Here is a 72,089-nt window from a genome sequence, read left to right as displayed (position 1 = left end):
CGCATTATTATTTTTAGCCGCATTACTATTAGTTGCAAAATCTGAAAATAATTCATTATTGTGCAAATTACTACTGAACCAGCAAGAATAATTTGTTCTGCAAAATTTTAAAATCCCTTTTTTTAGTATTTTTAGTTTTCAACAACTATAGAAAGCCTTGGCAACTATTAGAATTCATCTAAATTGACCTCAGACGACCCCAAAATGACCTCCCAAAATTTGGCTCTAAATGGTGACCTCAGATGACCCCAAAATGACCTTCCAAAATTTGACTTCAAATGTTGACTGTACCCACCAAGTTTCATGCCCATCGACAGTTTTTAGTAATTTGACCTCAGGTGACCCCTGGATGACCCCAAAATGACCTTCCAAAAATTTGACTCTAAATGTTGGCGGTACTCACCAAGTTCCATGCACAAACAACAGTTAATTAGTAATTTGACCTCAGATGACCCCTGGATGACCCCAAAATACCCTTCCAAAATTCGGTTCTAAATGTTGACTGTACCCACCAAGTTTCATGCCCATACGACAGTTTTGCTAATTTGACTTCAGATGACCCCTGGATGACCTCTGGTGACCGTGACCCACTAACCAATACAAACTTGTTCTATGCGACCCCACAAAATTAGGCTCCAAATGTTGGCCGTACCCACCAATGCCCATCGACATTTTTAGCAATTTTACCTCAGATGACCCCTGGGTGACACCGGTTGATCCTGAAATGACCTTCCAAAATTTGACTCCAAATGTTGACTGTACCCACCAAGTTTCATGCCCATATGGCAGTTTTTGCTAATTTTACCTCAGATGACCCTGGATGACCTCAGGTGTCCTTGACCCACTAACCAATACAAACTTGTTCTGCCTGGGGTCAAGATGCACCCACCAAGTTCGAGGAACATGCGACCCCACAAAATTTGGCTCCAAATGTTGACTGTATCCAGTTTCATGTTCATACAACAGTTTTTTAGTAATATGACCTCAGATGACCCCTGGGTGACCCCAAAATGACCTTCCCAAAATTTTGATTCCAAATGTTGACTGTACCCACCAAGTTTCATGACCATACGACAGTTTTACTAATTTGACCTCAGATGACCCCTGATGACCCCAAAATGACCTTCCCAAAATTTGACTCCAAATGTTGACAGTACCAACCAAGTTTCATGCCCATGCGACAGTTTTTAGTAATTTGACCTCAGATGACCCCTAGGTGACCCGGATGACCTTCCCAAAATTTGACTCAAAGGTTGACTGTACCCACCTAGTTTCATGCCCATCGACAATTTTTAGTATCTTCCCAAAATTTGACTTTAAATGTTGACTGTACCCACCAAGTTTCATGCCCATCGAGTTTTTAGTAATTTGACCTCAGATGGCCCCTGGGTGACCCCGGATGACCTTCCCAAAATTTGACTCCAAATGTTGACTGTAACCAGTTTCATGACCCTACAACAGTTTTTGCAAATTTGACCTCAGATGACCCCTGGATGACCTCAGGTGACCTTGACCCGCTAACCAATACAAACTTATGCTGGGGTCAAGATGCACCTAGTACCAGGGATCTATACGATGATTTAGTTTTTTGGGTGGATCACCGCATTTTACACATAAAATACACGTAACCCACACACAGCGCAATTGAATAACAGACCGGTACTGCACAGTGCATGCCGCTGGTTACCAGCTGTTCTCATTTATGTAATCAGCAATTGGAGCCTACAAAATCTGGTGCATTTATAGTGTCCGGTAGTACTAACATGTGATATCGGGAATTGACACAAATTTTACGGTAACAAAATCAGTCATACCCAGAAAGGATAAAATTGAATTGAGAAAATATTGTATGTGACATGGTGTACTAAAGATGCATCCACCCACCAAGTTTGAGGAACATGCTTCCCCTACTATGCTAGTCTGAGGTGCTCTGGCGATAACACTCCGATCGCCATGCAATCTAAGTTTTGTAGGCCAGTGGGACAGCGGAATCACTACGTGAACGAGCTACTACTACAATAGTCTCTGAGTAAAGAGGCAGACACAGACAAAGAAACAGATAGTGAATTAAATAGTGATGATCAGTTGAGTTGTAGCAACTACAAATTTCGAGCGTTTGTCAGGGGTCAAATCCCCACCATTTATATTTCCCCACACTTTTTAGACAGACACCTTTTTTATCAAAAATTGAACCCACACCCTTATGCAGTGTTTGTGACCAAAGCTTACAGCATTACTTATCAAATTCGGAAGACTGAACATCGGCGCTATCGCTGTTTCATACAGTCACTTCGGGTCCATTTAGCACTATCTGCGCCATCAATCCATTTCAGAATCCGAATTGATGCAGAATTTACCTCATCTATTATATCAAACACTCATGATTTTCTTATTCATCTGAAACATCTTTCGAAAAGATACGACTTTAGATTGTTTACAGCATTACTTTATCAAATTCGGAAGACTGAACATCGGCGGCGCGCCGTTTCATACAGTCACTTCCGGGTCCATTATTTGCATTTTTGCCATTTTGGAAAGCATTATTGTGTTTCAATTTATTTGCTTATTTATTGTTTTCTAACTTCTTAATTATCAAATTATTAAAATTTAATTATTTGCTTCCAAGACTTGAAAATATTTTTTGTTATCCATAAATAACAAAATTTAGCCAAAAATGTCACAAACGATGTTCTTACACTGACCAAACGAAATAAAAATAGAGGAATAATCAAACACCTAAAAACAACATTACTGATTTTGCTTGGTAATGTCATCTACATAGATCTATTTCATACATAATAAACATCTCAAAAAAAGTAACTAACCCCCCTTAAATAATGGCCACTATTCAAAAACGGGCTATTGTATAAAAAATCTGCAAAGTGCGTTGGAAGCAGAATTTATTTCTGCGCAATTTGACACCTCATTTGATACGATAGCCCAGAAAACAGTAAAACACCGGTCAATTTAATGTAGTGAGGTCCAGATTTGAAAGTTGCACTTACAACAATACAAAAACACTCAGATATCATTACACTAGATTTCCTTCCATATATATACTGAATACAAATCAATAGAATTTACTGCAACTTTCAAATCTTGGGTTACATTGATTTAAATGTACGCTGTGACGTCAATATTTAGTCAATTGCTACAAATGAGGTGCCAAAATGTGCAGAAATAAATTCTGCTTCCAACGCATTTTACAGATTTTTAATACAATCGCCCGTTTTTGAATAATGGTCATTATTTAAGGGGGGTTAGTTACTTTTTTTGAAATGTTTATATCGTATTGAAATAACTTACACTAATTTGGTCTAAGCTCTAATGGCTATTGCATGTACATGTAAGTACAGGAATGAGAACGTTATCATGAACAGACTCAGGATCACAAATACCATACACTTACAGTAACATTTATACCAATATGTCATAACAAGTAAGGCTCACAGTGGGCTATTATGTATAAAATTAATCCACACTCCCCATGTGGAAGAATACTTCCACAGGGCAAGTATGAATTTCAAATGGAATTGGCACAAATCTATTTCATACATAATATATCTTATTGAAATAACTTACACTAATTTGGTCTAAGCTCTAATGGCTATTGCATGTACATGTAAGTACAGGAATGAGAACGTTATCATGAACAGACTCAGGATCACAAATACCATACATTTACAGTAACATTTATACCAATATGTCATAACAAGTAAGGCCCCAGCATACTTTCCTGCCGCTTGCCGCTCGCTGCAAGCGGCAGAGCATTCAACCAATGACAAGCCTTGATTGTGTCCGTTTGTCTGCAATGCGCGTGCGCCACGCCGCTCAGCGGCAAGCGGTAGGGTAGTATGAAACCAGCTTGAGGCTCACAGTGGGCTATTATGTATAAAATTAATCCACACTCCCCATGTGGAAGATTACTTCCACAAGGCGAGTATGAATTTCAAATGGAATTGGCACAACTCTATTTGACACATTCTCTTGGTCGGGCTGACGTCACAAAGGGGAAATAGCCTTGTAAAACCAGTGTGCACATGTGCAGTTCCCCTTTCTCGAGCTGGTTGCTATGCGCGCGCTTGTGCAAAGGGGACGAAGGGGACAATTTTCCCGGATGTCCAACCGAGTGAATACTCACCCTCCCTCTCACAAAGATTCAGGTTGAATCTTTCTCAATGGGTGTATAAAATTCAAATGGAGCTGCCTAATTTGTTCATTCTATTTGAAATTCATACTCCCCCTGTAAAAATCATCCACAGGGGGCAAGTGGATTTTTAATGGAATAGCCCAAGTAACATTTATCAACTTGCCTGTGGGTCAAGAGTATAGTACCAACAGTAACACATGACCTTTTGGTTTATTATTCAATTAATAATTAATAGTAATATGGTGTCAGAGTGTCATGCTCCTGCCAATACAATTGATTTACCAACCAGGGAGGGCACTTTTCGTTTCATTGGCAAGTTGTAGCCATAAATTAATGGGCGGTGGTAGATGGTAGAGCGTACCAATTAGTTTGGGAGCCCACTAATCTGAGGTCCAAATTGCACAATTTTATTGAATTTGTCACAAATTTTGTAAACTTTGGCAGCAAACTGACAAATACGCAAGATGGTCATCAAATGCTACCCAGCAATAAAAATATCCTAGCAATACCATTTTCCACCCTGATGTGGCAGTGATGTCAATGCGCAGAGGCACCCCCTCTTGTAAATGCCGCCAAGTGTGGAGGTGTGTGTATATTCCAACTGGGGAGATTCACACACCCACATTCAAACTGGGGAAATTTGTTTACACAAATCTCACAGCAACCGCCATACTGTGGAGGTTGCTCTAATCAGAAAATGACAGGTGGTATACCCCCCCCTCTATGGCCCAAAAACCCCATTTTTGAGCTTATCTTCAACTGTGGAGCTCCACGGTTGTTAGCAGACTCCACAGTGTGAATGTGACAAGACACACACACCTCCACAGTTGGAGGCATTTACAAACGCAGCTACTTTGCGCGCACATCTTTAAGTGTGTGAGTGTGTACGCCAGCGCTTCGAGTGAACATAGCGGTTTGAGCTGCGCTCAATGAAATGCGCACTGACGTCACTGCCACATCATGGTGACATATGGTATACAACCCTGTTCACTGCATGATCCAAACATCATCAAAATGGCAAGACACTCTGAAAATAGCATTAGTGGGAGATAGGGCACATATATCACAATGTACTTTACACACAAAAGTTTTACTTTATTACAAATTACAATTATACCATCACACCATGGAGTATAAAGTCAAACTTCAGTAAAATATTGGCAAGATTTGGCTACTATGATAATAATTGTGTACTGATGTCTAGTTAGTGTATCATTATAAACATACACCGTAAGGGCTGATGTGTATTCGACATCGAATACTGCAGGAAAAAGTACTCGGTCTTCAACTCGTTTTTAATTAATTTTAGATTTTATATAACGAATGTTTATTGACAAAAAATCATTCATATTTGATGTCAAATATCAGTTGGAGAAGTTAAAACATGGCTGGGTTGGGCTGGAAGTATATTGGGAATAGATTGACTAACAAATAGTTGTTGCATCAAATATTCAAGTTCATATGAACCGGGCTTAAGACCATATTGGTTGTCTAGCTGGTCATGCAACAAAATAATTGTGTACAATGATGGGCATGTCTCAATATTTTAGTTCAGTGGTCCTTATAAAGGTTTGTGCAATTTTGGCGACATCTACACTAGGTAATTTATTGACTCATTCTGGGAGGATATATTTTCCTTTTATTCTTGAAAGGTTTTACATCAATCTGTGACTTTTACATTTTCATTCATATATGACAATGTTCCCTAAATTTTATGCATTGTCATTTCTGTATCTCCAATCAAAAGAATGTATGGATCTTCCTTATAGAAAACATAACTGTGATCTTCCAAACAGGGAATGTGAGTTTCAATTGGGATTACCTGAATGGGTGATTCCATTCAAAATCTACACTCCTTGTGTGAACAATTAAGATTACGTCTTCCATAGGGGTGTACAGATTTCAACTAGAATAGCCCAATTTGTCAGTGTTGGAGCCTGTAAAGTGTGCTGAGGCTTGTGGATCAATGTCTAGGCGTTGTGCCTGTGCTTTTTTAAATCAGTACGCTTTTATTTTTCATGCACATTTTTCTTTCAATTACCACAACAACACCCGATAAAGTGTAAACCTACAACTTTGCTCACTTAGAGAAATAAAACGATAGGAATTTTTGTTTATACTATCCTCTACCGTGTGATAGACGACAGGCAGGTCCAATATTTTGAGTAGTGGATGCTAGCGCAATTATACATACTTTTTACTTCCCCCAGAACTAACTAGTATTGCACCTTTTTCCATAACACCTCTAATGGTGTCAATTGGAAGCAAATTTTGCAGCCCAAATTGCAGGTCAAGCAGTGAAATCACCTGAAAGTCACCCAATTTTTTTCCTATCCATAGTTTCTATGTGACAGGAAACAACTAACAATTATGATGGCCAATGTCAAAAGTCACCCATATTGTCTTCTTAACTATTGAATTTTGGGACAGGAAATGGCCAAAAGTGGAGCTTAATATCATCAAAAGCCACCCAATTGGGCTCCAAATTACCTTTTCATGAGAGCATAGACAGCACCAGCAGCTGCACCAGCTGCAGTGGCTAATAGATACTGAGCTATGGTATTATTTTCACCTTCAGGTTGAATGGAATCAACCTGTGTATGATCCCCAGTGGCTAAGTCACCCCCTGATTGGTCAGTTTGGTCTATTCCACTTATAGTAGGTATTGGGTTTGTTACTACCTTACCATCAGCTTGAAGGATATGTTTATTATCTACAGAAGCAGGCACTGAGTTATTTGAGTCTTTTGGGTTCATATTAGACATTGCATTTGATTGGTTGACAAGATTTCCTTTTTCAGTCGCCACATCTGATTCGCTGATTGTGGTCACATGCAAATGTGTAGTAGTTCTGTGTTGCCAAATGGGCGGATCTACGGGTGATTCCAATATGATAGGAGGGGAGGTTGGCATTGGTGATGAGGTGTGCGAGAGGGAATCGGGAGGCATTGGGGATACACTTCTTGAGGAGAATTCTTCGATGTCTTCTGGGTTGATGTTGATCATTGCATCCTACAAAATACAAAGAACCAGAAACAAAGTTCATGAAAATATGTTTATTCAGTCTAATGAAAAATATCTAAGGTCTAAATCTAAGTCCGTAATTTTAGCAAACTAGGCACATTTTGTATTATATTCTTGGTAGAGATCTAATTTGATCAAGATGTCTACAATTTTATGATTTCCCTTGACTACATTAACGTGGATGGAAGTTTTCAAATGCATATAAGTTCAGCTTATTACCTTTATTGTACTAACACATGCATAAGTGAAACCCAGAACAGGTGCTAGAACCACAGACAGGTACCCCTTACCCACAATCAACTTAAAAAAAACATTAACCCCATGAGAACTACCTGCCGATTGGGCAAAAAGAAGTTTGCATTATCAATTGAACCAATCAGCAATATTGTTAAAATAATTTCACTATGCAAAAAAAATGGGATGAATTATTTGCAACTTAGCTCCATTCTGATTGGTGATTAAAGTGAAGATATGTAATTGACCAATCAGAGGCAATTTTAGATCGGCAGGTAGTGCTCAGGGGGTTAACAAGCCATTAACAACACCTGTGACGTCATCAGCGGTATCTCAAATACATCACTAGCAAAACAAATATTCAGGGCAATAACATCCACTGAAGACAAACGCTTCACTTGTGTAACCAATTTTGTAGCGCAGAAGTTTCAAAATAATCTTCTTATTAGTCATTTACCAGTATTAAATACATAAAAAATAAGGACTCTTACCCATCCACCATTTTCGATAATAGTTTGTGCTAAATTCTCCTCGATATATCTAACAGCGTAATCACTCAGGTATCCCATGCTCTGGTTGCCTCGCTTCAAAAACCCAAACGCCATCCGACGGGTGAAATTCAACATCAGTGCTAACTATATATGGATCAAAATGGTGTAATGACAGGAAAAGAGAACATGTTAGCAAGATGTTATTTTGGGGCATTAAATCAATAAATTTAAGAAGTGTATATCTGGTTATTGTTAATGCTCTGCATGCTCTAGCCTTAGGCTTTAATATAAAAATCCAAGTTTAGAGATATTTCCTCAAAATATCATGAGCTAACATAAGAACCACTGAACCAATAACAGGCTTGTTTGTATTCATTTTAATGTATTTTTCACACTGATTCCAAATGGTCGGACAATTAAAAATTTTTCACAAAAATTTGAAACTTGTCATCTGCAATCGAGAGTGTTAACTCTCTTCATGCGGGTGTCGACTGCAGATGACAAGTTTTAAAAATTTCAGAAATGTAAATTTTCATGACCATATTTGGAATCAGTATGAAAAATGCATTAAAATGAGTACAAACAAGTCTAGTATTGATTTAGTAGTTCCTAAGATAGCTCCTGATATTTTGAGAAAATATTTCAAAACTTGAACTTTTTCCATTGAAGCGCATGGCTAGCACACAGAGCATTAAGGTGAGTTGGAGGCTAGGCATACTTACATGATACCACTCTGGGACTGCAGACCTCATCATATGCTTCACCAAAGATTTAAACATGAGATAATTAACAGGTGTCCCCCTAGCCGTCTCCCCAAACACCTGTGCCATCGCTTGCTCCAGCTCCTCTTTATGCTGTGTCATGATCATATCACCAATCTGGGCAATGCGTTCTGCTACTATAGCCTCCCTGGTGAGGGGACATATTGGGGGTATCACTGTGGGGCTGTCGTTGGCTTCATCACTGCAATCAGTATAGATGGCTGCATTAACAAAGAAATGAGAATGAAGTTGCTTTATTAAAAGATTGATTATTATATCAAACTTGCAATTTAATTTGAAGGTGGACATTCATTGATTTTGTATTCACATCAAACCAGTGCCCGAAATAAGGAAACAATCGCGGTTATCCTAAGAATAAGCGTAGACTAGAACCAAAGCATAGATTCTGTTGTCCTCAAAATATTTCAGTTGCCACCAAAAGGGCTATTTTTGGGTGCAAATAACGAATTTGTTTGATGCTTTTGCTCTGGATAAAATGTAGCCACGTGTAAGAATTAGGAAATATTATTTTGATCACTGTCACCATAGGCATAGATGAAGAGAAAAAAAAAAAAAAAAATATTCAGAAATAAACATGCTGATCAAGAAGATATCACAGAATACAGTGTGCTTGTGGTGATGGGTAGATATTTCTTGAATATACAAATGAGGTACATGACAAGTCAAAACTCTACGTCAAGTTTTACTCATTTATTTTAAAATCAAGTAAAATATACATTGTAGAGAATCCAGACAAATCACACCCCTGTATATTAGTTTCATCATTTCAATTTTATTCATAATACACATAAAAACAGATAAATTGAAAAGAAATACATTTAAGGCCAGACAGGAGGGTTGAGACGGTACACAAGGCTCAAACATCCGCAGGCATATTAAACAACAGCACAATACAACATAAAAATGCAGGTTATAAAGGAATACATCAATAATAATATAAATTAGAAATAGTATTGCATAAAAAAGTTGACAGGGACCCTTGAAACAATTGCACTAAAAGCGATAAAATATGGTCTAAAAGGCGGCATTTTGATAATCGACCAGTCATGGTCATATTTTTAGTAAAAAATTGTGTAGGAACATAGAATTGCACGTTGACTGAGGGACTTACCATCAAAGTACTCCTTCTCTAGACCTAATTTATTAAATGCTTCTTGCAGCTCTTCCTTCAACGGTTCTGTTAATTCCTCTATACTCTTTCTTTTCCTTGTACTCCATGAATCATCAACACCAAGTAGACAACTATCAGAATCTGAAGACACTAAAAGGAAGAAAGAATAATGCTAAGTTACTGGTGCCTCAAAATGATGGATCATTTTCATTCAAAACATCCTTAAGTTTGAACCATGCAGTTACTAAACTTACTGGAACCTTTTTCATGCAACTTCATTTAAGTGGGTACTACACCCCTGGCCAATTTTGTGCCTATTTTTGTATTTTTTCAAAAATTATAGTGCATTGGTGACAAGTAAAATATGTATATTATAGGGGCAAGGACTACAACTACTGCACTGACAATTCAGCACCTCAAGGCAAGTAGTTATTGATTTATTGATCAAATATTGGTTTTCCCTCATTTTTGACTGTAACTCCACAACTGTTGTTTGTGCTGAAATAAAATTTCCAGTGCAGTAGATGTAGTCCTTGCCCCTATAATATACATATCTTACTTGTCACCAATGCACTATAATATTTGAGAAAAATGCAAAAATAGGCACAAAATTGGGCAGGCGTGTAGTACCCTCTTAACATAAAGATTTCAAAGTTGGTAATCCAATTTTTTCACATGATGATTTGAACCTTCTATGAAAGCCTATCACCAAAATAAGCTGATTCCATGTTTTGGGTTAACTTAATTGGTCTGAACCCTGGAATTATGGAAACTTTCGGGCATCATAACTGCTAAATTGTTGGTCTAAAGTATATAAAAGTATACATATTTAGAATGACAAAGACTTGATAAGTTCATCTGCGAGGTCAAATTTGGGCCAAAATGCTCATTTTTGGCCCAAAATCTAAAAAATCTGTTTTTTTTTTCAGTACATCCTACCAAAAAAAATTCTTGGGCCAAAAATTTTTTAAATCAATTTTAAAAACTAGATAAAAATATCTAAGAGCCGTTTTTTCATTTTTTTGAATTTCGACCAACTTCACCAGACCAACCTTAATTGCTCCAGTGGTTTGCATATTAGAAGCAAAAACATGAATCACAGTACGATTAGTATACCACCTTGCGGGTGAGGCTATTACAGTACTTGTTTTGTTCATGTCATCTAAAAGAAACAGATCTCATACAACATTTTACTGAGTTATGAGAAAAATATGAGCTTTCTATATGTCCAAATCTCAATGATGATGGGTAAGCCTTAATGGGGTGGGATCAGGCGGTCAGTCAATCAGGACCGCACCCACGTGTAATAAATAACATAATTTTTCACATGACACCAGTCTACTGGTCAGTTTTTAATGCACCTGTACAATAAATTCCATCAAAATGTCGAAATAAAATTACCATCTAGAAACATTCAGCTTATGATTATGATGGTTTTGACTTCAGACATACTGTATTTAAATGATATGTGAGTGAGTTCCCAATTTTAACTTTACTTTTATCATTTTAATATACATACCCCCCAAAAGTGACTGACTTAAGCACCCAGAACGCTAGTTAGCCTGAATCCTTTGTCGTCTACCAACTGTGCATGTTTATTGTGCGATGCTTAGTAGTGACTGAAAACATACGGTACATTGAAAAAAGTGTCTGTCTGGCTAAAAAACATATTCGCGCAAGACATCTGTCGCAAACCATAATGAGACTTCTGATGTAATTGTGTCTTTTGGCACCACAGTGACAGGATAATTGTGATGAATGTTCAAAAATATGCGTCAAATAACAAATGCAGGTCAAAAGGTAAACTTGGCATGACAGCGCAGAATCAAACCGCCAGATTCTGGTGGCAAGTATGACACAAAATTTACCCAGAAATTTTTCAGTCAGTAGTCGCCATCAGTCAGTCTAGGTGCTAATCAGTCTAGGCACTCGTTAGGTTGAATGGGCTATTCCCATTGAAATCCACACTACCCCTGTGGAAGATTTTGGAAATATCTTCCACGGGGGAGTATGTTTTTCAAATGTAATCGGTCAGAGTTCCATACTCCCCCTGTATCAGGGCATTACCTATATCTTCCACAACTGGAGTATTTCAAATGGAAGTTACCCAATTGCTTATTCTATTTGAAAATCATACTCCCACTGCAGAAGACTTTAATAGCTAAAGCTTCCACAGGGGTAGTGTGGATTTTAAATGGAATAGCCCAATACAGTAAGAGATTGTTACCTTTTCCAATGTCTGCAGAACTAGAACCACTACTGCTGCCACTTCTGTTGCCCAGTGAAGGAATGAGTAGCTTGGGTGAGTCCCCAGAGGAGGTTGGTGTTACAAATGCAGAGGTTGGGGTTGTACCAGGACTAACTAGACTCAATTAATTAAATAAAAGAAACACTATGATTAGTCCATATTTAGAGTATAACGAACTTCAAATACACAAGTTTTAAGACCTGTTACACAAACATACCTACTAAATATAATAGAAACATCTGTTATTTTTAGTTGAAAATCTGTAAAATCATATGATTCTATATTAATTGATGATGGACAATGTAGACAATAATGATGATGATATTAATGACAAAAACAATAATGATGATGATGATGTCCAGAAAGAGGAGGGATTATTTCCATATTGGAATGGAGGTGTATGTTGCCCTTTTTCAGCATTGCTGTCACCCTAGCCACAGACTCGATTATTTTAACAGAAATCATGCTCAGTCACCAAAAGTCCCCATATTTTTCACCTTGAATTGCAACTTCCATATTAGGCTTATTTAGCAGTACTTTCACTTCTTGTTTTCAAATAATAAAGTCAAATGAAGCCATTTCAGAACTAGCGATTCAATTTTATGTTTCTGTGGGGTTATTCGTTTCTCACCCAGGCCAGAGACCCTGTCTTGGTAAATATCATACTGTTCACACCTACATTTTATGACCAATGCCCAAAAGTCCATGAAAGGCTTAATTTCTTAAAATTCTTTCTCACAGAAAGCATATTGTTATGAAAATCTTGACCATACACCTGTATTTTATATTGAAGTGCCCCCACAAGTAATGATGATGTAAATGATGATAACTATCACTATGACTGCACTTGTACGTGTATGTATGATGACAAAGATGATGATGATGATGATGATGATGATGATGACTTGGATGAGGACTGATGATGATGATGATGATGATGATGACGAGGATGATGTAATTGATCAGAAGATAGCAAATACAAAATGTGACCTGCTTCCACAAAATGAGCATATAATTGCCAGGACACTATAGAAGATACAGTCCATTCAACATGACAAAATTGAAAAGAAAAGAAATTCTGGTGGAAATATTGATTTTTGAAGACCAAAGCAAAGAGCCATTCTAACATGTTTGGTATAATGTTTGGTATAATTTTAAAGGGTATAAACTTTTTTGTGACAGGAGATCGCAAATGATATTATTTAAACATGAAAAAGATACAAGGCACCAGATGATATGTTTGAAATGCAACCTTTTCTTTCCTACTTACCAACATTGATCTCTGGTGCTGCAGCTGCCATCTCCAAAAATGGTGGCACAGGTGCCACAGATGCTACAGTATCAGTTGTCTCTAGTGTAGTTGTTATTGTGGTACATGCTGCATCATGCATTGCATCCTTCTCCTCACCTTTACCTTTTTCCTCATCGTCAGCTGTCTCGTAGCCAGGTGAATCTACTTCCAAGTCATCTTCCTCCTGGGCAGCTCCATTCCTGGTGATTCTTCAGTGACTTCAATGGATTCCTTCACGTTTAGTACCTCAACATGTTGTGTTTCCCTGAAAGAGTCACCACATCCACAGCAGTACGTACTTCATCGTGTTCCACTTTGACCTTTTCTCTTCTCTTCTGACTTCCTCGTGGACTCAACGCAGGACTTCTCGACTTTCCAGATGATGGACTGAAAGACTGGCTTCTTGTTGTGAGTTGACCGTACTTTGATCTGACTGTCAGGTATCTCGGAGAGGCACAATGGCTATTGTCTTCTGACCCAGGCAGAGAGAATGGAGTGTGTGGGTGTGAGGAATCACTGCTATGAACATCAAATTCTGAAAAGCCTGGATCAAAGTCAGGTGGCACTAGGCCAAGGAAACTAAGTACTACATATTTTGTTTCATAAAGGAAGCCCTCTGGAGTATCGGTACCAGAATCCATGATGTTAATGAGTGCAATGGGTAGTTAGCTGCATGTCATTGAAACATTAAAAATTATCTGAAAGTTAAACAGGAAAGTTGAATAAATTAGTAAACTGTTTATGCCAAGGAGTGAAGCATGAATTGTTGTAAAGATTCATAAAGAAATTTGTGTGAATTAAAGTAGATTTTTATATGTTTGCAAAATCTATATTCTGAGAACCATTGATTTCCACAAAATTCATTTGCATGAATCAAAATGTTTTGGCTGTCAAAGTGTCGTACCGGTACCCTATTACTTTTGCTATATTAATGTCATTCTGATGTACCAGTATATGCACGCCACATTACATCTCTCTTTTCAATCCAATATTTAACTATTGATACACATTGATGCAAAAGTGAGAAATGTTGATTTTTGCAAGAGAAATACATGTACCAGTTTTCAAAAAGTGCAAAAACTACCAGGCAGGTACTGCTTGTTATGCAAAGCAGACAGTAACAATAAGGCCATGTGAAATAAATAACATGTAGGGTCGTGCGCCGTGAATTGGGGGCCAAATGCATTACGGTACTAAAAATTGAACAATTTACATGTGTTTGTACCTAAACTGATCTAATTCATAAACTGTTCATCAAAACCCTATAAAACTATATATCACTGTCAAGCTTAGAGCACCGGGTACCAGGAATACACACAAACAAACAACTGGTCAATATGCAGGGTACCACAAATGTCATATAGGGTGGAAAAGTTAAAATATGGTTCAAAAAGATAAAATTTAGTTCCCCTCTTATTTACTAACGTAAAAGCTTTTTCTGCTAAAACCTTTTCAGATGTGCTAATAACATTGTAGGCTTTCAAAAAAAGCAAACATGTAATGATGAGTTATGTTGCCTTACTGAGATACAGGGTGTTCAAAAGTCTTACATAAATTTTATGATTTTTATAACATTATCAATCAAAACTTTTTCCTCCAGGCCCTACACAAAAACCAGTGGCATATTTGAATTCCGCGTCAAATTTCCATCATGAAAATGCTAACTTTCACAGCAGTAGGGTAACTCCAAGAAATATGATAGTCTGAACATTTTGGAGCATAAATAAATACCTACTCCCTATTCCAGAAAAATACAGCACTAATATTTTGGAATTAAAAAAATATTATCCTGTTTTGCCAAATGAAATATAGCTAAATCCTAATCCTTTAGTTAGTCCTAACTGGCAATAAAAGTCACATTTTAATATTTTTGCAATTTGAAGTAAAATGGTCCAAAAATTGTAGTGACAAAAATCACAAAATTGTAAGACTTGGCACAAGTCTAAGCATTCAAAATCTTGAGTATAGGCTAATGAGTTAGCTCATAATTTTAATATTATGTTATTTTTATTTAAGTTTTACCTTCCACAATTTTAGCCAGATAAATTAGCAAGAAAATAAGACCAAATCCAGTTCAGTACCCCTATCCATTCTTGAGATCTGTGACAAAATGTTTGGGAAAAAATAAAAAAATGTAACACTGCCACCTTTTCCTATACCCGAATTCACAGCGCATGACCGTAGGCCCTATATCGTCCCTTTTTTTCTGCTGTGCATAGTAAGTGAAATGTGCACATGCTCAGGATCATGCTGGCTAAAAATGCAACAGAGACAGAGCAGAGTCACTGCAATTTTGCCCTGATTTAGACAAAGTTTTTGAGCAGAAATGGTAATTTAAAACAGGAATATATATAAATAGAAATACAGCTGGTAAAGATAGGATTCAATGGTAAGTGGAATATGTGATATTTCTGAAGAATAGCTTGCTGTACATTTTCACATGTGAATCTTTGTACTTCACAAGGATATTTCCAATGGGCTTTACTCAGTGTGACTCTCACTCATGAACTGGTTTTTAAGATTTTTCACAACAAAGTCATGAAAGTGATACGCAGTTGTTAAACCTCTAAATATAAGTTATTTACATGACTAAAATTACCAGATACTCATATTATAACAAACGATTATGATTTGCTATGATTCTTACTTTTAAAAGGTTCAAAACAGCACAAAAATCAGTTGTTTTGGTCCATGGATTTCCTCAAAATCACAAACAATTAGCAGACAGAAATGTGACATTCTAGAAACACAGAATATTTCACTAAAGTTATCACAATTATGTATTTTAGGCAATAAATTACAAAATAGTAGCTATTTTTTCTAATTAATAATATCCACAACTAAAATGGTAAGTTTAATTATATATTTTAAAGCCCGTTTATACCGAAAACAGGAAATATCAAGAGGTAATTTGTAATATAGAAACATGTCATACTACGGGCTACAAAATATAAAGAGCTACGAGCTCTTTGTAGGAGGCCAAAAGTTCAGAGTTCAACACAGAATGATGACAAATTTATATTTGTTGACAAATAGTCATATGACCAGCAGTGCGTACTTGACATTATTGTGTTGTTGTAGCAAACGTATCACAAGACCAACTTCATTGCAATAATACACAACCTGGTTGAAATCTTTCGAGCTTTTGTCAGTGAATGTTGGTGTATGATATCACTCAGTGACTTGTGATCATTCAATTTCTATCCCATGCTTGACAAATGACAAGTCATGAAGTTGAAGTGAGTGATCATCTGCATGCATGATGGAGTAATTTTCATGATGATGAAGTACATTGTAAGTAAGCTTACTTACAAGTTACATGTCATGAAGTGCAGTACTTTGTGGAAATTAAAAGGTAGGTATCAACTATCATGTTCATGATGATGATGTATATCAGGGCCGTAGCAAGGTTGAAAAATGTGGGGCGGCCATCACAAATGTGGGGCGGCCAAAATACAAATATACGCCAATATTGAAATAAAGATACAGTACTGGCTGGAATCCACCGGGCAAAAATTGTGTGGGTTTTGCACGGCATTTTGCATGGACCGCTAAATTTCAGATCTTACAGATCATACCAATTTGCGCGGTTTGCACGGTTTTTGCGTGGTACCGTTAAAAGTTGTGCTAACCAGCCAACTGCCGCAGCGGTTTATGAGCGGGTTGTTGCACGGCATAAGCCTATTATAAATCGAATTTGCTCTTCTTTGTCAACCACTTGACAAGTGACACACACATTCGGAAGTGGTACTTCAGTTCGCAATGCAATCAATAGCTGTTCAAAACCTTGATATGATCAGAGAAGATGAGAACTCTCATCTTCTCTGATATGATTCCTTGACCGTGTTCCGAAGTATAAAACAACATGCCGAAGTCCCGGCCAAAGTACTGAAACATGGGTCTAACTCTAACACCACCGGCCGGTCATGCGAAATTTCATAACGTGTTTTGGTTTTACCGGTTTAGGCTAATTGTTATGTTTTGTAAGGCCTACTAGTTACACATTTATTCATTTTGTTTCGAATTTGTCTTTCATAAAGATGTAACTTGTATTAAATTGAGTATAAATTGACTAACAATTTATCATTATTCAATTAATAATAGAGCTAGGGGCCAAAAAAAAAAAAGAAAAATATATGAAGAACGATCGAGATAAAAATAAAATGCGTCGATGGAAGAACATAATGAAAATTTACAGAAGGCTTATCATCCCGGCTTATCATTGGGCTTAATTTTCACGATTATCACTTTGTTTGCGACAAAATATTGTAAAAAGCATAGACCCATATTACATTCTGCCACTACCAGAGTTGGAGAGAAATAAACTTCACCAAGCATGGCACCAAATCATCCCGAGCTCCGCGATCGCCTGAGCTGAGTGCCTTCCAGCGATACGGTATCGGACTATCTTCGCCACAAAATCATCATCATCATAAATTCATGTTTCTCGCCGAGTCAATTTATGCAAGTCCTGAGTGCCGTGTGTGGGTCTGAGGACACGGCATTTATTCGACTTTATCATCTTACCTTTAGTTCTATATTAAATCTATCATCAAAAATATAAAAGCTGCAATTTATTCCAGAAAGTAATGTCGATAGCCGTTTCATTTATAAATGGCCTGCCATCGAAGGCCTTTCCATCTTGTTCTTTGAGGCGCTAAAATCCCGGGATGTAATTCAAACATCATGAACATGCATGATTCACGATTTCATATTTTCCTGAAGAGCTGTCAGCTGTTCATTCCTATTCTGATACTTCATAATTTATTTATTCCAGGTATGTATTTATTCCAGGTATGTGCGTGTGAGAGAGTGATCAAGAAAGACACAAGAAGAGGTGTTGAGAAGATCAAAGTTCCTTCTTTGTTGGAAAATTCCCCATATCAACAAGAATACAAGATCACTCGAAGCATTTCACCAGGTGTCATCATTTTAATTTAAACGCACTTGTTTGTCGCATGCACAAGTCAAACTCTTAGTCAAAACATTCCCACAGAAGTCTCTATCATGCTATGCCGGTGAAATCCCCCGGGGGGGATTCAGGTGCAAAGCAATGGATTTTGTAGAACATCCAGGGTGTATTATAGGCCACCGTCTAGGGCTTGATTTATATGCCATGCGCTGTACCACATTCCATTCATACCATGTCCGTCCACAAAGATGGGATGGTATACCACAACACGTGTGTGCTTGTCATCATAGATCGATCGGAAGACTAGAGATTGCATGATACAATACAACTTACAAGAGAGTTTTGAAGAAAACAATTGATAGTTTGTCCCGGGTAGTTTAGCCTATTTTAAATGTTTTACTATAATTATCATATCCACAAATCTTTCAATAATATAATTAATATTCTTCCCACGAGACCACTAGTTGACATCGAAATCCGAATAATGAACAAGCCGAATGCGTGGATGTCAACATGAAATTTTTTTATGAATGGGGATATTATAAATAAACCTAGGAAACAAGCGAAACAACCCAATACGCGATCTCATTTGATTGCATTTCTCAGGCCCTGGTATTTCCCCGGCACACCGACACCGCCTGGCTAATAATTATTTGGTGCAGAAGGGACACTAAAATGAATACACAGGATCGATACACGTGAATTGCTATGCACGATTTTGATATCAGACGAAAATCTTCTGATACCGGGTTAGAAAATGATGAATATCTCCCGTCATGATTTTTTTCTCAAGAAACCAGATTTGGTCTCATAAACTTGGAAATACGTGTTGAACAGATATGATAGTCGCTAGAATGCGCTTTGAAAATTGGCCGTGCGCTTTGAACTCAAAAATTTGACCATTTTATATTGCGTTGGTCCTGTTATGGACTACAGCGTGCAGCGTGTAGTACAGCTGCACTCACTGTAGGCAGTATAAAAGTCGATGACCATTGACCTCAATGGGGTATACAAGCTTAATCACGCACAACCAAGATCGATTACCCGGCTATTGTGAGTAGCCTTAGTTATGTCCTCGACTAATTATTAGTTTAAAAGAGCTTAAAGGTTTGAACCAAATGGCTAATCGTGGCTGTGGATTTAACCTACCATGGCGATTCCTGCCATGAAGATATAGGGTCGAAGACACTGTGCCCGGGGTATTTCTTTGCGGCCCTGTGGATCACATGATCATTAATTATTCATAATTTTAAGGGGCTGTGCAATAATTATGAGCCCGGGGGGGGCAAAGATTTTTTGGCAAGCGGGGGGTGTCATTCAAGCAATTTTAAGCAGGGGGTGGGACAAGCAATTTTTGGCACGTCATTTGAACGCCCCCCCCCGCTCATAATTAAATAAAAATTAAACAAAATAAAATAAACAAATATTGTCAAAAAAAAGTTGCTTTTCCTCACTTCTCATGAGACATTTCTACCTATTTTTATTTAAGAATTAAGATAATATTCCACCAAAATCGTTGTTATCATCCCAGGAATTTAAATATCTATCGTTGGTATTCTAAATTCATGAAATTATCCTGGCACTAATTATAATATCAAATCAAAACACGTGTATACGGCACTTTCCCCTTTCCCACACATCGCACGCACGGTCTAAATATGGCTTGTTATATTCAGCGAAACTAAGCGAAACTAAAGCGAAACGTAAAGCGAAGCGAAGTTCTCACGGCTATTGGACATTATGCAGATTGTCACAGCTCATCTTGTGATACCAGTTGTTCCTCACGGGTGCGCATTGTTGATTAAGAAACACATTTCTCACAGCTATTTCTGAATGAATTATGAATTGATTTTGATTGCAAATTATGCAGATAGTCACAGCGGATGTTTTGATACTCATTTCAAAGTTGTCATTCATTCCTAGCAGGTGCAGTGAGCCCGTTGTTGATTATCACTTTTTGCCAAAAGTGATAATCAACTAAACGCAAGTTCTCACGGCTACTTCTGAATGAATTATGAATTGATTTTGATTGCAAATTATGCAGATAGTCACAGCGGATGTTTTGATACCCATTTCAAAGTTGTCATTCATTCCTAGCAGGTGCAGTGAGCCCGTTTGTTGATTATCACTTTTTGCCAAAAGTGATAATCAACTAAACGAAGTTCTCACGGCTACTTCTGAATGAATTATGAATTGATTTTGATTGCAAATTATGCAGATAGTCACAGCGGATGTTTTGATACCCATTTCAAAGTTGTCATTCATTCCTAGCAGGTGCAGTGAGCCCGTTTCGTTGATTATAACTCTTTGCCAAAAGTGATAATCAGCGAAACGAAGTTCTCATGGCTTTTTTTAAGCCAATTATGGAATCTATTTAGAGTGGAAATTATGCAGATTGCCACAGCGCATCTTTTGATACCAATTTCAAGGTTGTCACTCACTCCCATCAGGTGCAATGAGCCCGGAATGTTGATTTAGAAACACAGTTCTCACGGCTATTTCTGAATGAATTATGAATTTATTTCGATTGCAAATTATGCAGATAGTCACAGCGGATGTTTTGATACTCATTTCAAAGTTGTCATTCATTCCTAGCAGGTGCAGTGAGCCCGTTTGTTGATTATCACTTTTGCCAAAAGTGATAATCAACTAAACAAGTTCTCACGGCTACTTCTGAATGAATTATGAATTGATTTTGATTGCAAATTATGCAGATAGTCACAGCGGATGTTTTGATACCCATTTCAAAGTTGTCATTCATTCCTAGCAGGTGCAGTGAGCCGTTTTCGTTGATTATCACTTTTTGTCATATGTGATAATAAACGACACGCAGTTCTCTCGGCTACTTCTGCATGAATTATGAATTGATTTTGATTGCAAATTATGCAGATAGTCACAGCGGATGTTTTGATACCCATTTCAAAGTTGTCATTCATTCCTAGCAGGTGCAGTGAGCCCGTTTGTTGATTATCACTTTTTGCCAAAAGTGATAATCAGCGGAACGAAGTTCTCATGGCTTTTTTAAGCCAATTATGGAATCTATTTAGAGTGGAAATTATGCAGATTGCCACAGCGCATCTTTTGATACCAATTTCAAGGTTGTCACTCACTCCCATCAGGTGCAATGAGCCCGGAATGTTGATTTAGAAACACAGTTCTCACGGCTATTTCTGAATGAATTATGAATTTATTTCGATTGCAAATTATGCAGATAGTCACAGCGGATGTTTTGATACTCATTTCAAAGTTGTCATTCATTCCTAGCAGGTGCAGTGAGCCCGTTGTTGATTATCACTTTTGCCAAAAGTGATAATCAGCTAAACAAGTTCTCTGCTACTTCTGAATGAATTATGAATTGATTTTGATTGCAAATTATGCAGATAGTCACAGCGGATGTTTTGATAACTAGTTCACAGTTGCCACTCGATCGTAGCAGGTGCAGTGAGCCCGTTTGTTGATTATCACTTTTTGCCAAAAGTGATAATCAACTAAACGAAGTTCTCACGGCTACTTCTGAATGAATTATGAATTGATTTTGTTTGCAAAGTAGGCAGATAGTCACAGCGGATGTTTTGATACTCATTTCAAAGTTGTCATTCATTCCTAGCAGGTGCAGTGAGCCCGTTTCGTTGATTATCACTTTTTGCCAAAAGTGATAATCAACGAAACGAAGTTCTCACTGCTACTTCTGAATGAATTATGAATTGATTTTGATTGCAAATTATGCAGATAGTCACAGCGGATGTTTTGATACTCATTTCAAAGTTGTCATTCATTCCTAGCAGGTGCAGTGAGCCCGTTTTGTTGATTATCACTTTTTGCCAAAAGTGATAATCAACTAAACAAGTTCTCACGGCTACTTCTGAATGAATTATGAATTGATTTTGATTGCAAATTATGCAGATAGTCACAGCGGATGTTTTGATACTCATTTCAAAGTTGTCATTCATTCCTAGCAGGTGCAGTGAGCCCGTTTCGTTGATTATCACTTTTTGCCAAAAGTGATAATCAACGAAACGAAGTTCTCATGGCTTTTTTAAGCCAATTATGGAATCTATTTAGAGTGGAAATTATGCAGATTGCCACAGCGCATCTTTTGATACCAATTTCAAGGTTGTCACTCACTCCCATCAGGTGCAATGAGCCCGGATTGTTGAGTAAGAAACACAGTTCTCACGGCTATTTCTGAATGAATTATGAATTTATTTCGATTGCAAATTATGCAGATAGTCACAGCGGATGTTTTGATACTCATTTCAAAGTTGTCATTCATTCCTAGCAGGTGCAGTGAGCCCGTTTCGTTGATTATCACTTTTGCCAAAAGTGATAATCAACGAAACGAAGTTCTCACTGGCTACTTCTGAATGAATTATGAATTGATTTTGATTGCAAATTATGCAGATAGTCACAGCGGATGTTTTGATCCTCATTTCAAAGTTGTCATTCATTCCTAGCAGGTGCAGTGAGCCCGTTTCGTTGATTATCACTTTTTGCCAAAAGTGATAATCAACGAAACGAAGTTCTCACGGCTACTTCTGAATGAATTATGAATTGATTTTGATTGCAAATTATGCAGATAGTCACAGCGGATGTTTTGATACCCATTTCAAAGTTGTCATTCATTCCTAGCAGGTGCAGTGAGCCCGTTTCGTTGATTATCACTTTTGACAAAAAGTGCATGATAATCAACGAATATTGACGCGTTTTGATTAATATTTCATTGAATTTATGCGTATTTTTCTTTAAATAATAAATACCACCTTTTTCTTTAGTAAATCAGACGTCACCAAGTTACTTTTCTTCGGAAAGAAATGGGGTTACCATGGTGACCTTGGCTGAAAGCCGACTAGCAACTATTGTTTGAACGCCCCTCCCCCACAATAACTAGATCGAGGGGTCACCCAGCGGTTAGTAGAGGTTGTTTACAACTATTTGCGCACTTTCCCACACTATCTGAGGGTCGTGCCTACGTGCATCAGGGGACCCACATGGCCACGTGCTCACTGTGCGGTAGAGCACGCACGGGCATGTCAAAGCCCAGGTCAAAATAAATATTATTGCGTGATTCAACCGGGGATTCTGCCCGGGGATTCTGTAGGGGAAATATTCTTTCGGAGTTTGTATTTAAGCTTTTAATATCAGCATTTTCATTTGAAATGAAGTTTGGATCATGGATTTTGGAATCTTCTATACTACTAAAATAATAGCCGGTCTCTGTCTATCTGTCTGTCTGTCTGTCTGTCCGGCTATACGTTTCGCCGTGCTTCGACGCATCGAGCCGAAATTTCAGATATGGATAGGTGATGGGAAAAGCATGTTGACCGGATGGTTTTCGAAGGGACCCCTCGAGGTCAAAGGTCATCTAGGGGGAAAATACCCCAACTGGATAGCAAAAACAGCAGCAAGTGGATACAAAGATGTGTAATGGGCAACTCTGGACAAGTTTCATTCAGCTTTTGGCTGTTTGCCCAAATTGAAATGCACTGTAATGTCTACCCAGAATGCATTGCTGCAAAGCTACAGTATTGGGCTTGCAGCAGTATTGGGCTTGCAGTATATAACCAAGTTGCAATGGGCTTGCAGTATATAAATAGCTCTGACTGCAGTATTGGGCTTGCAGTATATTGCACAACCAAGTTGCAACAAGTTTTTAAAGTATGGTTACCGCACCATAGCTGAACCATGGGGCTTTGGCAGTATAGGTACATGAAAGTAAACTAGAGCGGTTACCACACCATAGTATAGCGGTCTCTATCTGTCTATCTGTCTGTCTATCTATCTGTCTGTCCGGCTATAAGCGTTTTGGCGCTTCGTCAGGCTTCGCCGCATCAAGCGCTGAAATTTCGGATATAGATAGGTATTGGGAAAAGCATGTTGGCCATGTGGTTTTGAAGGTCATCGGAGGTCAAGGTCAAAGGTCAAAATATCACACTTTGTCCGATCGGGCTCAAACTTGGTGGGTGGAATCCTTGATACAAGAAGAATATATGACCGAAATAAAATCAAGGTCAACCGAGGTCAAAGGTCATTACGGAGGGGTCAAATTTCAAACTTTGTCCGATCGGGCTCAAACTTGGTGGGTCGCAACCTTCGTATGAGGGGAGCATGAAAAACATTATATGGAGGTCATCCGAGGTCAAAGGTCATGGATTTCAAACTTTGTCCTATTGGGTTCAAACTTGGTGGGTGCAATACTTGATACGAGGGGCATATATGCGCAAAACAAAATTGAGGTCAACCGTGGTCAAAGGTCATGTAGGGGCTACATTTAACTTTGCCCTATTGGGCTTACACTTGATAGGTGGAATCCTTCATTATGACTGAGGGAGCATGAAAAAATTGCACCAAGGTCATCCAAGTTCAAAGGTAATCTGGGGTCAAACAGTATCGCTATCATGCCAGTGCTCGCACAGCATCTGGGCTCTCATAGCCGCAGGTGCACTAGTTACTAATAAAATAATAAGCGGGCTGTATCTGTCTATCTGTCTATCTATCTGTCTGTCCGCTATGCGTTCCGCCGTGCTTCGACGATCGAGCCGAAATTTCGGATATGGGTAGGTGACGGGAAAAGCATGTTGACCAGGTGGTTTTGAAGGGCCCCTTGAGGTCAAAGGTCATCTAGGGGCAAAATACCCCAACTGGATAGCAAAAGCAGCAGCAAGTGGATACAAAGATGTGTAATGGGCAACTCTGGACAAGTTTCATTCAGCTTTTGGCTGTCTGCCCAATTTGAAATGCACTGTAATGTCTACCCAGAATGCATTGCTGCAAAGCTACAGTATTGGGCTTGCAGCAGTATTGGGCTTGCAGTATATAACTTGCAGTATATTGCACAACCAAGTTGCAATGGGCTTGCAGTATATAAATAGCTCTGACTGCAGTATTGGGCTTGCAGTATATTGCACAACCAAGTTGCAACAAGTTTTTAAAGTACGGTTACCGCACCATAGCTGAACCATGGGGCTTTAAAGTATGGTTACCGCACCATAGCTGAACCATGGGGCTTTGGCAGTATAGGTACATGAAAGTAAACTAGAGCGGTTACCACACCATAGTATAGCGGTCTCTATCTGTCTATCTGTCTGTCTATCTATCTGTCTGTCCGGCTATATAGCGTTTCGCGCTTCGAGGCATCGCTGAAATTTCGGATATAGATAGGTATTGGGAAAAGCATGTTGGCCATGTGGTTTTGAAGGTCATCGGAGGTCAAGGTCAAAGGTCAAAATTTCACACTTTGTCCGATCGGGCTCAAACTTGGTGGGTGGAATCCTTGATACAAGAAGAATATATGACCGAAATAAAATCGAGGTCAACCGAGGTCAAAGGTCATTATGGAGGGGTCAAATTTCAAACTTTGTCCGATCGGGCTCAAACTTGGTGGGTCGCAACCTTCGTATGAGGGGAGCATGAAAAAACATTATATGGAGGTCATCCGAGGTCAAAGGTCAAAGGTCATGGATTTCAAACTTTGTCCTATTGGGTTCAAACTTGGTGGGTGCAATCCTTGATACGAGGGAATATATGCATAAAACAAAATTGAGGTCAACCGAGGTCAAAGGTCATGTAGGGGCTACATTTAACTTTGCCCTATTGGGCTTACACTTGATAGGTGGAATCCTTCGTATGACTGAGGGGAGCATGAAAAAAATTGCACCAAGGTCATCCAAGTTCAAAGGTCATCTGGGGTCAAACAGTATCGCTATCATGCCAGTGCTCTCACAGCATCTGGGCTCTCATAGCCGCAGGTGCACTAGTATCATATAAAGCAATTAGCTGGAATAAATTGCATCATCAATCACAGAACTCGCTTTTCACCAATTGCACAGTTGCATTTTTTCTCGAACCTATAAATAGGTGAATGTTATGACATGGTGTGACATCAAAAATGTTGGGAGTGGACTTTCTTATTATTGTTTTTAAAATACATCATTTGATGTTCACACCACATTCCAGAGATAACTCTATACGCGGTACGGCAATTGTTGGCCAATTTGAATAATTCAACTAACGTGAAATTGGTCATAATCGGCTGAGCGGCAAGAAATGGTGCTCGACATTCACGAGTAAAGATGATAAAATGTTGGTCGGAGCAGCAATTTCAAGGATCTCTGGTTCTCTGGTTTGTCAACTCATGATAAAGGATTAACAAGTCGTGCCAGGATCCTGTGCCAGGAATCAGGATGATCTTTTCGGGAAAAGCCTTCCGATTCATCTCTTGCCAAGGCGCATATCGGGGTTGTTCAAAGGCAGCTGCCGCATGCCGGGCTGGGGCATTGAAGACCCAAGGGTGCGTACGGCTTCTCAGTCCTGGGGGCTTCGGCGCACTTGGCTATGGATCATTGGATGTATAATCTACGTGCACTTTTAGTTCTGAAACGAAAAGGAAATACATGTAGAACAAGTATTGTGAGATCGTAAATATGTGTTTGTCTCAAGGTAAGAACAAACCAGAACAGCTTGAAAACCTGGCCCGGGGAAAACTGGGTATCAAACATGTCGGCGAAATAATATTGAAAACATAAAATAATTTTGACTGCAAATGTATGTACGTACACTGATGTAGAATGTAACGAATGTTGAATTATATCGGCCGTCTTCTATGTATCGGTCTGTAAAATTTGTGATGGCAAGACGATTATTTATGTTTTGGGTGAATAATTTGCTATTCATGTGTGGGGAAATTTGATGCACAAACCGATGATTCGGAGACCAGTGTATCACGGGCTGACTTTGCGCTCGAAAGTGCGGGCAAAAATGTCAGGTTCCCGGTTGGGTTCTTGCCAATTTATCGCGGGAGAAGTTTTAAAGTTAATAATAGATAGCGCTCGTACAAACACAGGTTTGAGCATAAAGCGGGGATTTTTCTTAAAAATTTGCTGTTTTTATTTCCATTTTTGTACATGTTTAAAAACAGCCTGGTTGTCTTTTTTTTTTTTTTATTAATTTTGTAAATTAATTGCGCATCGTCGATGTTTTAACTTTTGCCGTTCTTCTAAACATGGAAATAGTATAGCAGGCATATAGATAATTTGTAGATAATGTTCATGTTCCAAGCTAACATCAAGAGCTCTGCTCAGTGCTTCATGTCATGATGTGTCAATCAATAAAGATGAAGGTACATCTTGTTGAACTACTTCAAGTGATGAATGCGAATCATTAGCCTATCGATTGAAGCGAATAGGATTAAGCCGTGCAAAACTCATGCGCGGTTTTGCGCGGTACAGTCAGTAGAGATGCTACATGTAGTCACATGAAGAGGTTCATCAGAGATGACCGTGCAACTACCGCGCAAATTATCAACCCGCGAATACCGCGCGTGGGTTTTGCACGGCCCGTGCCCGGTGGATTCCAGCCAGTACTGTATAAAGAAAAACATAACAAATTTCTCAAAAAGTGGGGCGGCCATGGCATCCCCGGCCGCCCCGCTTGCTACGGCCCGGGCTACGGCCCTGATGTATATTGTTGTATATTTGTTTCCTTTTTACATTTTGCTTGTAGTTACATTACATTAGTAATGTCATGAATGTTGTATAACTATAATATGTTTGTAGTATTAAGTTGTAAAGCACTTTGTGGTTTCTTCTTGAAAAAGTGATGAGCAAAAAAAAAAAAAAAAACAAGAAAAGGAAAAGGATTATAGGCACTAGCGACAAAGGTTTCAAAATTTTGAAACCTTTTTCATAATTCTTCCACCCTTTTTCTTTAATTCTTTTTACTGCCCCTTCTTCTTCTGCCGCCCCTTCTTTTTTGCTTCCCACGGATTTTACTCGGGGGGGGGGGGGGGGCACCCCAAAAATATGTGCATGGATCATGTACAACACCATTTTTGAAATCTATTTTGGGTTATTCCTTCATGTAATTTTACACTAAATTAGGCCTTAGGGTTAGATTTAGTTTAGGGTGATGGTTAGGGTTAGGATATAGCTTGTACACAAAATAATTCCATGAAGGATCTACCTTATTTTGCCACTTGATGTGATGTCACGATGACATGTACCTCTAGCTGTCTATACCACAGAGTGCAATTTAATGACCACTCATGATGTTAAATGACATGGTCAATCAATTGGATGAAATATTGATTTTTGAAGACAAAAGTTTAAACCCAAATTTGATTTGATTTTGAGTTTGACCCTAACATTTTGGGTATGATTTTAAAGCTTATTAAATCAGAAATTCAAATTTGGAATATTTCAGAAAGTTTATGTGTCGGCTTTATACACATTTTGTGAGAGCAGGTCACATATCGAGGGTTGAGAGCCAGAAAGCCTCAACTCACAATCACCTGCTCCCACAAAATGAGCATTAAGTTGCCAGGGCACTATAGAAGATACAGTCCATTAGTCATGACAAAAATAGAAAACAAAAGGCATTGTGGAGGAAATATTGATTTTTAAAGACCAAAGCAAGGAGCCAACTTTATGCTCATTTTGAGAGAGCTGGTCATATAGTTAACGCTTTCTGGTTCTGAACCCTCAAATATCTTGCATCAATGTCATTATGCTTTTGCATTTTAAAATTGACAAGTCTGTCATTTCTATCTTGCAGAGTTGTGAGTCTTCAGTCGGGACTGTTGAAGTGTCCAGTTTCCAAGTAAACAAACTCAAACATTGACCAGAACAATGAATGCTGTAATAGCACTTTGTCATTTCTGTGAGCTTCATGGACCAAGCATCTTATTCTGCACACAAGCCTTTCACTCATCACCTGCTTCAGCTGGCAATTTCTTCCAAGATGGAAAAGGTAGCACCTCAAGTCAAGATTCTACCGGACGACCTTCCAGATCTTCCACCCCTGAGTCCCCATCTGCAACTGGGGAGCACCCTCCACCATCCAAGACCCAGCTGTGTGAAGCATGTCGTTCTTTTCAACCTGGACAGCCTAGTTTCATCAGTCACGATCACGATGCTCAAATATGCTACATCAGCACCCAATACCCCAGACATCCGCAAGTGTTTACAGTGGTCAGACAAGCTTGTATCAGAAGCCTCAGCTGTGAAGTCTGTCCAGGTCGAGAAGGTCCAATCTTCGTTGGAGATGAACACAATGGCTACGTTCTCAGCTATACTTTCTTTGTTAAAGACAGCCAAGCCCGGGGATTTCAAAGGTGGTATAGCATAATTGTGGTAATGATGGATCGCATCTTTTTACTCAATTCATGGCCGTTTCTCATCTCCAATATACGTTCCCTGATTGATGAACTCCAAGCAAAAGCAGTGACCGTGTATGACAAAGAGCAAGCTGTAGCACCCCAGCGAGCTCACAGACTAACTCGTGAGCTTCTCTCACCAGGGGGTGATTTCTACAGGCGTCGTGGGGGCGGTGGAAGCAAAACTTTTAGAGCCTTGGTGGTGCTTACTGGAGATACAAACTTATTTCGCTATTTGCACATGACTTTCTCTTGGACATTGAAAGCTGGCGGAAGCAGAATGACGGAGAAACTACTGGAGGGACCACCAAAAGAAGAAACTTTGATAGATTTAGACAATGAAGAAGAGGAGACAGAAGAGGGGTTCATCAAAGTGAAGACAAAACCAGTAGGGCCATCAGGAGATAACCAGAGTGTGCTTGGTGAGGAAGATCCTGTTGTGGAACCTGTACTGGATCCGGAAGTGTCTTACGATGATGGAGGACCAACGTTTACTGGCCTCCAGCATCTTCGAGTTGTGCTAGGAAGCCTCATCTTCCGAGATATGGCCTTCCACGCTATCACAGGCAACCAGGTCATTGTGAGGTGTAAGTTTAAGAGCACTTTAAAGTCTTTCTTTGAAGTCTTTCAGACCATACTTCCTGCAGGATGCTGTAGAACCATCGTGCACAGTCCAGAATACATTGACTCTTACAAGTGCAATTTTCTTGGACTCTCTCCGGACACAAGCCTACCAGATCACATGAAATCGGCAGAATTCTACATCATGTTGGATTTAATCATACCAGATGATACCACTGAGGGTATGAGTAAAGTGATTGCGAACAGTAACGATGCGTTCTACGGGTATGGTCTTGTAATGAGCAGCAGCGCATCGCTTCCGGACAAAGCGCCGACGATTCTCATCAAGATTGAAAATGTGCTTGACAATGAGAACTTCACCAACGTGATCATAGACACGTTTCTGTTGACATTGAGGGAAGAATGGATGAGCAAAGTGAAACTACTCTTCAAGTTCACCCGATCAGAGCGTTCATGCACGCTGCCGAGGAAGAGACAGATCAGCTTCTGAAGGTCCTGAAAGCAGGGTCTGAAGACAAGGTCATGTTGAAATTCTGGATGAAGGGTCTAAGCTCTAAGTACAAGTCACACCTGCTCACATCCAATTTGGGATCATAAGTGATAGCTGTGTCAGCTATATCTTAGCTAGCTACCCCTCTGCCCATCTAAAGACAGGGAGTTTGCTCTTAGGATGGGCAAAAGTAATGCCTTTGACATACTATAATTGTAGGTGTTGAGAAAGGCTACTGAACTTTTTAGTAGACCAGCTTAGCAAAACAAGGCCATAGCAACACATATTTGAACTCTTTGAACCCCTAAAGGCAATTTTATTCATTATTATGTTTTGATAAATCTAACTCCCAAGTGTGTGAAAATATTGGATCCAAAATATAATAATGATAAAATTGGATGCTTTACGCCCTATATTTATTGGTACAGTTTAAAAAAGTTATAGCTCGACCAATAAATATGGGCTCAACCGCTCAATCATCCAAATTTATCAAATGAGGGGCAAAGACCATGTGTGTCAGTGGCATATATTGCAAGTTTTAAGGGGAGGGCAAAAAGTTGTCCATTTACTCGCTCACAAAATGACATTGAGACAATGCAAAAGGTACAAAAATGTGCAAATATAATTTAATATGTTAGTGTATAGTGTGTGCATGTACCCTTGTTCCCCTTCTAATGTAGAAAGAGTACAAAAAGTAAGGATTCCTTATGGTAAATTTAACAGTGACTTTTTTAAAATGCATGACTTGTATTGCTTACAAAGATATTAGACTCTGGATGGTGGGTACTCGACTTTGGAAGTGACAGGGATGTGCGGACACTAGTTCAAATCTAGGGGTCTGTCAATGAGAGACTTATCACCAGTAAAGGGGTCATTTGGTGAGGAGGCCCAAACAAAGGATCTGTCCATGAGTTGGGGAAACTTACCAAAAAACGGGGTCTGTCTGTGAGGGGGGGGGAATTTTACCAAAAAAAGGGTGTCTTTCTGTGAGGCCTTCCATCTGCAACCTTGGCAATAAGTCTTGGAACGCTTGGATGTAAAAAACGGAAAACTGTCACCCCTCTGCCCCCGTTCAACCGTCTTCAGCGGTTACTTTCCCAATGTGTTCCAACATTGATTGATGGGGAGAGGGGAAGGGGAAATCATTGTGGGTGCAGCCCGTCACTCAGAAGACCTGGTAATTAGAAGACCTGCTATTCAGAATAACGGACTTTTGAACAGTGGGCTTTTTGTTGAATTTTATGTAAAAGTCCCACTACTCACAATTTTTTTCTGACTAGCGGGCTGTATCCAAACCAACCCTAACCTTAACCCCCAACCCTAACACTAACCCATAACCATAACCCTAACCCTAATCCTGCAAAGGGCCCATTAATCAGAAGGCCTGCTACTCAATATTTTTTTTTAGGAGCGCTCAATCTCTCTTCTATGAGATTCACATGGAGCTGTTCATTAAGACATGCAATAGGGAGTGAGAGTGATCACATGCCTTAATTCACATGCTTAATATAAAGGCATGGTTAGTGATATATGCGACGTTCACCCACCTTGGCACAGTATTTTTTGTTTGGCCTGAGAGCACATCAGACACACTAAATTGCATTCTGAATATGATGAATGTCCTTCTGATATCAAATAACTGTTTGAAATTCACGATACAGTGGCAACTCGTTAACACAAACCCTCTTAACATGAAGTTCCTGATAACAAGAAGTATGTTTTACATTCCCAAGCATACATTTCACATGTTATTAGAACTGGATAACATGAACTCCTGATAACAAGAAGTGAAATTTGAATTCTGCACAACTTCGTGTTAATGAGTTTCCACTGTATAATACAAATATTATGGCAAATTATTAAAAAGGCAAATTATTAAAAATTGATTTTTATATTTTTGGCATTTAACAGTCCTAGAAAACTTTATAAATCTAATGATATGTACTTAAAGTGTATGTAGCTGGGATGACAAACCATCCATCATGAACATTTTGACCTTTCGTGTTGAAGATATACAATTTTTTCCCCAAAAGACCTACAAAATTTAGGTGTTTTTTGGGGGAAAATTTATATTTTCAATACAAAAGGTCAAAATTTTCAAATGATGGATGCCTTTTCCTCCCAGCTACATACACTTTAAGTACATATCATCAGATTTATAAAGTTTACTTTGAGGACTGTTGAATATCAAAAATGTATTTGATATCAGAAGGAAATTTGTATTCAGAATGCAATTTGTTGTGTCTAATGTGCTCTCAGGCCCCACAAAAAATATTGTGCAAAGGTGGGTGACCGACCCCTTAAAGGATAATTTTGTGATTCCAGCATCCTCATCAAAATTATGTAAAGTGTCAGTAGATATCCATGAAAAAGTTTGTTCCCAAAATTTCGGTTGATTCCGACTTTGAGTTTGCAAAATTGCATCAACAGGGACTGTCTTTCACTCTTTTGGAATTTGTAGAGGAGCATGCTGTTCAGAGCATTTACAATAGAATGTAAGGAGAGTATGGTCAACTACGGAGAGCTAAAAATCACTCTCCTATATTAGATTTAAGGAGAGCAGTAGAGAGTGATTGCTCTCACTCTCCTCAAAAGGCAGTCCTTGCATCAACCAATCAGATTCCCTGATACCATCTACTCTCACATCCCTACTGGTACACACAATTACGATCTAGGCCCTTGAATGAAACACTCATTTCTGTTCATTTTACCTTATATTTGTTTAAAAGGGATCATATTTGATACAAAAATGTACTAATTTGAATTTATCATTTTGTGAAAATATATCTAAATTTAATTGGACATTCGGAGATTTTAAGTTGACATTTTATGACATTGTTCAATTGGGTTTTATGGATAGTATATACATTGTACATGTACTCATTTTCAGTGTTTAGATTGAGAGCTTAAGGGGGTACTACACCCCTGGCCAAGTTTGTGCCCATTTTTGCATTTTTCTCAAAAATTATAGCACATTGGTAACAAGTAAGATAGGTATGTTATAGGGGCAAGGACTACAACTACTGTACTGAAAATTCAATAACTCAAAGCAAGTAGTTAATTGATTTATTGATCAAATATTGGTTTTCCCTCATTTTGGACTGTAACTCCACAACTGTTGTCTGTGCTGAAATAAAATGTCCATTGCAGTAGTTGTAGTCCTTGCCCCTATAATATACATATGTTACTTGTCCCCAATGCGCTATAATTTTTGAGAAAACTGCAAAAATTGGCACAAAATTGGGCAGGGGTGTAGTACCCCCTTAATGGGAATACAATCATAATTTTTACCACACTCTTAGAAAAAACAGTTCTAAGTAGAACCTAAAATGGTTCTTTAGCTGTCCTGTATGTGGAACCTTAAATGGTTCTTCAAATAACTGAATATGGTTCTGGAAAGGTTCGAAAGAACCATTTTTAGACTTGAAAAGGATTCTGGAAAGGCCAGAAAGAACCATTTTTAGGGTTCTTTCAATTTTCAAGAAGCCTTTTCTCTTGAGAGTTCTACATACAGAATAGCCAAGAACCCTTTTTTCTAAGAGTGCATTTATTATGGTTGTAACCATATAATTATAACATGTTTTTGTGAAAAGTGGGGGATGAAGCTGTGGCTCACGAAATGCAACCTACCTAACTGATCATAATAGTAGAAAAAAATATGTATAAAGATGATATGTTACAAAATGTATGATTCACCTGAATTTAATTTTAGAATTTAATTAACAAAATGCAAAATAATTACATAAAATTTGTATATTTTTGATAAATTGCGAAAGAAAATGTGAGCAAAAGTGATCTTTTACAGTGTCTTCTATATTTCTGCATTTAATAGTCCTAGAAAACTTTATAAATCTAATGATATATACTTAAAGTGTATGTAGCTGGGATGACAAACCATCCATCATGAAAAAATTTTTCCCAAAAGACCTACAAAATTTAGGTGTTTTTCGGGGAAAAATTTATATTTTCAATACAAAAGGTCAAAATTTTCAAATGATGGATGCCTTTTCCTCCCAGCTACACTTGAAGTACATTTGTATATTTTTGATAAATTGTGAAAGAAAATGTGAGCAAAAGTGATCTTTTACAGTGTCTTCTATATTTCTATGTGTGTGTGCAAACAATATGCGTAACTACTGCATTTAACTTAAGTAAAAACAGATGATTTTGCTATCAGCATGAAGCTGAATTTTGACATCAAGATACATGAAATACTAGTAGTTAGGCCTACTCAATTCAATCTTGATGTAAAATGGTGGAAAACTGACCAAAGGTCACAAATTTGTGTGACTTTATTTAAATGGCACATTTATAGTAAACATTGCGCCATTGCTTCCAAACAACGTTCATCTTCTCTGCTGTAACCCCTCCCCTCCCCTGATTCCTGAAAGATATAGCACTTATTTTTTGGGGGGGGGGGGGGTAAAGGATATTATCCTACTAGTATAGCCCAATCATAATCCTTTAGTTGGAATTAGGCATTTTTTTAAATATAAGGGCCAAAATATGAATTTTTGCAAATTATGATTGCAGTTACTAAATTCAAAGTCTAACTATTCAGAATCATGACAATTTACAATTGACCTTAAATCTCGAAAACTAGAAAAATTCCCTGTAGAGTACTTGGGACTGGTTGGGGAAAACACACGACAGAGATTTAAGCCACATCCTGTGAAATGCATGAAAATGCCCGAAAAAGAACCAAACCAAAACAAACCCAGGAGATTTCCCGAAAACTTACATATCTGGTACAAAGATAATAACCACCAGCCCCTTCTCTTAATTAACTACTGTTCATACAATCAAATCACACATCATGGAAGTTACCCGGGGAAGTTATTTAAAATTAAAATACATGGAGATGATCTGTGTCCAGAAGAAAGGGGGGGTCTATTGAACATGTTGAAAGTTGATAACAAGCTTGAACTTTGGTAAGAGCTTCCCATTTTCCGGGGGGGGGTACTCAGTACAAATGACCATACGGGGACGTGCCACAAATATGGGTAGCATTTTTAGCCTTTTGGTATATCAATGACCCCCTTTTCTAAGCCTATTTTGGTATATGAATGGGTCCTTTTTTCAAAATTTTCTCAATTTTTTCGGAAAATAGCCCAAATTTTCCTTAATGTAGCCAAAATTGTCGTCAAATTTTGGGAAAATTTGTAAAAACTAAGACAATTTGGGTTAAATTTGGCCGAAAATTTGGACTTTTGGTATATCAATGGGTCCAAGAGGCTTGTTCTTCTTGGCCAACTCCATGGGCCAACTTGAGGGAAAGAAAAATCTAGAAAATGATATCCGTTTTAATTATTGATGTACATGTAGTAGGCCTTATCAATAATATGGAATATTTAAAATAGTACATAGTATTATGTTTCAATATTTTATTGATCTCGGATTCGTGGACTTTTGGCAAGGTTGACGGTATCGGACCGCGTAGTATAAGATATCGATTAATGCCTTGAGTTTCATATTAAAAGTACAAGTAACAAGATAGTACCACGGATAGGACTGGTGTTATAGTCAGATCAACCGAATCTTACTGAAGCAACGGTTTGTCCAAAATAAAGTGGAACATAGCGGAATTAAACACTTATTTGTATGTTCTTTAAATGACATATTTAGTTAAAAGTCGACACGAAAATATGAGGAAAACGCGAAAACGATACTCACTGCTATTATTACTGACATGTTTGGTATGCGTGATATCTTTGTGGACAAGTTTGAGATCACTATGGATAACAGACAGTAACCCGTTGGATACGAGAAGCAATAGGGAAATATTAAACGAGGATATCTCCAAAATAGCAGCAGATATAATAGCAGCCGAAAAAATATTTAATGCAACTGATATTAAGACGCTTGAAACAGTGAAATGTAAGTATTATTAAAGAGGCCAATTATTTAAAGATGCACGATAACAAAATATTTGTGCCTGTGCTCTAATGAAATTAAGATATCGAGGGAACTTTATGGCATGTTATATTGTGTTTAAAACGATGTCACTTCACACTAACATGCCAATTGTAACATTTTTTTCTCGCTACAAAACATTTCTACGAGGTCCCTAGAACGACATGCTAAAAGTTTCAAACAATCCACATGGGAAAGGGGAGTAATTTGCATAAAACAAAAATGGCCGATGATGCAGGGGTCAAATTTCAAAGTTGGTCAGATCTAACTAAAAACTACTATGACTACACTTAACTTGTAGTCATCTCATCATAATGAATCAGAAAAAAGTATAGTTCGACTAATACTTATCTCCAATGTAAAGTTCTCGAGTAATAGGCAAAAAGTTCAAAACGTGAATTTTTGCATCCACAGGGGTAAAAAATTGTACGTTTTGATCAAAATGGTCTCAAATTGTTCCCCTTGCAAAACCATTTTAATCAACTAATAGTTGACCATATCTCAGGTAAATTAAGCCGATTACTGAATCCTATATTGACATGATTGACCTTGATCCATTTTTTTTTTGCTTCCTATATAACAAATTATCCAAGATAATGCAAACTATTCTTATTTTGATTTATAACCAGACTTGACCAACTTGAAATTTGACTTTCTGCATAATCGGACATTTTGGTTTTAGCCTAGACTTCTTTCCACTACACTGCAAAAACACGGGTGTAACAAGTAACATCGGTTGGAGACAATAGAGGACCGCACCCAGCTGTGTGTTTTTAATACTTTTGGCGTTATAGTTATACCTTCCAGGTGTCAAAAATGACACCAAGAGTGTAAAAATAATACCCAGAAGTGTTAAAAATAACACCCGTGGGTGCGGTCCTCTAATAACCCCAACCGGTGTTACTTTTAACTTCAAGTTTTTGCAGTGTACGGGTTTTTGTTTTTTAGTTTATGGGGAAATGCTTTAAAGTGAAGAAAATTTTGTTGCAATTTAACAGGTTAAGGGGGTACTACACCCCTCGATAAATGTGTGACTATTTTTGCATTTTTCTCAAAAACTAATAACACAGTGGTAACAAAAGTTATGTATATTATAGGGGCAAGGAATCCAATTACTACACTGGAATTTCATTGACCCAAGACAAGTGGTACGTTATTAATGATAAGAAAAGAGGTACCGCTAGGATGTACCTCATTTCCGATCATATATACTGAACCGCTTGTCTTGAATCACTGAAATTTCAGTGTAGTAATTGGATTCCTTGCCCCAATAATATACATAAGTTTTGTTACCAGTATGTTATTATTTTTTAAGAAAACTGCAAAAATAGTCACAAATTTACCACAGGGGTGTAGTACCCCCTTAAAGTTGAGATAAAAATAGCTATAGATTGCATGGATTATATAACGACAACAAGTTTACCATCAAATTCTGGAAGGTTTATATTCTTTCTTTCTTAATTTCTTTATTTAAATCGCTACTTAACATTTCTCTTTATACCTTTTAAGTTGTGTGTAATAATATCTTTTGTAAGTTCTCATTCAGTTTGAATTCTCTCATTTTCCATATTTCTTTCTCTCATGTTTAAAATAAATCGTGCACATCAATACTTACTCATTCACTATATCAGGTGCCATTTTGTCATCCGAATATTAATATTTATTGCATAACTCACATTTTAAGGTAATTGATATTGAAAAATTCGATTACACACCAAAACTAATTAACACAATGTTAGAATTATTATTATTATGTCACCATTTTGAATAAATGGAACCTGGATGTTCAATGACTCGGGTAGATTCGTAAGCATGCAGTTAAGGAGTTCACTTACCAAAAATACCATTTGGATGGAAAAAATAGTTACGCAATTATTATCGGGTGACGATATAAACGTGGTGTGCATTCATTATGATGTAGCATTAGCTTTAGTCAATTTATTCGATTGCAGTCTTTTGTGATCGATGTATCGCTTCTAAAAGCTGGATCAGATATTTCATTGAAATAGTCATTAATAATTAATGTATTTGGAAGATTGTGATACGTGGACATACCTGGTACAGGTTGGTCGTGTTAATGTTAGATATTTTAGACGTAGTATATAGAACTTTAGTGTTGCAATAATTAATGTGCACCAAAGGTTTCCTGAAAAGATCAGTGGATATTACTTAGAAGTATATCAATTAAGCAAAAGTTTTTCAAATAAAGTTTAAGTTTCTGCAGTATCGGAGTTAAAAGTTCCGTAACAAAGTTAAATGTTTCTCTTGTTGTTGTTATTGTTGTTGTGATGATGTTGATAAATTATGTTGATGTTGTTGTTGGTCTATCCACCGTTTTGTTATTTATATCATTATTAAACTTTTAATTAAAAATACAAGCGTACAGTATTATTGGGAGATGTAAGTTATATCGTCTCGAAGCCCTCGATTCAAAAGTCGATTGATTTTGAGTTCACGGTGATATCTCCGATTGTAAGAATATCATATCATGCATCAGAATGTTTTATTAAATCCATAATGTCGTCAAGGGCTTAAAATTTATGTATTTTAAATTGACGGTCAATGGTCAGCCAATCAATTGACATATTGGGCTATTTCAGTTGAAATCCATACACCCCCTATGGAAGAATTGACTTTAATCTTCGAGTGTGAATTTCAATGGGGTTACCTATAAATGGGTGACTCCAGGTGAAATCTACACCCCTTGTGTTGAAGATTAAGGTCATGTCTTCCATAGGGGGTGTAGGCCTATAATGGATTTCAACAGGAATAGCTCAACCTTATTTTCTGCGCCCATGCAAATAATAATCAATGAACAAAGGTCACGATGGAATATAGCAAGAGTAATGCAATCTTAAGGGCTGGGGTATGAACGTTTGGGCAGTATTTATTTTGGGACATTAGAGCACATCAGACATATCGAATTGCATTCTGAATACGAAGAATGTCATTCTGATATCAAATAATTTTGATTTTTGAAATTCGCAATTTAATACACATTTTATGGCAAATCATTAAAAATTGATATTTTTGATATTTAACAGTACTTGAAGTAAACTTTATAAATCTGATAATTTATACTTAAAGTATATGTAGTTGGGAGGAAAAGGAGACGATCAATTGAACATTTTGACCTGTCATATTGAAAATATGGATTTTTTTCCCAAAACACCAAAAAAAATAAGGTCTTTTTGGGATAAAAATCCATATCTTCAATATGAAATGTCAAAATTTTCAATTGACCGTCGGCTTTTCCTTCCTGCTACATACACTTTAAGAATATATCATTAGATTTATATAATTTACTTCGAGGACTGTTATATATAAAAATTTGAGAAATATCAAATTTTTATAATTTGTCATAAAATTTGTATTATATTGTGATTTTCAAAATTGAAAATTATTTGATATCAGAAAGACATGCTTCGTATTCAGAATGCAATTCGATAGGTCTGAGGTGCTCTCATGTCCCACAAAAAATACTGTCGAAACGCAATAAACGCTCATTTTAGATCCCTTAAGCAGTATGCAGACATTTTTATTAGACGTACAATATTGTATGTAACATATCTACGTTATTTAATCTATTGCCATTCTATTTCCAGTAATGTTTAAGTTCTAACGAATGTTTGATGACGTAAAATCGATAACATATTTCTACCAGATATTATACGTGACATATTATCGATTTTACGTCATGAAACATTCGTTAGAACTTTGAAACATTACTGGAAATAGAATGGCAATAGATTAAATAACGTAGATATGTTACATACAATATTGTACGTATAATACTCGGAGTCAGCATACTGCTTTATTCTAGCAATACTGGTAAACAATAATCCCCATAATCTCCACGAAAACGTTTTTAAAATGCGTTGTATGAAAACACTATAACAACATTTTTAAAATGGCAAAATGTTATTGCAAAATATTTTTGCTAACATTTTTTGCCAAGTATTTTGTCAAAACTTGAATAACACTATGGCAGAATATTTTGCAGTAGGCCTACGTTTTAAAAATGTTTTTGATGTTGTGAAAATGTTTTATACGATAACCCGACATTGAAACGTTTTGGTGTTTGCTAGGTCCACAGTTGGAATGTAACGTTTCATAAAAACGTCAGCGTTCAGTGCCGGCAAACACACGAATAAACACAACACAAAATCCGACGGTACCGTCATAAACCTAAACTAGGTCATGTTATGATAATTTGATTGGTTTGCTCCAATTTGATACCACATTTTTTACCAAAAGCTCTCAAATATTTTGCAATAACATTTTGCCATTTTAAAAGCCAAAGGTTGAGTAAAATGGGTAACACGCCCTAAATTTGCATATTTTCTTACAATATCATTCATATTCGAATTGTGTACAATTTAAACATTCATTTTCTTGAGTAATTACATTTTTAAAATCATATTTACGATTCAACCGCTTGTCTTTGTAGAACATGAGTTTGCCAAAAATCAGGGATGTGTAAATGAAACAAATTGATTTTGTATTAATTTTTGTACTCGATGTTGTTCCTTTATATAAAACTAGTGCACCTGCTGCTGTGACAGCACTGGCATGATAGCGATACTGTTTGACCCCAGATGACCTTTGACCTCGGTGTACTTTTTTTCATGCTCCCCTCATACGAAGGATACCACATATCAAGTTGAAGCCCAATAGGGCAAAGTTTAAATTTAGCCCCTACATGACCTTTGACCTCGGTTGACCTCAATTTTGTTTTGCGCATATATTCCCCTCATATCAAGGATTCCACCCACCAAGTTTGAGCCCGATAGGACAAAGTTTGAAATCCATGACCTTTGACCTTTGACCTCGGATGACCTCCATATAATGTTTTTCATGCTCCCCTCCTACGAAGGTTTCGACCCACCAAGTTTGAGCCCGATCGGGCAAAGTTTGAAATTTGACACCTCCGTAATGACCTTTGACCTCGGTTGACCTCAATTTTATTTCGCACATTATATTCCCCTCCTATCAAGGATTCCACCTGCCAAGTTTGGGCCCGATCGGACAAAGTTTGAAAATTTGACCTTTGACCTTGACCTCTGATGACCTTCAAAACCACATGGCCAACATGCTTTTCCCAATACCTATCTATACCCCAAATTTCAGCACGATGCGTTGAAGTGCGGCGAAACGCATAGCCGGACAGACAGACAGACAGATAGATAGATAGATAGATAGACAGATAGAGACCGCTTATTATTTTATTAGTATAGAAATATACAGAAATGCAAAATGTGTTGTCCAAAAAGGATCAAATAATATTAAATTCAGATTTGTAATTCCAGGTGGGCATATACCCAGCAAACACAAAAATGTTTCAATAACATTTAAATGTCGGGTTATATAATGATCATGATTATGTTTTCAAAACGTTATTGTAAAATATCTTGGGCAAACATTTTTCGTGATCCTAACATCCTCTTTTTTATGACATTTGTCAATAGATATCCATGAAAAAAGCTTATTCACAAAATTTCAGTTGATTCCGATTTTGCGTTTGCGAGTTATGCATGATTATGCGTATTATATCACTCATACATAAATTCTAGACAGTTCATTGGTTGATTACCATTTATCATTTTTTACTATCACCCTCTCCGTGTGATAGTGGTCTTTACCATCATGTTCTCTGCCGTAGTGCGCCTGCGCCAAGCCGTGCGCTGACTCTTGGACTCGCCGATTTAGTTATGGGGTGGACCCCAAAATGGGAAGTATATCACGGCAAAACATGGTGTTATGTTGGTGAAAATGTATTTCCTACCTTAAATAGTATTTTAGTAATAGAATTTATGCATGAGTGATATAAAACAAATATTAACTGTCTTAAATTCGTGTCACGGTCGAAATATAATCACTCGGTGAAAGATGTATGTTCCATTCCACTCGCCGTTCCGGCTCGTGAAATGGAACAATCCATTTTTCACCTCGTGATTATATTTCGACCATCACACTCATAGACAGTTAATATTTGTATACTATTACACGGCTCCTTACGCCACTGTTGTAATTCCGTTCTGGTAACGTAATTCAAATTTGACTATATTTTTTGTTATATACTTCATTAATATATTATTGTTCGTTGATTGGTTAAAAGTGGATCACATGACCAAAAATAGTTCTACCATCAGTGCTCCTATCCGTAAATAGTACCCCTAAGCCGTAAATAGTATTTTCAATGTGCCGGATGAGCCGTAAATAGTACCTCCAAGCCGTAAATAGTACTTTTGACCATGCCTTCCGCGTGCGCGCATTCGATGCGACAGAACAGTTCACGCACGCGAAACTGCCATAGCGTGATTTCGCGCTGCTGTAATTGGTTAGCCCGATTTTAGCCTATTCGATTTTTTTGAAGGGCAAAATATAGTTTGTACTTAAATTGGTCGTGCTGTTCACTCAGGATAGAAGCTGGAGAGTCAAAACGTCAAATTTTCTTTTAACCAATCAATGAACAAAGAACATATTAATGAAGTATATAAAACAAATATATACTGCCTTTATTCGAAGTTCTGGTTAAAACTATGGTCCCTCGTTGAGATCAATTAATACTATTTTCCTTCGGGGCTGCGCCCTCAGGAAAATAGTACTATTGATCTCACCTCGGGCCCATAGTTTTAACCAGAACCTCTCATGGCAGTATATATTTGTATACTATACGAATTAATCTGCAAGATACATTTTGTACATAAACATATGTAGCCAGATCGAGGTTTCCAGTGGTATAAAAATCTCAACTTTTTTTGAGAAAACTAGGATATGAGGCTGTGGAACACGAAATGCCCGAAATAACGAATTGTCTTTTTCATACAAACAATAACGAATTGTCTTTTCTTTCTTTTTACTTTTTTTAAATTATCATTATGATAGTTCATCATGTTTCCAGAATCCCAGCAGCACAGTTGCCATGGCAACCAAAGAACAATTCTGTGGCCAATGTACTGGAAATCCCACCGGCGCAGTTCCCATGGCAACTAAAGAACAATTCTGTGGCCAATGATACAATGCTACAAGTTACAACTCGCAAACCAAAGCCGATTACGCGCAAGTTAGGAATAGATTTGATGAGAACTCTGTATCGAAACACTAGAAAATTAGCTGATACATCGGGCCACCATAGTAACTTCTTCTCAAATGTATCCAGTATACTTGCTACGCCGTGGAGGCATGATACTTACAATGCGAAACTGTTCAGGTAAACCTATAATATCCTTCCTAGTGATCTGAAGGTCGTGGATTCGAATCCCATGCTGGCACATTCCCTTGCTTTTTTTCAAGTTGGGTTGTGTGCCGGTCGGGATTTGCGTTGTCTTGTTTAATTGTAACACTTTTGGTTGGTAAACTGTTCTTTCTTTCTTAAAACTATAATAGTAATTTGATTGAACAGATTCATCAGGATCGGTATAGTAAACTGGTTAACAAAGTTCTTTGTATCTGATCCAGAATGTTCACTTACTTGTGTACGTTTCAACAACAGCTATTGTCTTTATCAACACTTGATGGGTAGTGACTGCTATTGGCAACCGACGCTAGAAGTTCACCAACACCCCTATAGACCAAGTATTAGACATTGTTCAACGTAGACTTGAGAATGAAAACATATTGCGTGTTTACAACAGAGAGACAGGGTTTAAGCTAACCAATAAGGATGTGGTAGAACTTCTTGAGTTCATACTAACTACCACATATTTTACCTTTAGAAGTAAGATTTACCGCCAGCTTTTTGGTACTGCGATGGGCAGCCCTGTATCCCCGATTGCAGCCAATATATTCATGGAGGCTCTGGAACAGCAGGCAATTGCTACGGCACCTCTAGACTGTAGACCGAAGCTATGGTTGCGTTATGTGGATGACGTGTTGGAAGTTATAAACAAAGACAGTGTCCAGCGTCTTACCGATCATATCAACCAAGTGGACAAGTCGGGTTCAATAAAATTCACCTTTGAGCAAGAATCTCAAGGCAGCCTTCCATTTCTGGATACTTTGATTGTGAAAAAGAAGACGGCACCGTAAAGCTACTGGTCTACCGTAAGCCAACTCATACAGACCAGTACCTCAACTATCAGTCCCATCACCCTCTGCATCAAAAGCTTGGTGTGATACGCACTTTGTATAACAGGAAAGACAGCGTTGTGACAGAGGAGGAGGATAAAGTGGAAGAAGAGAAGAAAGTGCAAGAAGCCCTCAGAACATGCGGCTATCCTGACTGGTCCTTTAAAAAGGTCAAAGATCAGATACAAAGCGTCAAGCCCAAGAAAGTGAGCAAAAAGACTGATGATAAAACCAGGAGCAAAGGCATGGTTGTACTTCCTTATGTAAAGGGTGTCACAGAAAGAGTATCTAGAGTTATGAAAAATTACAACATTTCTACTGCGATGAAGCCGCACAACACTCTCAGAAAACAACTGGTACACCCAAAAGACAAACGCGATCCAAATAACACCACTGATGCAGTATATAAGATTCCCTGTATGAACTGCGAATTGCCTTACATAGGGGAAACTGGCAGAAAGTTTGGCACAAGACTTGAAGAACATAAAAGCGAGGCGGAGAAAGTGAGTAAAACGGTAACCACCAGAGCAGGGAGAAAGGAATCGTTAACAACAACACACAAGTCGGCCATTACTGATCATGTCGTCGACAAGAATCACGTCATAGGATGGGGAAGCTGAGGTCATCGGCACAGAGCAAAATAGATACACTCGCTGGATAAAGGAGGCTATAGAAATAAGAAAGCGGAGGGCACCACCATGAACAGAGATGAAGGACAGTACCAACTCTCTCACATTTTGATGAGTTCCTGACTCAGGGATCAAGAAAATCCCTTGAAGGAAAACAGACTGGCAACTCCAAGATCAACGCTGGAACTACTTCTAGCGTCGGTTGCCAATAGCAGTCACTACCCATCAAGTGTTGATAAAGACAACAGCTGTTGTTGAAACGTACACAAGTAAGTGAACATTCTGGATCAGATACAAAGAACTTTGTTAACCAGTATAATAGTAATTATTGCCTAAAAATGTCTCCGATTATTGTTTATTACTAAATGATTAGTAAAGCATACCTGTATCATATTACAACTAATGCAAGAGCAAGAACAATGAAGTATTACCACTTTTAGCAATACCAGCTTGCAATATTCTCCAAACCTCAGACGATCCATGCACTGCACATGTTCACGCAACCTCCCTCAACTCATTTGCATAATTTTGGATTCCAGGATCGTATTCTGATTTGTTGAACCTTCTAATTTGCATACTTTTTGGATATACCTCCATTTGGTATTACCTAATTTATTGTTAATACCGCTACGTTGTTAACATAGTGACGTCATTAGAGCTGGTCACTTCGTCAAACATCCGACGAACGAACATTTGCATTTTTCCTTCTATTACTGTTATATTGTGAAATACCATATAGATGACGTGTTAGTCCAATGATAGAAAAATATTTCTGTCTTTGATAATACCTTTTAGCAATAAAATCATTCATATTTTGACAATAAAGTAATCTTCCTCTTTTTTTATCCATAGATTCATTTATGAAAATGTAACAAGAATGAACGCTTACGATGATACCATGTTAACACAACGAAACAAAGGCAAGCGCATATATGGAACCATAAATATTCCTAAGGTAACTCAACTGAGGGAATACTCCCTATTTCAGACAATACAGCACTATTTGACTGATTTCAATATTATGTAATCTGCGTAATCTGATTTTTGTGGGAAAAGACATGTTTATTTCCTATTCTCTTTTTCGAAAAAAATGGGGGGGGGGGTCTACACACACTATGCAAAAGTATTGCAAGTATTGAAAAAAGAAGAATTCCGCAAACTGCAGTTGAACATCGATCCAATATCGTGTCGATTTCACATAACGTACTAGATGGACATGTTCTTTTTTTTCGAAATAAGTAAGATTACAGTTTGTCCACTCTGAAGTACAAAGTGACAACGCGCGCGTATACAGCGCGTAAACAGTGCGCAGTTATGCGTCTCTGCTGCATGTATGCGTGCGTTTAAAGTCGGCACAATGTGTGCGTCCGCGTCGCTACTTTGTACTTCAGAGTAGACTGACTGTAGGCTGGAAATGGGGAGTTGCAGGTTCGGATGGAATGTATCATTTGTGGTGCCATCATGCTCATATTCTAGTGCTTACAATGGCGGAAAAACGGAAATCTGTTTTGATGCAGAAACGAAGAAACTTTTGTCCACAAAATATCCAGATGCCTTTCGAATGGACACCAAATGGTTTAATTGGTTTCTGAAAGCAGAGAAGATGGGAATTCTCATTGGTATCAGGAAAATGGTACGGGAAGTGGTGATTGAAAGAAAATGACTGTCAAAGATAGCCGACGCCCTGCACATGTTGGCGGGAATTTCAATAATTACAATAATAAGGTCAAGCTAGGTCACATGGTAACTCGATAAAGGATCGAATGGTATTCAAACCCGTAATGAACAATATACAAGGCAATGTTTTTGGTGTGGTTGAATTATTCAAGGTCACCTGGTTCCTTATTGGTTAGACATGTGTTCTTTCTTCTGAGTTCTCCAGACTTTGAAGGACCTTTGTCTTCTATAAGGCTAGTAACTTCTTCCATCAGATACATCCATGAATCATTTTCCCATCACCATCATCTTGATACCTTAAAAGCAATTAAACCATTTGGCATCGGATTGAATCATTCAAGGTCACACGGTGTCTTATTGGTTAGACATGTGACCTTTCTTTCTTACGAGTTCCCCAGACTTTGAAGGGATTTTTGTCTTCTAAGGCTGGTAACTTCTTCCACCCGATACATCCATGAATCATTTTTACCATCACCATCTTCCTGATACATGGAAAGCAATTAATTACCATTTAGCATCGGGACATTTTGTGGTCTAAAGTTTCTTCGTCTCTGTATTCAAACGGATTCCCGCCTTTCCGCCATTGTAAGCACTGGAATATGCGCATGATGGCACCATGCACCACAAGTGATACATTCCATCCGTAATCAAATAGCCTAATCTTACTGATTTCTATTTCCATTTAGTGTGTCATGTGAAATCGAAAGGATCTCAAATCATAGACTCTGAAGAGTCTATGCTCAAATACAAATGTTTTAAACAGGTTATATTTTGGGATTTGATTTTGGTAAAAACATTTTAATAACATTGAAAGGTCATGAAAACATTTTAAAATAATTTGTATGAAACGCACTTAAAATGTTGCCAAAATGTTATTGTAAAATGTTTTTGCAAACATTTTATGTCAAATGTTTCGTCAACATGTATATAACATTCTGTTAAAAGAGTTTGCAGTAAGTTTTCGGGAAAATGTGTTTGTTTTTGCAGTTTTTTAATGTTATGAAAAAGTTGTATACCCCATATACCCTTTACATAACCCAACATTTAAAAGTTTTTCTGGCAACCTTTTCTAATAACCTTTTGAGAATATTGTCAAAAACGTTTCGTGTTTGCTAGGATATTGGATCAATGTTCAACTTATAGTTCGCGGAATTCCCCTGTCGGAATTCTTCTTTTCAGCAATGTTGCAATACTTATATGTGTGCATATGTCATGTATGTAATGTGATCAAAATCAGTCGGAAGTCAGAAATATTGCCAAAGAAGTATTTCCTTTTGTTTCCTATTGTTTTGGAAACTTAAAACTGCTCATATCTTTGGAACTGGTTGTCCAAATTCGATGAACTTTTTTGCAAAATGTAGCTGTTTACAATTCTATAAGGAACTATAAATTGAATATTTTGCTTGTTCACACCACATAATGTCCTGTACATATACATGTAGGACTGTTAGGGTTCTAGGAAATTGCAACAACCTCAAAAGGTTCTTTTGACCTTTACAGAACCTTTCATTTCTCGAATGGTACATTTTGGCCTTTGCAGAACACAGTTCTTTCATGTCTTTGTAAAACTATTAAAGGTTCAACACACAGTAAAGTAGGTTTACTTGGAACCTTTTTTCTAAGAGCGCAATGCTATCTGTATTCTGCCATTGTTAAGAGCATAAAACTACAACTCCTAAATACTTAACAACGTTTACATACCTACTTAACAGGAAAGCTTACTTCCAAAGGCACCCTACAAATCATGCAGTGTTGTCGGCAGTAGCAGGGTGCTATTAGGATTAAAATGTGGTACACTGATCGATGAAAATGACTTTGTGTTTAGGTATGTATATATCAACTACATGTATATTACAAAATGGTTGTTTTCCTATTGCTTTGCTAATTTCCCCTTTCGTCTTCCGTCCCTTATCCCCTCTCCTCCCCTCTCCTCTCCTACCCTCGCCTCCCCTGTCCTCTCCGCACCTCTCTTCTTCTCTTCTCTTCTCGTCTCGTCTCGTCTCGTCTCGTCTCGTCTCGTCTCTTCTCTTCTCTTCTCTTCTCTTCTCTTCTCTTCTCTTCTCTTCTCTTCTCTTCTCTTCTCTTCTCTTCTCTTTTCTTCTCTTCTCTTCTCTTCTCTTCTCTTCTCTTTGGTTGTGACGATAATTCATTTGCATAATTGAATATTGATCATTGTGTCTTAAGCCCTGATACCCGTTCATCAAGTGAACGGGGTTTTGTCCCCGCGCATCAATTGAACGCCGTGGAGCGAGCTACTGTCCATGCTTAACGTCACGCCTTGTTAACCCTTCAACCGTTACGGACGTAACCAGGATTGGATTGGTTTAGTTAGATTGGTCAACATATGGTGAATATATTGTCATCATGTCTTGCACGTGAATTATATTCACTCTGGTAAGACTTTATATTAGCATACATTATGTTATTTTGATCAGTTTGTCTGATGATGTAAACATCTCTTAAACGTATTTCTGTTTCACCTGGTTCATTTCGTGTTAGTCATTACCGTTCCCGTTCATTTCCTCATCCCTTGGGACTCCAAATCCGGTGCCTCGCTCTGCTTTTCCCTTGGACTAATTTCCCAATTTAGCTTCACAATACTTCTCTTCTCTTCTCCTCTCCTCTGCTCTGCTCTCCTCTGCTCTCCTATACTTCTCTTCTCTTCTCCTCTCCTCTGCTCTCCTCTCCTCCCGCCTCTCCTCTCTCTCTCCTCTCCTCTCCTCTCCTCTCTCTTCTCTTCTCTTCTCTTCTCTCTCTTCTCTTCTCTTCTCTTCTCTTCTCTTCTCTTCTCTTCTCTTCTCTGATCTGATCTGATCTGATCTGATCTGATCTGATCTTCTCTTCTCTGATCTTCTCTTCTCTTCTCTGATCTTCTCTGATCTTCTCTGATCTTCTCTGATCTTCTCTGATAATTAAGCTTTAAGCTGATAATGATTTAATAATCTTTTGTTTATACTTTCATTGGTCGAATATAGATCCACTTTGTCGTCTATAGCAGGACCCGCAGAGGATGTAGGGAAGAAAACTAACATGACAACATTGAATTCATCAATATTAAAAAGGTACCAAAAACAAAATACATGCTCTAAGTTTGTAACCACACTAAGCTCTTTCTATGCGCCCGGTCTATGCGCTCTTACACGCATTTGAATGGAGAATTCAATTCTCATTATTCAATTACCCAACTCTAAACACACCATATGGGGAGAGCGGAAGTCTGAATTTAATCCATTGATGTTGCCAATTAAATATTTTAGACCATGCCGGGGATCGAACCCAGGGCCTCATGCACCAGAAGCGAGAAATCTAACCACCGAGACACGCTCTCTATTGCTAAAGGAGAGGACTGATACGTTAAGGGGTACGCCATTCTGAATTAACATTACAAAAATAATTTTCAGGATTGATTCATTCAGGTTTCTTGTCGGACGTTTGGAGCCAATAATTTCACGCACAACCTCTATAGAATCATTTAGCCAACCTCCAACAGTTTTGTTTTTGTTTTGTTTATTTTTTAACCGGTTTCAATGTTTTATTTCTCTTTTTCCGTCTAGGTTCGCCATTCGGACCCCCGACGATACAAGCTTGACTATGGTCAAAGCAAATAAGAACCATTACCAAAAAATTCCGCCTTTTGAAGCAGCTCGGGCTTAAAAGCCTTCCGACAACTGGGTTTTATCTTCTAAACTGTGCCCTGGATTTATGTTCGGATGTCCACGTGTTTGGTTTCTGGCCATTTACTACGTATTTGGATGGTCGAAGTATACCAGCTCATTACTACGACAATATCAAACAATTAGGAAGTCACGATGCTGCCTATGAACTAAGATTAATATTGACAATGCATAAGCTAGGAATGTTGAAATTTCATATGGACGACTGTACAACATAACAACAGTTAACAGAAGGTCTCAAAATGTCACTACGACTTTTGTCCAATTATTAACATTAACAGAGAAGTGATGTCGAACACCGAACAACATGCCGTGGTCGTATCCATAACGTGCCTCAATCAGTATTGCCAAAACTTTTCAGCGCTAAGGCGCGGCGCATTGACTCGCCAGGCCGCGGTAAAGGATTCTCAAGTAGCCCAATTTTTAAGATCCCAAAAAGCGCCCAATACCTGATATTTGGGCGGATTTACCAGAATCTTGAACGCAAATCAACCAATTGGGCGGAAAGCACTTGACTTTAGCACAGGTTAATTTGAGACCAAATCAGCACTTTCTCACAACCAGGATATAATTGTATTGATTAGTGGGCAATAAGAAGATATGTTTTACAGCTCAGGAAAATTTTTGCTGAAGAAACATTCCTGAGATAGTCATTTGTATCAAATGATTTTAGAGGTGCAATTATGGAGCGGACACTAGTTTCGAAACAGAATATGTCCCGAAAACGGAGCATTTGTCACATAATTGCACTTGAAATTTGATCCTAATTCAGCCTAAACTGCAGTTTAAACTTGAATGTAGAGGTTGTAATGGGTCATTATTTCATATTAATTTGTAAGCGCTCTTGTTTATGACAAAACAGGCGAAATCAGTAACTTTTTGCACAAGATTTGCAATTTAAAGAGAATTGACCATTGCTCATTCTAATGATGCCAATAAGTGTGCTCTTTCATTTGATAACATAAAATTTGAAAAATATTGTAAGGAACACTAGAAGTTTTGACTTTTATAGCCTACATTTTGGTCAAAAATGTGCTTGGATAGGTAGTTTTCAACAGATTTACCACATTCGCTTTGCTATAACTTTGAATTGCGTTATCTGTTGACCTAATGTAAAAAATTGTTTTTTAGGGGGAAGTGTTAGCTTTCGTTCGATATAAAAAAATCTAATTGGATGAAGGGAACACTTGAAGTTTTGGCAAATCCAATCACATTATGTCTATTATCCACTAGATCTCACACAGCTCTTATGATGCTATGCACTCAACCGTGTAGTATAACACAGACTGCGTGGAGACTAGACGCGCTGTGCTGGAAATATCTGTGTCTCGGGTGTATCGAGGTGGAAACTGTGCGTTGATGCATTTATAAGAGAATCGTTTTTGTAGTCAAACCTTTTTATATGGTTCATTTCATCTGACAAATCCAGATGAAGACGTGTTCAATCTCAATTGAACCAAAAACAAGAAAAAAAAATCGGATCATCTGTTCGTACTAGTGGTCCCTATCTTTGGAATTCTCCTGGAAATCAACTAAAACAATAAATTCAGTTAAATATTTCCGTAATCAATTTAAGGGAGGTGTAATGAGCGTGAACCTGGTTTGGATGCAGAGGGAGTGTGCCTGTAACAGACACAGCCACCAGAAAAGGACCAGCTCAGATCGCGCGCCAAATAAGTTTGCAGTCCAGAAATTTCATTTTTTCTCAGCCTTGCAAAAAAAGGCAGAGGTGGGAATCGAACCCAGGACCTCGATGTTGTAAAACCTACTGCGTTACCACTGAGCCAACTGACAATCAGCTATGAGAAGTTTGATAGTAATCCTTGATATTGCTGAATAGAATAAATCAATACTGATAGGTCTATTTATCTAATGTACGATGTTATTCAAATTGGCCTATAAACTAGGAATATAATGTGAAATGACTATCAATCGATCAATCAATCAAGTTGTCAAGTTATCAACAATCAATAATAAACCGACGTAGGCCTATCATGGAATATTACTAACTAGACCTACTAACTAATATACCAAATAAATAAAATAAATAAATAAGTCAGTAAATAAATAAATAGGCATAGGCCTAAATAAATAAATAAATACATAATGCAGAATGCAGTTAGTATTTTAGTTGCAAAATTCCAAACATTCTATTCACACATTCTATTATAATTTTCTGCTATACACGCAAAGGACCTGTGCCTTTAATATGTCCGCGCCTAATCAATAATGAGTCTTTCACCATGCTCACACACCATGTTAAACTATTGTATCCCTGCAAGTATTATCTACTGACCAAGTCCTAACACCTCAATGAAATGGATGCTATAACGTACCCAAAAATCAAGCGAACATATCAAGGTCATATCAGGGCGTTATACAAAGAATGGTCAAAGGTCAACGTTTCCAAAGAAGTATAGTAATAGATGTAGACACAAGCTTTCGTGCGGGAAACATAAACACATAGTCTTCAGTCGTGTGGTTTTTATGAGATTTGATACGGCGCTGAAGTCTATTGGCTGTCCCAAAATCAGTACCAGACCCGGTTTCCAGACGGCAATGTGTGTGTTGTTACAAGGAACGCAAACTCATTTTATCAATGAGTGAACCACATAGAGGAATACGACATCTATCGTGAGCCAATCTGCATTCTGTTGCCTGCAAAAGCCGACGATCAGGTAAAATTCTAAAAGCAGCGTGACTAGATATTTGCGTTAATTTCATGATACGTGTAAAACGCATTGAAAACGCCAAATTGCAGTCATAAAATATATAATATTAGTAAATCACCCAATCGAATGTTAACGTAGGTATGTGGAAAAGAACTGCAATAACAATAACAAACTATGTGCCCAAAGAGTTGTCTTTGGCATGTCGCTTTTTTGAAATATGACCAAAAATATCAAATTTTGGAAAAACGCCCCAAAATTTAAAACAAACACGAACCTTCCAAAATAAATATATATTAGCACTCGGCGGCCCAGTCACTACCTGCCGCTGTGATTTGGGGTAACTCATTGCTTCCCCTCTCCAGATACCGGAACTTCAAGGTCGCTCATACCCCAGCCCTTAAGCAAAAGCTAATTTCAAATTACATTTCTTTCCTATATAGATTTTTCCTTTTCTTTTGAGCACTTTATCCAAAACATAAACTAAGGTTTGTAAAATTTTTGAGCACCGTCCTTTGTCTTGTTCCGTAGTTGCTTTATCTGCCTTTGTTTTTTATTTTTTGTTTTTTTAATTCTATTCCCATAAGGGAAGGCTATTTACGCCTCGCTGGCCTTCCAGCCTTCTCCTCCATAACCTGGCTTGTTATTGTTGTAACGTAGTTGTTGTTGTTGTTTTACTGATTTTGATGTATTTTGTTAATACTTACTAATTTTAATGTATTATGTATGTATGTATTTGATACGGAAATAAATAAATAAATAAATGATGATGATGATGATGATCACTGTTCGAATGTTTGTCCATTATTATGCCTATCAAAATGCCATTCACATGTTGAATGGTTGGTTTAGATGTCTAAATGAACGTGGAGTGTCCGTTAATTTTACAATCGGGATCTTGATCGATCGAGAACAAAAGCTATACAATAAGGTACAATAGAGGTTGTGCGTGAAATTATTTGACTCCAAACAAAGGATTTGAACCGGCGTCCTTCACCGTAATCATGGCGCAGTGCAGTCTATTCAATCAAAAGTTGTCACAGGAATCGATACAAAGGGATAGGCATCCTAGTATTACATAACAAACCGGAAGATGTAGTCTAAGTCTAGACAATAGGCGGATTAGCGGCCATTTTGTCTTCTACATGATTTTATTCACGTGTCCTTATACTTTAGTACACAAATATATAAGTTAACAGGTTTACAATTTTAAAATTATATTTTGTGTATACAATATATTCTGTAGTAAATCGATCAAATGACGGTGATTGTTCAGGTATTATATGCTTGATAGAATTAAATTGTCTGACCAGTTAGTATTCTCCTCCGCCGTCAGTGTGATTCCATTCACTCCACGTACCGTGTTGCGAAGGTGGAGGAGACTAAAGCTGTATTGACGAACACGCATGCGTTAAAAATGATGTAGCCTTAGTCGAACAATAGCGTGACGTAGTTCCCGGCATTGTTCCTATGCACTTTCACCCTCCTGGTTGTCATCAACCTATTTGATCGTAGTGCATACGTGTGAGACGAACTGTCGCGGTAGATTGCAATCATGCTTTTGTTGAATGCATTAGTCCGCCATATTTACGGTATGATGCACAACCTCTATTGCCAACGCCGCGGTTAAGGTTAAGTCGCTAAATTGTGCTATAATTTGGTTCACCTCAAGTTTGGTAGTGACGTCAAAATGCTCATACCGCCCCTGTACGCATGCGTGTACTAATGGCGTTTAACTTTACGCACGCGATTCGATTCTGCGACGAGAGAAATACGCACATACGTCACTACCCAACTTGAGATGATCCAAATTATAGTTCAGTTTGTAACATAAGATCGTTTACCCGGTTTTGGATATTGTTTGGAAGTATTTTTTCTTTGTGAGTTGATGTTGCAACATCCATCATTAGGTATTGGATGGTTTATCAATGAAGCGGCGCGCCGCGGCGTTCCTCCGTTGGCTAAACGTAACATTTGTTAAACCTGGGGACATTTGATGCGGTCGATTGTTGATTCTTCACACCTTGGAGCTTTCACTGCTTATAGGGCATCGGCAACACTGACTGACATAAAGATGGGTTCAAGTTAAAGATGTTTTATTGCGAGATCAAACAGACGTGTGCACTGCACCGCGTACCGTAAGCTTATTCTGTATATTGTCCCCACTTTCAACTGCGTTTTATAGTGGGATGCTTTGTATGGAGTTTCTTCAAAACCTGAAGAATCTCGTCAATAGAATGTCTTCACTTTCTACTGCGTTTATAGAGGGTTAGACGACAAATAAGCAGCATTTGTCTAGCCTTCTTATTTACTATCTTCAGTAGACAGCAAGTTACTAGAATTTATCCATACCTCTTATTTACTATCTTCAGTAGACAGCAAGTTACTAGAATCTGTCCATATCTCTTATTTACTATCTTCAGTAGACAGCAAGTTACTAGAATTTGTCCATACCTCTTATTTACTATCTTCAGTAGACAGTAATTTACTAGAATTGGTCCATATCTCCTATTTACTATCTTCAGTAGACAGCAAGTTACTAGAATCTGTCCATATCTCTTATTTACTATCTTCAGTAGACAGCAAGTTACTAGAATCTGTCCATATCTCTTATTTACTATCTTCAGTAGACAGCAAATTACTAGAATTTGTCCATATCTCTTATTTACTATCTTCAGTAGACAGTAATTTACTAGAATCTGTCCATATCTCTTATTTACTATCTTCAGTAGACAGCAAGTTACTAGAATCTGTCCATATCTCTTATTTACTATCTTCAGTAGACAGCAAGTTACTAGAATTTGTCCATACCTCTTATTTACTATCTTCAGTAGACAGCAAGTTACTAGAATTTGTCCATATCTCTTATTTACTATCTTCAGTAGACAGTAATTTACTAGAATTTGTCCATATCTCCTATTTACTATCTTCAGTAGACAGCAAGTTACTAGAATCTGTCCATATCTCTTATTTACTATCTTCAGTAGACAGCAAGTTACTAGAATCTGTCCATATCTCTTATTTACTATCTTCAGTAGACAGCAAATTACTAGAATTTGTCCATATCTCTTATTTACTATCTTCAGTAGACAGTAATTTACTAGAATCTGTCCATATCTCTTATTTACTACATGTATCTTCAGTAGACAGCAAGTTACTAGAATCTGTCCATATCTCTTATTTACTATCTTCAGTAGACAGCAAGTTACTAGAATTTGTCCATACCTCTTATTTACTATCTTCAGTAGACAGCAAGTTACTAGAATTGGTCCATATCTCTTATTTACTATCTTCAGTAGACAGTAATTTACTAGAATCTGTCCATATCTCTTATTTACTACATTGTATCTTCAGTAGACAGCAAGTTACTAGAATCTGTCCATATCTCTTATTTACTATCTTCAGTAGACAGCAAGTTACTAGAATTTGTCCATACCTCTTATTTACTATCTTCAGTAGACAGCAAGTTACTAGAATTTGTCCATATCTCTTATTTACTATCTTCAGTAGACAGCAGATTACTAGAATTTGTCCGTATCTCTTATTTACTATCTTCAGTAGACAGCAGATTACTAGAATTTGTCCGTATCTCTTATTTACTATCTTTAGTAGACAGCAAGGTTTTGGTTGTTGTATGTACATAGTGCAGTTTTGTCAGGTTTTGTTTTGGTATACATAGTGCTGTATTATCAATGTACTATCCCCCCCAAAAAAGAACCTTGTAAGTAGATTGTCCCCACTTTCTACAGCGTTTTATAGAGGGTTATGAATGCTTTGTATGAGTTTCTTCGAAACCTGAAGAACTTCATCAGTAGATTGTCTCTCCTTTCTACAAGGCTTTGTGTATGGTAATAATTACTTGCTTAGAGTATCTTTATTTACTTGATTGTAAATACCGGTGGATTTAATAATATCTATATCAGTAAATAGCTTATGCGTTGATGCCCGCTCTTGTTATATGCTTTGATTGATTTCTAATTATTTAATTGCGGTTAAAAATGTTGTTTTTCAATCCAATCCTCTGTTTGATCCAAAGATGTATTTGTTTTGCTTAAGATGAAACTTGGTTAAATGTGATTCAGAAGTCAACTTTTGTATGTCCAGCCTGTGTGGCTGACTTGTACATTCTTTTCCAATAATTTATTAATTTATCTGAAGATAAATAATTTAACATTCTTGCTACAATAAATTATCTCAATTTACATAATTTGTATTAATTAATTAATTAATTAATTAATTTAACTGTGTGTATGCAAGTTCCATGTTCACTCGAAAGTCATTTTCAAGAAATCGATCAAACATTTCATTCAAAAACATTGATACAGTGCCTGTTTCAGTGATTTTAATGACATGAAAATATAATTTAAGTACAAATATACGATAGTGCAGCTTTCCTTAAACATATCTTGTAGAAATCATGTGGTAACTAAAGCAATGTTATAAATTTAAAAAGATACTAATATACATATTCATATTTGACTTTAGTTGCATTAAATGCAAAGGCGATCAAGACAATACAAAACAGAATCATAGAGGGTATATAAAAATAGAACAAATCGAATTTTATCATTTGAGATGTAAGGATGCCAAAATATGTTAAATGTAGCAAAATGACTCCCCAAATATACCATATACTATAAGTTACATGTACCCCAGCAACCAAGAGAAGGAGGGGGGAAATAAGATCAGTCGCAGATGTATTACCATTTTCACCATTTCGTAATATTGTGCGTCCCTCTAGTATGACTTCGACCGCCCCTTGTATGCATTTGGCTCCAAGAACTCCTCCGCAATGTTTCTTTTGAATTTCCGAGTAAAATCGTCACTTTTCTAAACTGTCCTTATTGTCTAAAATCAATAATAATTGGTTTAATCCAGGGACAATTGATTGAAACAAATGATGTGCTGAATTCACAACTTTGGTAAACCAAGACTGACGAGGAACATACTTGATGTCTCCTGTTGTGCAGTTCTCAATGTGGAATTTTAACAGTCCTAATTGATGCATATTCAATAGCAATTTTAGTTCATACGATGCATCATGAATTTTACGAAGTGTAAGATCATCATAATAATGAGATGGAATATTACGACCATCCAAGGATGTAGTAAATGGCCAGAAACCAAACAGGTGCACCTCTGAGCATAAATTCAGAGCGCCGGTTACGAAATAGAACCCTGTAGTCGGACGACGTCCAAGCCCGGCATATCTTTTCCAAAATTCAGCATTTTCGTTTAAATGTTTCTTGTTGCCCATTACTAGTGTTATGTTTGAATCATTCAGTAGTTTAATGGCGTCAACGGTTCTATCTATGTTTGTCATTGTAGTCCAAATCACACCCTCTTGGTCGAACAACTTCGATCGTGAGAATTCTGCACGGTTTGAAGCATTTTCCAGTCTATATCTATTTTGAAAAACAAACAAAAAATGATTGATTTTAACTTAGCAGATCTATAAAATAAGATGATAGAAAGATTTTTACACTGTGTTTAAATATATACAGGGTGTCTCAATAAAAATAGGCACTGCGGATTTGGGGACGTAACTTAAAATGTCGGCAGTAAAATCAAAACTTTTTTAAAGATTAAAAAACCATGACTTTTCTTCTTTAAATTGGTACACACAACATCAAAATCCGTTCACGCGTCACAGAGATAATTGGGATTTTACAAATAGACCCTTTTTTGGACCGTTCCAATGGGGCAATACACATTAAACACTAATGTGCTGCATTGTAGTTTATAATGGACAAAAAGAGATGAAGTTGCTGGGTACGAATTAAAAAAGATTAACCAATCATTTAATCTCTCAAAGAATGTTTTTCGCACCTTTCTGTTTGGGATAACAATATTGAAAAACATTTCTCAAGAAACAATATAGGGCCAATCGGTCACTTAATTTTCACAGTCTACACATACATGACCAGAAAAACACGAAAAAGACTTCTTTCTTAATAGCCTAAACAGGATTTACCCTTTTGAGCAAAAACATCTCTATACAGGAATATGGCGCATTTAAACAATAAATAAGCAGGATTTGTTTATCTGAAAGGCAGCACCAATACTTTAAAAAGAATACACACTTTATGTGATTTCTTTATTATTTTCCAATATAATGTTTGAGTGATGGTCCTGGTGCAAATCAGTTAAGGAAGCACGCTTTGCGAATTAAATCAAATAAAATGAATCATTATCTGAAAAATATTTTTTTCCTGGTCATGTGAACATTATGAAACTTAACTGACCCCATGGCCCCTTTGTTACTTGAAAAATGTATGAACTATATTTGTAGAAGGTATATTTTCACATATTTTTAACCCAAAGAAAAAGATGTGAAAACATTATTTGGGAGATTGAATCATTGGTTGGTTGCTGTTTTTAACTTGTACCCGGCAAGACTGAGAGTTTACTTCATGTTTTCTTCCATTCTAAACTACCTTGCAGCACATTATGTGTATTGCCCCATTGGAACGGTCCAAAAATGGGTCTATTTGTACAATCCCAATTATCTCAGTGACGCGTGAACAGATTTTGCTGATTTGCGCACCATCTTAAAAAGGAAACGTCAAGGTTCTTGAATCTACACAAATAGTTTTGATTTTAATGCCGAAATTTTAAGTTACGTCCTCTAATCCACAGGGCCTATTTTTATTGAGACACCCTGTATAACAGGAATAAGTTCAAAATCCAGAAATATTTTGGGTCTCTTCATCAGGGTAATTTTAAAAACTCCTTGCCGTACATTGTTACGACCCGTAAACCTTCAAGGCCAAAATCACCTTTTTCCCAAGCTCACACGAATGCACAACAATAATACAATGTTTGATTAAGTTAACAATATCTGGTCTTTAATTAAAAGTAAAATATGATTGGTACATGAACAATAAATACACACGCAATATAATAACACAATCGCAATTTTAATATTAATTAGTACTAAACCAGCAGTCTTCTTCTTGATGATTATAGTGTTCTGGTACAATGTTCTGGCTGGCTGATGCATATATCCTTGTTCGCTTACCCTACGAAAATCACTGTTCAGCGAAGTCCATTGTACACTTGCAGTTATATCCTTTGTGTAAAATCCTCGCACACAAATGATGCTACTTTCTCCAAACGCTCAAATCCTTGACACTTTCTCCAGCTAAGATGCTTCTTTCGCCAGTCACTCTATTTCTCCAGGAAACTGGCTTCTTTCTGCACTGATCCTTTTTATTGACAGATGTGTTGTTTTATAAACCAGACTCGAGCAAGTCGACAGAAGAATTTTAATCCTTTAGGGAGGAGGAGTACCTTCATATACTTAAAATCTTCCTTGTTGCTGCATTAAAATAGCACATTATTGGTTATGCAAATTGGTTCAAATGTACCTCCTTTAGAAGCACAACGACGACCAACACATTATAGAGAGTCTACAATATCTCTTCATATTCTGCCAAGAGCAAACTAAATTGCTTTCACCTTTTATACTCACAATCTATTGATATACCATTCTGTCACATTCAGCTTATTTTAGAAATGGGAATTTCTAATTAGCATTAGGCAATGCACTTAGATAAGCAATCTGGGAATTCCCAAGATGAATAAATATTAACAATTCTCATTACATCACTTCCTGGGTTTTCCCAACATGATGTCATATTCACTTTACATTTTCGGGGATTCCGTTAATGGTGCAATACATTGAGCATTCTAGTAGGTATGTCACAGTGGCTGCACAATAATTCTGCTACACTGTGCATGCAAGCATAACAGTGAATTGAAAAGGGCGCGCTTCAAATTTGGCCAATTTTAGAAAACATCCATGTCGATAAATGAATTTCTTCATATGCTTAATTTATCCAAATTGTTTAAATTTTTAATATATGATGTGTGAAGCCTTTCCGAGGCTAACATCGGGTCCTCAAAAATTACAAATTGTTTTGTTTAAGAGCTACTGCCTGTTTTTATGGATTTTTGAAGATCGCTCATAAATCAGTAAATGAAGAGCTTTGTTGCAAAACCCCTAACATCCACTTTTGACTTTTTGAGAAAAACAGCTTTTTTTAATTGTGCAAGTATTACTTGTTCGATTTGATTCAATTTGGGATTGGATAAAGTGTTGATGAATAGAAACTAAAAGAATAGGTTTGGGACAATTTTCAAGGCTTCCTATTTATTTTATTATTTCTTTTATATCGCACTTTTTGTGGATGTAATTGGTTTTGCAACAAAATAAATTTACCCCTTTTCTAGAAACCACCTTTGCAATCAAATTTGAGCCCATTTGTTTGCACTACATTATGTAACTTGACTAATGCTTTGAAAATCAAAAAGAAAAATTGAAATATCTCATTTACTTTTTTAATTATGAATTTTTAATTAAATTCGGGAAAATGGCATTTTTTTGGGTATTTCCGAAGCTACACCTTTTGTTAATTAAAATGATTTTTTTTCAAACATAGTGACCCAAAAACAGTTCCTTTTGGTTTGAATAGGTAAAGAACATTCCAGGCTACCATTATACATCAAAAAATTTAAAACAAAACAATTCTATATTCATTTTAAGTTCAGATTTCCGGAAATTCCTAAGATTTCCCAAACGGGAAATATGCGATAACTCCGGAATGGAAGGTAGTATGAAGGTCAAACAACCACCAAAATGTGTATTTTTACCCACACTATAATATTATGCCAATAACTCAATTTGGCCAAAAGTGGATGTAAGGGGTTTTGAAACAAAGCTCTTCAAATATAGGCCTATTGAAGTAAAGGAACTACCACCATTTAGCTGAAATACTAATCTTTCTTAGCATGTAAATTAATTCCGTCGACAACAAATGAAACACTTCCCTAAAACCAGTTGAAGCAAAACATTAATCAATGTTTTTTTTAGGGAGTAATTTTCCAAACCACAATAGCTCTAAGCCATTGTGTGTGTCCAAGGCCATACTATTTTTTGTATACGCGGTACAGTAAAATTGCTGTTCACTTTACCGATTGTTCTCCCATGTTAATCCAGATGACAAAATGTTAATTTAAAGTCTCATTGCAACTGAATTTTAATTTTTACTTTTCGGACTTGGCTTTGAGTAATGGTGACACATACCATGTTTACAGTAAAATGAAAATTATATTCTAGACACCGTCAAAATGTCAAACTTTTTTTATTTTTTTTGTATTGTTTTTAAATAATTAACTGCAGTTCATTTATTCAACCTCATAACAGGATCATACTTAAAAAAATTATGAATGAACAGACGTTCATTAAATATTGAAAAAAAGCTAAAATTACTCATGCCTAATTTGCATAATAATAGCATAAATACATAATTAGCTGTAATTACCTAATTTGCATAATTAATGACTTTTTGTGTATTTTTTTGTTATCAATTGAAAGAACTTTGTATACACATGTTTGTGAAAAAAACCGCACCCTGATATCATGTACGGTTTTCTTTTGGCATCAATTTTGCATATTAATTAGCTGAACTTAGTCATTTTTTCAACTTTTATTTGTCTGCAGATTGGCCGGAATTGCTAAAATAGTATATTTGGTTAATTTATTATAATTATTCAATGATAGATTTTTTAATTTTGTTTTCTTTGACGAAGTTAAAAAGATAGGCAATTAACCTGTGATACTTAAATTAACGTTGCTTTTTCAAGCAAGTGTCCAAATAAACCTTCAAAATCTCGAAATGTGCCAATTTTGTCATTTTAGGAATTTGTGGCAGATTTGCATTCCATTTATGAGCATCTTAAAATTGACACTACGTCACAATGCATTGACCGATTTCAATTCGGTTTTTTGATTTTTGATGCTTTAATAAAGGTCATTCATGTAGAAACATTAAACACCGTGTTTCTACTGCCCTTATTTTTGAGATGATATACCTAATTCTAGCGAGCAGGGGATTTCCCAACAATCCAAAATTAGATATGATTCAATTTGTTTTGAGCAACTTATGTGGGCAAATTTATCTTATCTATTATGTTTATCCATAGAGTAAGTCATTCTCCATAATATTAACAATTCTCATTACATCACTTCCTGGGTTTTCCCAACATGATGTCATATTCACTTTACATTTTCGGGGATTCCGTTAATGGTGCAATACATTGAGCATTCTAGCGAGCAGGGGATTTCCAAACAATCCAAAATTAAATATGATTCAATTTGTTTTGAGCAACTTATGTGGGCAAATTTATCTTATCTATTATGTTTATCCATAGAGTAAGTCATTCTCCATAATTAAAATGTATTGTTTCTTGTAAAAATAGTTGCATATTTCCGTTTATACGTACCTTTTTACTATCGATGGGTTCAATGTTGTCATGTTAGTTTTCTTGCCAACATCTTCTTCAAATCCTGCTATTGAAGCCAAATTAAATCTAAGATTTAAATAAATAGAAATGAATTTTAAATAATGCATTGTACTAAAAAAAATTTAATTTTTAAAATATTAAAAATATTAAATAGTATAATATTTTAGTATGCAAGAAGAGAATACAAACTAGAAGGCTATATATTTGTACACAAATACGGCTATACCCGCATGGTATCGGTGTACCCAAACTTACAGTCCTTATTTTCTGAGGACTTAAAATAAAGAAATTGTAAAAGGACGCCCAATTGGGCAGAAAATGTGTAAAAAGTGAAAGTCCAAGTCTAGTCACAAGCTTTAATTTAAAGCCATATTATAACATTTGCTATTGAGAACGCCCTCACTGATTTTTTAAAATTAATTTTTTTACACGATTATATTGTACTTTATTAAACCAATATACCCTGCAAAAATCAAGACTCTAGGTGCTGTAGTTTTGTGAAAATCCGAGATTTTGAATAAAGCGCCGGAACCGGCGTCTTATTATTACGATGGAATTATTAGTCGAACGCATACACGATGTTCATAACACACAGTCATGACAGTACGTTACACGGCGTACGTGACGGTGATCTACACAACAAAGGGTCGTACCACAACATGACCGAAGGAGTGGTACGTATTGGCGACATACGCGCTGGTAGTAAATTCCAATTTTCTTTGCTTTGCCGTAGTTGTTCGGCTCAAAAATAAAGGGATATATCTGACAGTAAAAACTAACATTTTATGTCAAAGAAATGCTAATCTATTTTGTATGATAATGTTATAATATTGCTTTAATGTAGGTTGCACCCTCGTACCACTTAAAATAAAGACATTGTAAAAAGTTACTCACAGTGAAGCTCTGCAATATGATTAGGGGGAAACTATTCCAGAGTATGTAAATTAAATGTAAAAGCCATTTCAGAGGGAGTATGTAAATTATACGGAACAGCCTATTTTGGGGCCATTTCAGAGGGAGTATGTAAATTAAATGGAACAGCCAATGGGTATGTAATTTAACTGGAACAGCCTTGACGCTTCACGCTGGTATTTCCAATTATGATATAATACGATCTGTCTGCTTAGTCCTACGTGTGTGGGGTGGATGGGTGTGTGGGTGTTAGTAACAATATAATTCTCAGGTGCTATCTGTGTAAAAATTCTGAGCCCGAAAGCTGCTTTCCTTGATGAGAAACGGCACGCCCTTTGTTTTAACATTTGGGGCCCTGGGGCCCATAATATTTGACTTATGAGGCCCATGTACATATTTATGTTGAAGTATAATTTTCTAGTGCTATCCGTAGACTCAAGCTGGCCACTGTAGCTACTTTATTTACTGAGTAACGGCCGGCCCTATGTTTTAGCGTTTGGGGCCCTGGGGCCAATATTATGTGATATATGGGGCTCATATGTACATATAACAATGTAGTTTTTCAGGTGCAATCTGTGTACAAACTCTGAGCCATAAAGTTGCTTTATATGATGAGAAACGGCCGGCCCTTTGTTTTAACATTTGGGGCCCTGGGGCCCAATATATATGACTTATGGGGCTCATGTTGAAGTATGATTCTCAAGTGCTATCAGTAGACTCAAGCTGGGCATTGTAGCTGCTTTATTTACTGAATAACGGCCGGCCCTATGTTTTAACGTTTGGGCCCTGGGGCCCATATTATGTGATATATGGGGATTATATATACATATGACAATATAATACTGAAGACCTATCTGTGTACCAAATCTGAACCATGTAGCTATTTTGCTGAGAAACGACCGGCCCTTTGTTTTAACATTTGGGCCCCTGGGGCCCCCAGCCTTGTGCATCTGGGGCCAAAATAGGCAAAAGGCACATCTACAACTTAGGGCCCATACATATGCCACATATGAGCCCTAGTGATCTTGTACTTTTAGAGCTAGGCTTGTCAATCTGTTGCACCATATTTTAACATTTGGGCCCCTGGGGCCCATAATATATAACATATGGGGCTCTTGTATATTTGTAAATATAGAGTACCCCTAGGGCTATCAGTGAACCAACTCAGGGCCCTGAGGCTGCTTCATTTGATGAGAAATGGCGTGATTTGTATTTTCACATTTGGGCCCCTGAGGCCCGTGACCTTTGACCTCTGGGGCCAAGATGGGCAAAAGGCACTTCTACGGGGTAGGGCCCATAAGTGTACCACATATGGGCCCCAGGGCCTTTGTAGTTTTAGCGCTAGCCTTGACAGAATGATGTGTTTGATGGAGAAGAAGGAGATGGAGAAGGAGAAGAAACCACAGGATGGGAAGATACCCTGCATGCTATTGCATGCGGGTATAACTAGATGACGAGGTGAGAGAAGATACGGGAAGGAGAAAAGCGAAGCGAAAGAAAAGAGTAGAGGAGAGGGGCGAGAGGGAAGGTTAGATGAGGTGAAAAAAGAGGAGAAGGCAGAGAAGAGAGTGAAGGAGACAAAGAGAACAAGGAGGAAAGGAGACAGAACCGGACTAGTTATTTCACTACATTTCAAAATCATACCTAAACACAAAATCCTGTTCATCGATACGTCTACCACATTTTGATCCTAATAATAGTCCGCTACTGCCGACAACACTGCATGATTTATAGGGTGGCTGGGGAAGTAAACTTTCCTGAAATGAATGAAAAAAAAAATACTGGTTAAGATCGAACTTGTACATTTAGAATTATATATTGCTTCTAGATAATAGTGAATGTCCTATGCACTGTACAAAATAAGTGCTTTAAATTTACGGCAGCAACATTGCCAGAACTGTTCCGTAAAAATATTGTGTAGAAATACTTAACTTACATTTTTCATAGTATTCTTAAGATAAATTACCTAGTTTGAGGGATTACAACACACATGTGATGTGATCAAGCAAAATCAGTCGGAAGTCGGAAATATTGATTTTGAGATATAGCCAAATAAAGAAGTCTTTCCTTTTGTTTCCTATTGTTTTGGGAACTCATTAACTGCTCATATCTTTGGAACTGGTTGTCCAAATTCGATGGAGTTTTCTGCAAAAATGTAGCTTTGCAAATGCTATTTACAATCCTATAATAAACTGAAAATCGAATATGTGCGATTCAGACTGATTTTGCTTGATCACACCACAAATGTAATACTGCTATAGACATTTGTATCCCTTTAGAAAAGATACCTTAATTGTTATAAATTTGGTTTGTATTGACTACTATATTGTGTTATACCTTGGGAAGTTTTCTGCGTCCAATCGACGTATTTCCCGTGTTTTTCTGCGTTAGCATAACTTCATCATAAAAGTTCTTGTTGGTTTCACTGCTGTAGAATAATCTGTCGAAGTTAAAAGAAAAGATAAAATTTAAGAATTGTTTCACTATGTCGGTATATTAATCGATTTAGATCACAAATCGATTTAGATTATTAATCGATAAAATTACAAACAACGGGAACATGTGGAACAACAATAAAGAAAGCATAATGCTTTTCAAGCGCCCTCATTGGCAATTAGAAAATACCGTTGTGGCATAATGCTTACATCAACGTCAAGGGCGTAGACTTAGCTCTCGAATGCCGTTTGTTCTGTTCAATTTGCTTGTTTTAATCTCGAGATATGCTTACTTAACAACGAAAGGGTGAAATCACAATTGTGCCACTTTTACTAAGGAAGAGGGCTGTACATGTAAATCAATGATAGCATCAAGTTTATCAAGAGTTCCTTCGTGAAATCAAAAGAATGCATCAACTACACAACAATACACAATTGTTTTTACTGTTTTTACTGTTTTATCATGATACAGGTATAATAATCCTCTTTTTCCACTTACGACAAATTAAAAGATACATATTTCACATTCTGCTGTAAAATTAAATACATGTGCATGTCAATGATTTTATTATGGTAAATACTGTTCTCTTTGTCACTCAAGACAAACAATATTGCACACTTATAGGTTAATGAACTTAGACAAGTTGAGAGCTAAGACTGTGCCCTTGACGTTGATGTAAGCATCATGTCACAACGGTATTTTCTAATTACCACAGAGGGCGCTTTTCACTTGCACAATTTTTTTGAGACAGGCTGTAATTAAGGACCTTTCATACTGAAAGAATAATAAATTAGTATTATAATAAAATAAAACAATTTTGACCATTTAACAAATTATTTTCGTTACTGACAAGTACTCCACTTGTAATGACAAATTAATGAAAGACAAATTAAATGACGAATTAATATTTATGAAAATAATCCACACCTCCAGGTCAAATGTTGGGCAATGATGGTTAAATGTGACCGTACAGCACGAATGAGCCGTAAATGTCCTCAATTGTATTCTGAGTTACAGTGTAAAATGGGCATGAAGGTCATATTCATAGGTAGTTCAATTTGGGGGTGCGTTTATCTCATTAAATGAGGTACACGTAGCAGCAAATTGAGGTACCTATGAATACGTCCTTCATGCCCATTTTACACTGTAACTCAGAATACAATTGAGGACATTTACGGCTCATTCGTGCTGTACGGTCACAAATGTAGGTTGATCAGTTTATGAACTTTATGCAACTGGGTCAATTAGAGCCATCCTCGAAACACACGAACGAATACCAACCAAGCAAAATAAAACTCGACAATAAACATTAGAGAAGTGCTTTTAGTAAATAATTAATTACCTACCTGAATAGCATAGTATTGTTAAGATTATGACTCCATGGTTTTGAAAATATATCAGTCACATATAAAAAGAAATCGTCAATTTGAGCAGGCAATTTTAGAGTGATGTCGCGTAAATATGTCATCATAGCTATTGCCGGCTCAGTGTAATTCACTGCATCTGATTCGTTTTTTGTGGAAATCGATGCATTTCTCATCAAGATATTCCAATGAGTTCTGTGACTACTGTTTAACATCATAGAAACTGAAACGCAAAGAAAAGATGTAATTGTTACACGAACTAAACACATCACAAATGGAAGAGGATAATAAACTGAAACTGAAATAACTAAATGTTCTGGAAATTGTGGGTCAATCCTTCATGTAATTATTTCGTGTACTCTAATCCTAACCCTATCCCTAACCTAATCCTAATCATAACCCTAATCCTAACCCTGAATTAAACCTAACCCTAATTTCGTGTAAAATTACATGAAGGAATAACCAAATTGGGTCACCTCACTTCAGTGGGGGCGCCACGGGGGGGGGCATGGGGCATTTTCCCCAGACAGAACTCTAGCCCCCTGTTGCTCCCAGAAAAAAGCCAAAATTACGAAAATTTCCACTTTTTGCGGTAATTTTGCGTTGAAATTCACTTTGCCCCCCTAATGCCCCCCCGAAAAAAATTCCTGGCGCCGCCACTGCCTCACTTTTGGCATGAATTGGCGGAGGCCCCGAGAATGAGGAACCCTGCAACGGTCACACACCCGTCGCACAGTATCAACATTACACTATGGTATTGTAATCTCAGTCATTTCTTCAAAATTTTGCATGGGTAGAAATATATAGAACTTATTGCGCAATTTGAATTTTAATATTTGTGGTATCAAAAGAGTCTCAATTTAAATGGAAATGATGCATCGATTAAGCTGCACTGGAAAACGAATCAAGTCAATTTTATATGCATTCTCAACAAAAGCAAAATTTGTAATAGGTTTGAAGGAGTATTTCGTGATCCTAGCATCCTCTTTTATGACATTTTCAGTAGATATCCACGAAAAAAGCTTATTCCCAAAATTTCAGTTGATTCCGATTTTGCGTTTGCGAGTTATGCATGATTATGTGTATTACACTGCTCCATAGACAATGTGTTGTATTTCGTTCTGGTATACCAGAACGAAATTCAAATTTCACGACATCTTTGCAAAACGAATTAATCTGCAAGAAATTGTTTGTACATAAAAATTATGTAGCCAGAGGTTTCCAGTGATATAAAAATCTCAACTTTTTTTGAGAAAAGTGGGGGGAGGATGCTATGGATCACGAAATGCCCTTTTAAGTGAACGTAAGCATATTTATCATTTTATGGGTCGCCATGGTAACAGCTAAAGTGGCTATGGTCGCCATGACGCCATGGTAAAAGTTAAAGGGGCTATTGATCATTGTTGACGCAAATAAGGTAGTACATATTTTGCAGAACATATTTAAATTACTGGACTTATTTGTGCTATTTCAGTTTTTGATGCACAAGTTATTGTCTTCCAAGATAGACTGGATCATTACTTTTGGTGTTGTATATATTTATATAAGTATAAGACAATGTACATGTATGTCAGGACTTAGGGATTTTACCACTAGTAAGATTATCATGGTAATGGTAATAACTCAAGTTTACAAAATTCCGACTTTGGTTTGAGTAGATCAGACCATGTCACATATTCTATTCATACAACAAATATTATTCATGCGTTTATGAATATTTATTATTCATATTAAAGTTTAAGACATTAGAATTTTTATTACCATGAAGATAGCATGTACATTTTATGATATTAAAATTTTGATTTCAATTTGGCACAGTGATAAAGATTACTTCAGCTTTATCATCGCTTTAGCTTCGCGAGCAATTTTATTCCAGGGAATTTCGTAATCCACAGCATCATCCTCCCACTTTTCTCAAAAAACGGCGAGATTTTTATACCACTGGAAACCTCTGGATAAATGTTGTACAAAATATTTCTTGCAGATTAATTTGTTTTGCAAAAATATTGGTAAATTTGAATTACATTCTGGTATACCAGACCGAAATTACAACACATTGTCTATGGAGCAGTATAATGCACATAATCATGCATAACTCGCAAATGCAAAATCGGAATCAACTGAAACTTTGGGAATAAGCTTTTTTCGTGGATATCTACTGAAATATGTCATGAAAAGGGGATGCTAGGATCACGAAATACTCCTTTAATGTCCTATAATTAGCTTCGAAATTGCAACATTTCTTGGCAATGCTTCTTGCGCATTCCCTTCGCTTAATGCAGTTATTCTGGAAGCGACGCTCCACATACTGCAGTTACTGTCCGTTTTCCTATACATAATACACAGTGCTCTTTCCCATTGACGCGTGACCTCTACAAATAGCCTACGTTAAAAGAATGGGGATATGCCTAGTTAACGTCGCTGTGTGAAAAATAACCGGCCAATATTAAAAGTACTCTTCTAAAGTTTTTGAAAAATATAGTTTTGTAACATGTCCTAAATTTTTAGCTAATTTAGATGTTTGGAAATATTCGTACTTTGGTGTTTTAGTTAATGTTATAGGTAATAGTACATTGCCTAGTTAACGTCGCTGTGTGAAAAATAACCGGCCAATATTAAAAGTACTCTTCTAAAATTCTAGACAATATAGTTTTGTAACATGTCCTAAATTTTAGCTAATTTAGATGTTTGGAAATATTCGTACTTTGGTGTTTTAGGAATGATATGTAAACGACAGATAACACCAAAAAATATGAAGAAATTATTTCCAAACCGTGTTAAGTCTGCAAACCACCATGTTTCTCATTTTCAAGAACGCTGGTTAACAATAAGCAGAGTTTTGTCTCATTTCGTAAACATAAGCCCACACAGAATTGTTCTCTAGCGCTCGCTTTATAATCGTTCACCCAACTGAAACTATAATCCCAGCCATTGCTCCATTGTACGTGTAAAAGCAGAAACATATGATGTGTTAATTTAACCAGAGAAGATATGATTTAATCAGTTGAGCTGCTTCCAATGAGTGTTATCTTGGTTTAATAGCTTTTAATGGGGTTTAAGTCCTGCAAAGGTCGAATTGAATTCTACTGTAGACATGACTGCATCATGAATCACCTTGTTTCATGGATTTCACGCAGACCTCCAACCACCTCCCCCTCCCCTCCTAAAATCTATACCACTCATGTCTCAAGGTTGTTGGTCCGTTTACTTACATGGAGGCTTACTGATGCTATCCAACGGATTATACGATGTCATCCATAAAACTACTACGCTAACGAAACATATTATAAAGAACGCAAGTAAGTGTTTCCGGCTTTTCGATCGAGGCGTAGTCATTGTGATTTATTGTTGATATTATACCACATCATGCTATGAAGTAAGCTAAGAAACATATGGCGGCCATTAGCTTTTAAAAGCACGGCGATTCGTAAATCATTAACTATTTCGCTCTGAAAGCCCTGTGTGTTATGCTGCATCAGATGGTAAATCGGCGTGAGTGGTAAAATCTGATAACTTACATACGTCGTGCATTTACATTTTGAATTGAATTGAATGTGTTAAAACAGTATCACTACAGAAAATAGATATCGAAACGAAAACCGATCCGAAGGTATCGTACAAATACATCGTACAAATAAAGGAAATTATGCATTACATACACGGGTGACACACTCGTACTGCTTGGTTTGCTGAGTAATTTCGACTGAATGTACGATTTCCATCAGCTTCCATCAGTGATTAATTTACATGGTCGTGAGACATTTCCGAGAGAGTAAATTGATAATTACTTGTTTATGACCATATTGTGTGCTGATGTGTGATTTGCTCTACAGCGACGCCCTCAATTTGTTTTGAATTCACACTTTTTCATGATTGTAATGCCCATTGCTGTACTAAAATACCACGTGAAAGACTAAGGTTGAAGTGTTCTAATGGGCTATTCCATTTAAAATACACACTACCCCTGTGGAAGA

The 72,089-nt window shown here is 37.2% G+C and overlaps 3 protein-coding genes and 1 pseudogene across 3 annotated transcripts; 2 read left to right on the top strand and 2 right to left on the bottom strand.

The window, feature by feature from the left end:
- Nucleotides 1–5,198: 5,198 nt before the first annotated feature.
- On the bottom strand, nt 5,199–16,058 carry LOC140144431 (uncharacterized). The gene is made up of 7 exons (XM_072166242.1): nt 15,978–16,058; nt 13,577–14,028; nt 12,019–12,059; nt 9,792–9,941; nt 8,621–8,880; nt 7,899–8,042; nt 5,199–7,161 (listed from the first exon to the last, which is right to left on the bottom strand). Exons 2-7 carry the CDS (start codon nt 13,969–13,971, stop codon nt 6,637–6,639), a joined length of 1,515 nt encoding a protein of 504 aa, XP_072022343.1. The 5' UTR covers nt 13,972–14,028; nt 15,978–16,058; the 3' UTR covers nt 5,199–6,636.
- A 289-nt stretch (nt 16,059–16,347) lies between these two features.
- Nucleotides 16,348–34,244, top strand: LOC140144434 (folliculin pseudogene; annotated as a pseudogene).
- Nucleotides 34,245–35,849: 1,605 nt separating this feature from the next.
- Nucleotides 35,850–50,589, top strand: LOC140144421 (uncharacterized). Its single transcript, XM_072166228.1, has 6 exons — nt 35,850–36,340; nt 43,265–43,589; nt 45,928–46,030; nt 48,465–48,577; nt 49,728–49,814; nt 50,307–50,589. Exons 1-6 carry the CDS (start codon nt 36,076–36,078, stop codon nt 50,404–50,406), a joined length of 993 nt encoding a protein of 330 aa, XP_072022329.1. The 5' UTR covers nt 35,850–36,075; the 3' UTR covers nt 50,407–50,589.
- Nucleotides 50,590–57,602: 7,013 nt separating this feature from the next.
- Nucleotides 57,603–71,642, bottom strand: LOC140144426 (alpha-N-acetylneuraminide alpha-2,8-sialyltransferase-like). Its single transcript, XM_072166237.1, has 6 exons — nt 71,328–71,642; nt 68,098–68,338; nt 66,653–66,755; nt 65,960–66,072; nt 63,383–63,469; nt 57,603–58,500 (listed from the first exon to the last, which is right to left on the bottom strand). The coding sequence occupies exons 1-6, from the start codon at nt 71,449–71,451 to the stop codon at nt 57,918–57,920; spliced, it is 1,251 nt and encodes a 416-aa protein (XP_072022338.1). The 5' UTR covers nt 71,452–71,642; the 3' UTR covers nt 57,603–57,917.
- Nucleotides 71,643–72,089: the final 447 nt, after the last annotated feature.

The sequence above is a fragment of the Amphiura filiformis genome, unplaced genomic scaffold (assembly GCF_039555335.1).
Source record: "Amphiura filiformis unplaced genomic scaffold, Afil_fr2py scaffold_54, whole genome shotgun sequence".
Lineage (NCBI taxonomy): Eukaryota > Metazoa > Echinodermata > Ophiuroidea > Amphilepidida > Amphiuridae > Amphiura > Amphiura filiformis.
Note: the sequence above shows the minus strand (reverse complement) of the source record. Positions and strands in the feature narration are given on the sequence as shown.

What these genes read in the sequence shown, in the direction of transcription:
- LOC140144426 (XM_072166237.1), bottom strand. Translation starts at nt 71,451, where the DNA reads ATGACTACGCCTCGATCGAAAAGCCGGAAACACTTACTTGCGTTCTTT. An exon ending in TAGCATCAGTAAGCCTCCAT is followed by an intron (nt 68,339 to 71,327) that starts GTAAGTAAACGG and finishes TTTGCGTTTCAG; the next exon opens with TTTCTATGATGTTAAACAGT. An exon ending in AACCCATCGATAGTAAAAAG is followed by an intron (nt 58,501 to 63,382) that starts GTACGTATAAAC and finishes TTTTCAAAATAG; the next exon opens with ATATAGACTGGAAAATGCTT.
- LOC140144431 (XM_072166242.1), bottom strand. Translation starts at nt 13,971, where the DNA reads ATGGATTCTGGTACCGATACTCCAGAGGGCTTCCTTTATGAAACAAAA. An exon ending in GGGAAACACAACATGTTGAG is followed by an intron (nt 12,060 to 13,576) that starts GTACTAAACGTG and finishes GGGCAACAGAAG; the next exon opens with TGGCAGCAGTAGTGGTTCTA. An exon ending in AGAGAAGGAGTACTTTGATG is followed by an intron (nt 8,881 to 9,791) that starts GTAAGTCCCTCA and finishes TTGTTAATGCAG; the next exon opens with CCATCTATACTGATTGCAGT.
- LOC140144421 (XM_072166228.1), top strand. Translation starts at nt 36,076, where the DNA reads ATGACATATTTAGTTAAAAGTCGACACGAAAATATGAGGAAAACGCGA. An exon ending in GACGCTTGAAACAGTGAAAT is followed by an intron (nt 36,341 to 43,264) that starts GTAAGTATTATT and finishes TCATTATGATAG; the next exon opens with TTCATCATGTTTCCAGAATC. An exon ending in GAACCATAAATATTCCTAAG is followed by an intron (nt 46,031 to 48,464) that starts GTAACTCAACTG and finishes CCTACTTAACAG; the next exon opens with GAAAGCTTACTTCCAAAGGC.